The sequence below is a fragment of the Aythya fuligula genome, chromosome 4 (assembly GCF_009819795.1).
Source record: "Aythya fuligula isolate bAytFul2 chromosome 4, bAytFul2.pri, whole genome shotgun sequence".
In the NCBI taxonomy this organism is placed as follows: domain Eukaryota; kingdom Metazoa; phylum Chordata; class Aves; order Anseriformes; family Anatidae; genus Aythya; species Aythya fuligula.
The window spans coordinates 42485557-42557645 of record NC_045562.1 but is presented as its reverse complement, the minus strand read 5'-3'; the positions used below and the strand labels follow the sequence as shown (position 1 = coordinate 42557645).

At 39.8% G+C, this 72089-nt stretch overlaps 1 protein-coding gene across 1 annotated transcript; it reads right to left on the bottom strand.

Annotated features, from left to right (window-relative positions):
• Positions 1 to 16259: 16259 nt before the first annotated feature.
• ANKRD50 (ankyrin repeat domain 50) lies at positions 16260 to 58009 on the bottom strand. The gene is made up of 5 exons (XM_032187457.1): positions 57959 to 58009; positions 55972 to 57261; positions 33564 to 33793; positions 21647 to 25194; positions 16260 to 19321 (listed from the first exon to the last, which is right to left on the bottom strand). The coding sequence occupies exons 2-4, from the start codon at positions 56448 to 56450 to the stop codon at positions 21650 to 21652; spliced, it is 4254 nt and encodes a 1417-aa protein (XP_032043348.1). The 5' UTR covers positions 56451 to 57261; positions 57959 to 58009; the 3' UTR covers positions 16260 to 19321; positions 21647 to 21649.
• Positions 58010 to 72089: the final 14080 nt, after the last annotated feature.

Here is a 72089-nt window from a genome sequence, read left to right as displayed (position 1 = left end):
ATCTGTTGTCCCTCTCCTTTCAGAGTTTTTGCTTAGTAGAAACATGTCCTTAGGCTTTTCTTTAACAGGCTGACTGAATATTGCTATTGGAAAGCTGTGTTCTGCACATACCAAAGTGCAATTAAATATAAACAAAAACATTAGAAAAAATATAGAAAAAGATTGTATGTGATGATAAACCAGTAGCACTTTTGCATATATAGTACAAAGCACACCCTGTGTTAAAGCAAGTGCCAAACAGAGCAATTTTTATGATCCTTCAGGCATATACATCACAGATTTTGTTGGACCTAGAAATAGCTTGGATAGTAACAAAAATCAGGAGTTTTAAATCAATTTCTTTTGCAGAGATTAAAGCAAAAAGATTAAATGAATAGCAAACATTGCTGAAATTAAAGTTTGGATATCAACATCGTCATTCTTGCAAACTTTTCCAGTGCTATAAATCTTCCCAAATTACACTCAAAGATTTTTTTTTTCTTTCCACAGAGGTTTGATGAAAGGTAACAGTACTTTCTAGATATTATATATTGTGTAAAATAATTGCTAGCCTTGGCAATTCTCTGCTCTTTGAATGACATTTTAAATCTATGAAATTTAATTAAAAATACATATATCATAATTTCTGTGTCTAATTTTCTTCAAGATTTTATTTTCACATCTAAACCATCTCATTTTCTATATTTCCTACACAATGGCTCTCAGCTGGATGGCTGGCACAAACTATTACGTTTATGTTAGAAATAGCCAGTACAATGTCAAAGCTTTTGTCCTCTGTTAAACCAAGTAACAAGCAATTTAGCACAATACAGCTGGGGATTCACAATCCCTAACACAGCACACTGAATGCATTAAGCTACTGACCAGAAGTCCCTTCAGAGATATTCAGCTTGTCTAATCCTGAAGACAGCTGAAGCTTGAAGGCTTGCAACCTGCTTCCTTGCAGACCACAAAACCCTCCTGAAGCACATTTATGATTTTTTTTCTTATCTAGTAGCTATAATAATTTACTTCATGTTTTAGAACCCTATAAATAATTTTTCTTTTAAAAAAGTGGGTTTTTTGTACATGCACATATATCCATTTCAAGGATGAGCATGTATTGGAGAAAGCAGGTGATATTAACTCTTTTCTCTCTGTCCAAGGAACACTGACTACACTGTAGCAAAAAATAAACAAATAAAAAAAAAAATTACAATGTTGAGCAGCACAGAGACTAAATATGAAATAAATATGAAAGTCTTGCCTGGATTTTGGTTCCTGAACCACAAATATCAGATCTTTCCTTGTTGTAAGCCTTCACAGCAACACATAATCCATTTTCTTTGATAATTATAAAATCTCTTGCCTATGTGTCAGAAACCTTGGTAAACATAGAATCATAGAATGGTTTGGGTTGGAAGGGACCTTAAAGAACCATCTACCATCTAATTCCTACCCCCCTGCCATGGGCAAGGACACTCACCACAAGACCAGGTTGCGCAAAGCCCCACTTCCAGGGATGGGGCATCCACAGCTTCTCTGAGCAACTTATTGGATGCAAAATGGATGGATATCACACTGATATCATCATTTCCTTTGCATCAGCTCATTGAGAAACTGGACATTCAACTCTTACCTTTTCTCAACTCTTACCTTTTCCACAGAAAGGAGGGAGCTTGGGCTGGCACATGAAATGTCTGGCAGACCTCTGCTCCTGGGCTGCTGGTCCAATTTTTGGCAACTCACCCCCTCCTCCATGCCTTGAGCTTCCCCTCTGCAAAACAAGAATTAAAACACAGACCTCCTCTGAGGTTTGTGTTGAAATCCATCAATGCAGTTACTACTACTCTCAGAGCCCCTTTAAAGCTGAAGCTGCATCCTAATTTAGCTAATTTTTGCAAGATTTTTTGAAACAAAATAATTTTATTTTATTATTTTTTTGATAGAACATTTAGATTCTTAAGAGTTCCTCTAGCTAAAATTGTCAAAGGTATTGCCTTTCTTTCTTACCAAGTCTTGAAGTGGTTAAGATATTGGTTAAGCATTACAAAGCAACTAATTAGGTTCAATTACTATTGAAACTGCTTTTTAAACAGCTATCTACTGAGATGAGAATCGTTTGATCCTATAGTAGGGCATGAAGCACCTCACTGTTCAAAATACAGACAAGATCAAGTTACTCTTACATTAAATGGCTCTATTTATATATAAACTATTCCAAACTAAACATTACAAAGGAGCTTGTATTATCACAAGCTTTTATTTAAGACATAATCAAAAGACTTTTTCCTTTCAAAATGAAATTTGAGCCTAGCTATAATCAAAACACTTCCCAACTTTGTTTTTGTTATATTAGTAAATACTTAAGAAGTTGTCTTCAAAAAGACTCCCTCTAGAATACCTTGTATGTATTTAAATGGAAGGTTGTTTCCTTGAGGAAAAAGGCTTCATGCTTAATTCTTGTTTGCTTAAGGCACCAGCTAGAGCATATTACCTCTCTGGGAGATGTCCTAATTAAAAATATCCTCTCAGAACAACTTAACAAGGGGAGGTCTCTTTTTCTTTAAAATGCTACAGCTATTGGTTAACTATAATTATTAAAAAAAAAAAAAAAAAAAAAGGCTGCCTTAATTACAATCTGTAGTAGCTTCTCCCCAAATTAAAGGTTATTGTCAAACACTCTCTGTAAGACAGTGCTAAAACAAGCTGAACTCCTGGAGTTTATGCAGTTGAGACTCAGAGGCAACAGGCCTAGCGATGACTTCTTCACCATAACATTCTCATTAACACTCATTGTACCTGCCTCTTTCTGAATGGAGCCAGTAATAACCCCGGAGTCTATATGATTAGATTCAACATTTTCTGTAATGAAACAAGGAACCAGAAGGAGCTATCATGTTTTGTAGGTCTTACACATGCAACAGGCCTCTAAATTATTAGTATGTGTCACTAGAACCAAGAACAAATTCATTATTGTGGTGGTTTTACTTGTGTGGGCAGCCGAGTTCCACCATGGCTGCTCTCTCACTCCCCCTCCTCAGAGAGGAAGAAGGAGAAAATACAATGCAAAAGGCTCAAGGGTTTAGATAAGGACAGGGAGATCACTCAACATTTATTATGACGGGCAAAACAGCATAGGGAGATAGTAAGATTTATTGCCTATTACTAACAAGCTAGAGAAGTGAGAAACAAAGGAAAGAAACTAAAAATGCCTTCACCCCATCTAACTTCTTACACCTCTTCCCGTCAAGCGGTGCAGGGGAACAGGAGAATGGGGGTGATGGCCAGGCTCTTCGTTTCTGCCGCTCCTTCTCGGTCACTCTCTTCCCCTGCACCATGGGGTCCCTCCCATGGGATGCTGTCCTTCCTGAACTGATCCTGCAGGGGCTTCCCACAGGCAGCAGCTCTTCCAGAACTGCTCCAGTATGGGTCCATACCACGGGGTCCATCCCTCAGGAGCAAACTGCTCCAACCTGGGTCCACAACGGGCAGCAGCTCCTGCCAGGTCACCTGCTCCTGTGTTGTCTCCTCTCCACGGGCTGCAGGTCTGGCCCAGAATCTGCTCCAGCAGGGGTCCTCCACAGGGTGCAGCCTCTGTCAGTGCAGGTCCACCTGCTCCACTGTGGTCTCCTCCACGGGCTGCAGCATGGAGATCTGTTCCACTGTGGTACTCCATGGGCTGCCGGGGAACAGCCTGCTTCACCATGGTCCTCACCACAGGCTGCAGGGGACTTCTGCTCCAGAACATGGAGCACATCTCCCCCTCCTTCTTCACTGACCTTGGCACCTGTAAGGCTTATTCTTACACCTCTCACTCTCCCAGCTGCTGTGTGTTGCAGTTTTTTTTTGTTGTTGTTGCTTTTGTTTTTTCCCCCCTGTTTCTTAAATATGCTCTCACAGAGGCACAAACATCGCTTATTGGCTTGTCTCTGGTCAGCAGTGAAGCCCTTATCTAACATGGGGCAGCTTCTAGATCCTTCTCACAGAAGCCACCCGTATGGCCCCCTGCTACCAAAACCTTGCCACATAAACCCACTACAATTATTAACTGAAATGACGGTAATATAGTATCAAGACATCATTAGCTACCAGGCTTGCATTGGTAGTGAAATTTGTCTCTCTGGTGGCCCAGGGGCTGGTGGTGGGCCACCCAGAATCACTTGGAAGGAGGAAGGGTCATGGTTCATCATCCTGGGTAAGACAGCAGAACAAATCCCCACCCTCAGCTGGGGTGGTGGAGCATTATGGATAGGTGTGTGGACCCTGAGCAGGACGGACAGATCACCCCCCTAACAGACACAGAAAGAGGCAACTACTTCTCTCTCAGCTGAGGCCTGGGCCAGGCTTGCTGGAGTATGCTGTGCCCCATAGTAACACAAATAACAGCACTGAAAGCTCTGCGCAACATAACTTTCAGTCAGATTAAAACTGCACTAGGTTCTGAATTTGTATGATCTTCTACCAGTTACATTAACAGTTTGGAAGCTGGTATTTATGGAGCCTATAGGACTTAAGATTTGTTCCTGAATCATGCATAATGAGTTCATATACTAATTGCTTGATCTTAATTATTTGATCTTCTACAGTTAGTTCCAGATTAGTGTGATTATAACAATGGATAATTATGTTTATTTTAGAGGAACAAAGTCATTATTTCCATTATTCTAAATCAAGTTCTTGGAGTTCACCATAACATTTTGCTAGAAAGAGAGATTACCTTTCTTTCCGTCACCACTTATTTTAAACAGTGACTATTGCGTTTAAGAACATTTTAGCATCCCAGTAGAAAACACGATAATAGAATCTCAACACACAGCTTGGTTTCATATTGATCAGTCAGGCAAAAAAGTGATATGCTTATGCATAGGACAAACATGTCCATGCTTTTTGTGTTAAACACATGAGGAAACCAGTTCTGCTTCATGTCACAGAGATGTTAAACACAAGTGGACTCTTGAGTTTCAGTTAACATGTTTGCAGAATGAAGAAGTAGAAATTGGCCCCAAATGCTTTTGTTTCTCTCAGATAAACAGAATTATTCACAATAACAAATGTTTTAAAACTTTTTGTGCAACAAAGTGAAATAAATATTTGTTTACTGGGGATAACTACCAGGATGGTCCCATTTCACTGCACTTACCATACATCCAAGTTGATTAAACCTTTTGTATACAGACCTACATCATACAGAAGAAACTGTATATATATATTATATTATACCCTGGCCAATTGCTGACAGTCCAAATGACTAAGATAGCACCTTTCTTACCTGCTGTCTTGCAGGGATAGTCACAGGAAAATTTGCATTCTGCTACCAAGATAGTTGCTAAGCAGCTTTAAGAGCTGAATTTTGAACTCCCCTAATCATCATCAGCAACAATCTAAAGTTAACTTCAATGGAAAGTTAATGGAAAAATTAACCTTCAAAGAAAAGTACTTTTGTCTTCTGACAATGCATCAATCATTATACTTCTTGCCTGTTGGATGTGCCAGGTTCCATTTTTTTTTATGGCCGTGAATCCTACTCCACTCAATTTGATCAAGGAGGACAGGAAAAGTTCAAGAAAGTAAGATCTATTCTGGGAAAGCACACTTGCTTCAATCAGTTTATGCTGAGCAGAAGCTCTGAAACATTATGCATGAGCAGATAAGGGGCCCATGCTCAGATTTGATATCTAAAGTGTCTTTAGGATGATTAAATCAAGAGAAAAATATGTGAGAGGAGGAAATGAGTTTCCTCCCCCATGCCCCTTTTTCCCATTGGTCCTGTCCCAGTAGTTTCTGAAACCTCACCACTGCTTCCCATAGAGCTACATGGGATCTGTGGCTCCTGGCGTGATGGAAGGCAGCCAAAGGAAAGTCAGAGAGCAGAATGGTGAGAGACCGGAACATGCTTGCTCATACTTCTGAGTGATTAAGGCAAAAAAGCAAGCTGAAAGGAGGCAAAAGCTTATACTGTGAAAAAAACCTGGTATTCCATAAATTCAGGAAGTCCATATTGTGATAAGACATAGAAATTTAAGTTGGTTGCAGATTAAATTTTTGGTCTTGCAAGACTTTGGGGTCAAAATCTGACAGCTACCCTGACCTAGAGATCTAAAGAGGAAGAAACAGCCTCAGATCAGCTAAAAGTCCTGACTGCATCTTAAGCCTTTTATAAATTTTTATACTTTTTGCTTCTGTTTCTCTGTTTCTTTCTTTCTTTCTTTTTTTTTTTTCCTTTTTTTTTTTTTTTTTTTTTTTTTTTATGTTTTAGTTTAAAAATTGAAGTAATAAAACTACCTAATAAAATTCTCTGGTGATTTCAAACTTTTCAGATAATTAAAGTAGGAGGTTTCTCTGAATCTGTGCTTTCTGCTTAACAGTTTCTATTTAGATGAATTGCTACTTCCAAGGGAATTGTTTAAACAAAACAGACCTTTCCTGGTTTTCCAGCAACAAAGCCTGCCTGAGATATGTAGCTTTCCAAGACTTCCTGATTATGCTTGACACAAGATAGAGTTTGAGAAACTAGTCACTTCTACCCAGAGGCACCTTTTTACTTCTCAGCATTAAGAAATGTCACCTTGCTGGTGCCATTGCTATGATACAGACCAGGATAAACAGCACTCATCTTTGTGGGTCCCAAACTCCTCCTCAGAGGAAAAAAAAACACAGTGTTTTCCAGTTTTGAGGTAAAGAAAGAGCAAAGACAGCGGTACCCAGCTTTTCAGTGGGATTGGCACTGTGAGGTGCTGTCAGTGTGACAGAAGTGAGAGCTGATCTGTTCTTCAGAGCGTGCCAGTGACTGCACGGGATGCTCATCGAGCTAATGGGGAACATGCTCAGAAGCGAGCTTGCACCACAACAAAGAAATTAATCACAATTTGTTGGCATGAGCCTGAAAACAATTTCTCTGGGTCTGTATTGACTGCAGTTATATTTGGCTTTGAGTCTCATCAGCACTTATAGTTCTCGAAATGCTGTAATATAAACATCATTTCATTGTGCCAAACTTTCATTAAATTTAAGGTCCATGGAAAGAGACTGCGTTTGTTGTTCAGGCAGGCTCCAAATGAAAGCAGCAGCCATTTACCAGAGCAGCCTCCCATGCCACGTGGTTAAGAAAGCCTGCAAAGCAAGTAGAGCAAAAACCAGTGTGAAAACGGGACGGGGCACCGACCACGGGCTCAGCCTGTAATCACGCCCCGGGACTGGAACACACCGCAAATTGAGCACAGCACCACGGCTGAGAATAACTAATGGGTACAGTCTGAACACACTTAATCTCTTACACACAAGCATCTTTTCTTCTCTTTAAACCCAGCTTGAGTACAGGATGGGCCAGGCAGCATGAAAGGAGAGCAGCACAAGAGCCTGCAATCAGTTTTTCATCTGTCCCTTAGGATGAAAGAGGAATATGTGAGTCATTTTCTTGTACAATGGAGAAGCATGAATCCCACTGCATCTGGTTAATACCAAGGACTGTCCAAGCAGTATTCTGGTGTAATTTGTCACAGACTAAAATGTGATTGTAAATGGTTCTCAAGATACTTTGCCCTGGGTTTTAAGCTCAGTGATAAAATATCATTCCTTCAGTGGAATTTCAGTTCTTGAACTCCTATCCTAGTGACAATAAAGCAATTTCATCAATAATAAACGGTTGTCATTATTTCTGTCTCTGTACATAGAAAACCAGCACACTGAAGCACAGTGACAGAGCCATTTGCACGGGCTCTGAGTTTATCATTTTTGAGTCTTTCCAGACTCATGTTTTGAGTCTTTTTACACCCACATTTCATAAGGCACCATTGCAACCTGCATTCTTACAAACTACATTGCATTGTTCTTTCTGATAGGCGTGTGATCTGATGGGAGTAAAGGGCTTTGGGATTTGCATTTTTTTAAGCCCAACATGGAGTTTCTTGCTATGCGAAGTAGCTTTCCTTTTTAGTCAGCCTGTTCCACGTCTATAAAGATGTTTTGCCCCTTGCTGGCTGATGTACTAACAGTTGGCCATGCAGTTTTCAATCATGCTCCATTTGGACTGCTTTAAAGTAAACTAATTCTCACTTGCAGTAAACTTGAGCCTGAACAGATATTTTGGGATTAAAGTGGTGCATAAAATGAGCACATATATTGTTCTGGTTTCCTCTAAAAAAAATATAATGACAGAGAGAAAGCTCTGCCAAGAAGCTGATAGCTACCTACCTCAAAAAGCGAGCGGGGATGGGCACCGTGCTCATCACACAGTGCACACGCTGGCTGAAAACTTGTTTTACTTGTGACCCACAGAAAAAGGGGTGCAGCTGAGGCAAAAAGACCTGGTGCAAAGCTGCCGTGAGATGCGGGCAGCAGATCCTCACTCTACACTAAGTCTAGCAGGGGCTCAGCAGTTACAGGGCCACTCGGGGTGCCCCGTGCTGCTCCGTCACCCCAAATCAATGCAGCCAGGTCTTGCTCCCTAAACTTGGCCACATGAAAGGGGATGTCAGGAAGGGAGGTGGTGCAGATGTGACAAGCAGATCTGCCCAGGCAAGGAGCCACACAGACAGGTCTCTGCTCTTGCTTCAAAGGCCAGGTTGGGAGCATCACCCGGCGGCACCTCCATCCAATAGCAGCATCTCCGCCCTGTTTCAGCAGAGGGAGTGCAAGGCAATGGTGCATTTAGAAGTGGCTGAGATCCCACAGGCTTACTAGCCCTGGCCGGGTGACAAGGCACCCAAATACCTTTGCATGGCAGAGATGTTGAGCTGGAGCAGAGAGGCCATGGGGGCAGAGAGAGGGTGCTGTGGGGACATTTTGTGTTCGGGGGCACCACAGGAGCCAGCACAGATCAGGAAAAGCCAGCAGTGCCTCAGGGCTACCAAACTTGCCCAGGTGATGTGTGGATATTTGCACATTGCATTCCCATGCACATCCCACAGTGTTAATAGTTGAGGGAGTGTACTGGGAGAGCCTCAGTCTTCCCTTAATTTCAGCTAATAGAGAATTGACTGCATCATAAACAGTGTTTTGTACATGGAAACAGACCTGAGCTCTTTGAATAGCCCTGAACAAATGAAATTAATCCCAGACAGCTAACACTCCCTGCATCCAGGAGTGCAGGAGGTGTGTCATGATTTGCCTGCAGACAGACAGACTGACCGTACATCTGGACAGCTGCTTTGCCCCAGCAGACGCAGGCAGCACTGGATGCAGTGACCACACTGCAGAACAAGCTAGTGCTGGTCTCTGTTGCACAATGGATTTAGGCAGATGGCCCCAAAACAGAAGAAACTCACTTAAACAGCCTTGTGCAATCTCAGACTAATGAAAGCGGGGATTAAAGTCCCCATCCCAAGGGAGTGGTCACAATACCCTAGCCTATTTTCTACCTGGGTGCTACAGCTGCACCCGGGTACACAAACAATGTCCTCATCCCAGCAGTTCTCAAGCTGGGGACAGCCCAGACTTGCTAAGGCAAAGTGTACGCTCCTCACTCTGTCTCTAACTGAGTCTTTAACTTCAACCTTTTTCATGTTTTCCTTCCTCTTTCAGAGACATTCAGCAATCTCTTGGATATGAGACCTTCCCTCCTCTTACAAAGCAGAACTCTTGTATGTCACATCTTGTGCTATGTCCATCTGGAGTCATTGTCCAAGGACAATTTTTCTAGTATGGCTCTTGCTATGGCATCTCTTTGAGATAGCATCTCCTTCTCTGCCACACTGAAAATGAGCCACTGGTGTTTGAAGGTTTTGACTATCTCTCGCATCTGTCACTAAAGGCTCTGCTCTCACTTCTGGCCAGCCCGCACTGCCAACAGCTGCTGCCCACCGTGATGCTGGATGTTCAAAAAAGCTGTTCTGCACCTCCTCCTCATCTACTGCTTGGGACAGTAATAAACAGCCACATTATGACAGACTTTTTTTCCCACCTCCCTTCTTAATAATCTATTGTGTTGTGAAACAATCAAAATTTGATAAGACTTCAGCTATGAATGAAAAAAAAAAAAAAAAAAAAAGGAAAGAAAAGAAAAGAAAAGAAACCCCAAACATTATTTCTGCTGCCTCACTGCTTTCTGGACTAGGAAACACCTACATGTTGCCTGAGGTCAGTACTCACTGCTGTGGCGAGAGACAACCTGTTGTTCTGCTTGTCCTGCTCCAAGCACAGCAGCACTTTGCCCAATAATTAGGATGCCTAAATGAAGAACAGAGCAGGTTTAATTGAGAGGATGGTTTTGCTGTGTGAGGAACGGTGCTCACACGCTAGTTCCTCGGAGCAGCTCGGGTGGAGCCTCTTTTCCTTTTGCCAACACCACCAAGTGCATGGCCAGCATCCTGAGTGCACCAGCAACGCTGGACTGCAGATTAAATGTACAGGACCATTACTTAAAAATATTTTGGTCCCATGCTTCAGCTACAAACACCTCTGCATTCCTACATTCCAGAATGGGACAGACACCATTTATTTTGCTATGCTATGGGTATTTTTTTCTGCCGTTATACTCACGCTTTTAATTTTTAAAACATTTTTTTTTTTTTTTTTCTTGTGTGCGTTCCTTATTACTGACATATGAAGGGTTTGACTAATAGCTGAAGAGACAAAGAACCAATATTCAAACATGTTCATGTTGCTAGTGGGTAATAAAAATACAATAACTGATGGTTTCACTCTTGGGACTGTTGTGTCACCATGCAAACAGACCTACAAGCTTTCCTAAAAGGATCCAGGGTAGTGTAACATTTTTCCTTGCTTGTTCCAAGACAGGTTTTTGGCATATGTGAGGAATTTCTTTTGTCTCAAGATACCCCTACTTGCTGTATTGTATGTTAACATGAATTGCTGCATATTTATTTCATACCATACATGATATTTTTATCATATAGATCTCTGGTATAAATCTACTTAGGGATTAAATCTTGTGCTAGGTGGCTGATTGCTCAGTGGTCTTACCCTTAAAGAATAAATATTAAATACTTCTTCAAAATAATATCCTTTTTCCTTCTCTGCTAGTCTGATTTAGTTAACATTGACCAATATGTAAAATATAGACAAAGGCACTGCTTTGGGATTTGGAAACCCTCAAACCACAAATCACTGGAGAGCACTCAGGACAAAAATCGTTACAAGTTTACCCTGTTCTCACACTCTTCTCTTCCCATCTGGTACTGGTCATTGCTAAAGACAGATTGCTGGCCTGGATGGATCTCTGATTTGTCCTGAAATGGCCCTTCTTCAATTCATCAGCACATCTTGGCAAAGGGGAAGACTTACCCTTGATAAAACCAGGCTTCGTGTAAATGAGCTGGCAGCATGAGCTAAAAAGCACCGTAACATCAATCCAGGCACAGGTCTTGCCACCCTTCCTCCAAGTGAAGGGAGCTGCATGTGCCCTTGAAGTCCTGCTGAGGAAATCAACGCAACCAATCAAGGAAGGAGTTTCTATTATTAAGAATGCCCCTGGATGATTTTGTTCATTAATTTCACATGTTAAAAAAGTAATTAGTGGAATCATTTAAAAAACAACTTCATCCAGTCCCCTTTTGGGAAATCTCAACAGAAGACTGAATTACCAGGTAGGTTGTTATCAGGGCAAGCATCTCAACAGAGCCAGTGCAAAGGCTCTTCTGCCTCGTCCCTTGTCTGCAACAAACACCTTCTGTGGACAGAGGAAGACTCTTGCTCTTAATTACTCACTCACTAATAACCTTGAGGTTTGTTCTAGTAAGAAAGTGTTTTGGAAGTGGCAATTAATGAACTGTGTTTTGATGTCTTCTGAGATGCCATGAACCTTTCTTTCCCCCCGTTTTTCTTCCCATGCAACCAAGGCCTGTACTTCAATACTTCTGCTTTCTGCTCCCCTCTTTTCAGACAAGTGCAACTGGAAAGACACATAGACAGTTTGGTCCTATCAAGCTTATGAAAAAAAATCTATTCATTGGGCATTGTGTGTATAAAAGACCTTGTTTCTCAATGCCATGAATACCTTTAAGTGACAACCTTCAAACGACCCATTAGTTTGTCAAGAGACTGACAGCTAACCAAGGCCAAGGAAGAAATTAAAAGTTACCAGAGATAGAAACAATCATGTTGCTTTATTTTCAATTTGATTCAAAATACTAGGTCAGAAAAAAAAAAAAAAAAAAAAAAAGGAAAAACCGGGTACCAGACACAAAGGCTGGGATGCATGCCCACTATTGCTTCCCACAACATCTGAGCAAACTCTGGGGTCTCCCCACAGCTGCCAGTCAGGTTCCTGGCTGAGTCTGATGTCTAAGAGTGACTTTTGGAAGATCTGATTGCAGTAGCACAATGACTATATGTGCTGCACCCTGTCCAACCTAATAAAAGTCTGCTGAGAGGCCTCTGAATCCAAGCTGACTCAGCCTTGCTCAAACGGCTGGCCAAAGAGCTTGAGCTGCCTGCACCCAGCTGCGCGGATAGCCTCCAGTGGGTGATACTGCAAATGCACAGAAAGCAACTAAAAAAAGCAGGAGATGAGTTAGTGCCAGACAGCAGGTTATTCAAGGCGACACAGTTCCTACTGCTGGGAGAGACCCAGGGGCTTTTCCTGACTTTGTCTGTGTCCTGTTTGGTGGCTGAGAGGGCAAAGATTTCTTTATCTCAATACTGCTCTTGTCTCAAAACTGCAAAGCGTTTTGAGATTTACTGGTGAGAGGTAATACCTTACAGAAGAGCAATACAGAAAAGCACCAATGCAATTATGACATTATTCTTATTAAAGCAATCTCAAGCACTGTAGCACAGCATTTTGTCCAGATATACTGCTGATTAAGACTGGACTGTTCTCTACTTGGGGAAAATAAAGCAGCAAATCGAATGGCCAGTGTAATGAAAGAAGACAGAATAAATCATAATAAAGGTCCACTCTGTCTTTATCATCTATGAATAAAGCTTTGAATTTTAAATAGTCTTCCTATGAGGTTGCTTAATGTTTGCCAGGACATAGCAAGTACACAACAGCTGTGCTCATGGCCTTGACTCAATAATGGAAAGAAAAAACCTTTATTGCTTACCTGAAAAATATTTATTTTTCAATTCTCTTCCCCCCCTAGGAGATGCAGGCTAAAAACAACATACATCAAAATAGATAGGAAAACAAGCAAACAAAACCAACAGCTTATTCTCTTTTGTCCCCTAAACTCTCCTCTCCGTAATCTTGCTATTTTCAGAGGGTCAGCTTCATCAAGAAACCTGTAATGTCATTGGGAAATGAGTTTTTTGTTTTTGTTTTTGTTTTTGTTTTTAAATAAATGCACCAAGCACCTCCCAAAGGACTTTCCAAAAACCTAAAAACCTCCTGCCCACTTTGGCACTTCCAGATAGTCTGCCTTCTCTGCAGCAGTCTGGCAGCACACGTTATCATCAGCCTTCTGGCAATTAAAAAATTAAGAGCTTTTAACAATATGGCCCCTGTGTTACAACCCTCACCAGCTAATTTTACACCACTTCTCTGTGGCACAGACTTTCTTCTTGTTTCCTAGCTTTGCTTGCAGAAGAGGCTGATATACAGGTGCTATTCCCCAGCAGAAAGAGCCTACAATCTGCCGTAGGTCTATAAATAACAAAACTTACTTAGAAATACGACTTTATCTTTAAATCCAATCATAATCTTTAAATCTAATCATAATTCAACTGCCAGGCTTTGACTGGAGAAGCTGTAATAGGTGCCCAGGAGGGCAAATGTCACTTTGTTCCCAAAGGAACTTGTGAATCAAAATTTTCCAAAACCCCAAAATTTCCTTAAATGCATTACCTTATTTAGCTGAAACTGCAGAGTTGTGGTTTTCTGACTTTTTGATTTTCAAATGCCAAAGGCGGGCCCTTTTATAAGTTCAGGTCTTCCTCTTTTTTTTTTTTTTTTTTTTTTCTCTCTCTCTCTTTTTTTTTTTTCTTTTTTTCTTTTGGTTACCATTTTATGGAGCAGTAAAATTCATTCATGAATCGTGAGGGTTTTGCAGACTCAGTTTGAAAACTGCTGTTGATGGGGGGGCAGCTTGCCCACACTATGTGAGTCACCTTAACATTGAACTATCATCATTTTAAAAAATGCAGGGATAATAAACAGACTGAAGCACGGGTTTCCTCGCCTAGTTAGCACAGACCTACAGCAAGGAAAGCTGAAGAAGCTCTGCAGCAGACTGTCATGTTGTAATACCAGTTCTGAACACGGCTGTAGACCTGGAAGCTGAAGATTTTAATCCCCATGAACAGGCTAGTCAACCAAGTTGTATGCTGCTTCTTGATATAACCGTTTTCTTTAAAAAATTTTCTTTGACAAAGCCATTTCCACTCCCTCCCTGAAAGAGCAGAAGGTTTTCTGAGTGATCCTTTAGCAAAGCTGTAGTGACTCTTACTGGAGATGCACATCTACCCGATACATCAACTTCTCCTTTTCCTTGCCTCTGGCTACAGATCCAGTACCTGTCTGCCAGTGGGATTTTAGGGATTTGGACATAAAACCTGCAACTGCATTGCAACTGCAAGAAACTGTTAAACCAGAGATAACTTGATGAAAGTAGTAATTACTTTTCCTTCAGAAAAAAATCTGATTATTTCTATCTGGCATAGCTATTTACTGCAGCATCCCCATCCTTGCCACATCCCAGTTTTTCAAGGGTACACATGTGAAATGGCTGAAAGCTCTGTAGCTTTGGCAGTCCCCTACTAAAGTGCTGGACAAGCCCCCAAAGGCAGATACAGATCAGATTGGGGAGCTAAAAATGACCTGGTGAGGCACAGAGAAGAAAAAAAGGCTCCAAACCAAAACACAAAATCCTTTACTGTGTTTTTAATCAGTCAGAAAGGGTTACAGACCACAAACTAAAATCCCAGAGAGACAAGATTATATCCAGGAGCCTGTTAGAAGTTGTTTTTCTCTAGCTTAAAATTCACCTGTAATTGTAGTTCTGTGACTTGGTTGGCCTAATACAAACTTAATATTCTGTAAGAATTAAAGTGAGAATGGTAGGTCTTTCTGGGACACCAGTAAATTAAATTTTCATCATAAAGGTCAACTTGTTTACATTAACTACGTATAACTTTGGAGACTTGTTTAACAAAATGATTTGCCAAGTAGATTTCTCAGTCCCATGCCCTATAACTGTGACTCTTTGTAGCATACAATGGCTAGGATTTAGATCAATGCCAAATTCTCATTGCTGTCTCTCAAAGGGCCCCCGACTGCAAAGCTTTGCACTTGTTCACTGTGCCAACTAGTCCCAGCTTTCATTTGGAAAATACATGTAATGCAGAAGCCAAACTGTTACAAAGATCTCACAGAAGATTTGAAGAACTATTCATCCTGATTGTTTATATTCCATAAAATTAGAATTAAAAAGGATTTGGAATTTAAAACAGGTGTTGAATAATTATATTTAGATATTATTAGAGATTATCTGAATAAAATCTCTATGGAACACAATAAAAAAATATTCAATCAGTAAAAATAAGTCTCTGAAAAAATGCCACTGAACAAATACATCTCATACTTTGCTATTTCAGACATAAAGAACTTAACAGAAGAGTGTCAACAGTTACTGTGGGAAACCACAGAAATACTACACACAAAACAAGTGAATAGGTACCAACAGTTCTGCTTGTCACTCTCCTAACCTTGCAAACCAGCCTACCCCTGAGCACCAGCAGCTGCAGTCAGTGTGATGCAGTGTACATGGAGGGCAAGGCGAAGCATCACTGGCAGAAGGCACAGCCAAACTCTCCCTCCACACTCAAAAAACCCTGCAGAGAAATCACCATGAGTATACAACCTGAAGACAAGATCATTGGGGCAAATGAAATCATTGCAGTGACTGGAAAACTTCTCCCTTCTCTTACTATTTCTACTAATTTTTAGTAACAAGCTCAAAGAAAATGAGTAGGCACTGCCAGGAAGCAAGCTTAAACCAAAAATACTACAGAAAAACACCGAGCAAAGAGAGGATTAACAAATACCATGCAAAGTAGTAAAGAATTAAGAGCAACTGAAATATTTAATTTTTATGCCCTCTTGCTATAGCTGGTATAAATTGTCATATTAACCCAAGTAACATGCACTGATTTCCCTGCTGCAGATACTGAGGGTTGACTCACTTTTAATGTGGGAAAAAGAAAGGTCACCTCAGTGATAAGCAGGTGTGTAGGAATTAATGTTGAGGTCTGAGTTTTGCTCACCTAGACTGCCTGATGCATACGTTTTGTTCCATGAAGTATGATACAAGTGTTAATCACATTTAATAAGCTTTTCCTGAGATGTCCCGGGAAATGAGGTACAAAAATTAAAACAGATGTATGCTGAAAAGCAAATATATTTATTATGCACTTTCATATACACAGGGATTTTCGCTTAATATAATACAAGGAATAAAATAAAAATTTTACAATGTGAAATTCATTCAATGTACATTAAAGGCTATTTACAACCCACTCCAGGAAAAAAACAGTCTATCTGCAAACCAAGTTAACTGAGAAGTTCAGATGGGGAATATTAAGCAATACAGATGTTTGCATAGCAGAGTAACTGAGGAGGGAAAACACCTTTTTATTTTTAAATAAATGGTAATGTTTTCAATACTGATCACAGAGAGGACAAAAATGCATCGTTGTGCCTCTACATCTCTTAACGCATTGCTCTTTTGAAGAGTTTTTCCACATGCATACAGTACTGATGCCAGTGTCCACAAAACAGTCTTTTCCCTATCTTTCCCGTTAGGAGATTTAGGTGTCTTGTGGAGGTGACCTTGGGAGGACCAGTGAAATGTGATGAAGAGAAAGAGGATTCATGTTTTATTCAGGCTTTTTGGGTCGGGAGAACCGGTACATTGCCAGAAGCAGCTGTGCTGAGTCACAGCTACGCAACTCCATTCGCCTCCACTTGATCACGTGGATGTGACGGAGCAGAGCAGGACAGAGAGGACAACGGGGGAACAGCAACTTGCCTTTGCACACAGGAACCTCACAAATGTAGAGATTAAGAATCACACACGACAGCAATGTGGAATTACACAGACCTTCTGAGAAAGTAGATGCTTTAAAGCGATTCGTGCTCTGTTCCAAAGTGATGTTCAAAATCCGTAAGCATTGTTATTTTCCTTCTGAAAACGTTTTCAGCAGGTCTACTTTCTGCTGATTTGGATATGGGGTTTCCCCACCAGCTGTTTCAAATGTAAATACTATTCACACAAAAACCATCAGGCTATCTATAAATGGTGGCCCCTTGTGAAACTGGCCATATTTTTACGTCCTCTGTCCACAAGGTGCAATTAATAACACAATAAAATTAAATAAATATAATCCCAATGACAGTCAAGGTCAGTAGAAAAACGTTAGCATTCAGGGATCCCTTTCTACAGAACAAAACATACATCTAACAACTAAGAAAAGTTTTATTCTTGCACAGCATTGCAAATGGACTGTACTTGAGGTTTGGAACAAGTTTGCTGAGAACATTTTGGTACTATCTCTTTACCGAGCCACTCTTAAGGCCGTTTTGCAAGACTTCTGTCATGTCTATTTTATAATTGTCCCACAGGGACAAGAATTCAATACATGAAACATTCAGAATAATCAATATTGCTGTGTGTCAACTTTTAACATTTAATCTTACTATGCACTGAATGCCTGACTATAAAAGACTCTTTTTACATTTAGTAACAAGTGAATAAGAATGGAGGTGCAAGATATAAAAAAAAACAACAACAACAAAAACCCAACACTTCAAAAAAATATTCTGATGACAAGAAAATGTTATGATAATAAGACACTGAGCCCTTTAGTGCCTTAGAATATGCACTACACATACATCCAGGGGCCATTTATCAAAGTTTAGGGATAGCCACACATCTAATTCATCCTCTATGAAAAATAACCTCAGCTTTCTATCTTCTTATTTGTGGAATGATCAGAATTAGAGTATGAAAAAGACGAATCTCAAGCCTTTAGAAGAAATACTCACGTATAAAAATAGGCTTATTTTCTAAAGAGCAAGACTGTGTAATGGTGAATAGTAGAATATAGCTTGCATTTTTAGGAGAAAATAATCACTTGTTTAATTCTATCACTCAGAGCTGTGCAAATAAGATATGCACATTCAAAGGAAAAATTCATCCTGTTCACTTGCACAACAATGGGCTTGATTTTGCTCCCCTTTATATAAGTAATCTTTTTCTGCTGTAAGAGTGGGAAATTGTTTTTCTGTTACCTACATATGGACTACCCAGGTTGCTGACCAACCACACTCCAGGTACAGATACACACACAGGCACTACCTAATCCACCAGAAGTAGCAACCACATTCATACAAGTTTGTGCTTTAGAGTTATTGTCTCAGGACAGGGCTAACTCAGTAATCTTCGTCCTCCACAGACAATGGTATCATTAACCTTTTCTTTCTCCATTATACTTTCAATGCATATTCTCTCAGCCTAACAAAGCTTCTGTATTTTCCACGGTTGGTTTTACCGACACATTCTCAATACAGTCCTCTGCCTTGGAAAAATAAAGAGCTGTTTCTAATGTATAAAGATGTACATGAAAGCAGGAGCAGACCTTTTACATTAGCACCTAAGAAATACCCATATTCAGTTACCTCATTACCATAACAATAACTGAGGCTATTTAAGATCAGGTGTCCAAGACCAAATTTACCCATTGCTTCCCGTGGTCACAGGCTGCCATCCAGATTTGATGCTACGGTACCAGACACAGAATTTTGTTTCTTAAAAATCCCAAAGATACTGCAGATGGCTGCAGTTTGACCCCTTTGCTACCAGGGACCAGCTATTACAGAGACAGAACACACAAGTACAGTATTTATAAAATACTGCTACAAGATTTGTATTTCTCAAGAGGACTTCTTGAAGTACACAGGAAAGACTGACCATACGTTACACCAATGCAAATGTGACACACTGTCTGCTTTTTTCTTTAGCCACAGGAAAATAAATACAAAAAAGCACTGCCTTTTCATACAAAGTTCACTGTGGCACATGCACTTCTGCCAAGCGTTCTAGAAATCAGAAATTCCTCAATCTTACAATTTTCAGCTGTTGTCAGGGAAATACCGCGTGTATCTTTCTGCGATTAAAAAAAAAAAAAGTGCTCATTCTGTGTATTAAATATAAAGTACATAAAATAAATTTTTGAAGCACAGAGGGTAATACGGAGAAGGCAGCCTGAAAATGTAGGCACGTTACAGTAATTAAGGTAACTGTACTGTGGTATAATCACATTCTTGAATTTCCAGGCGGACTAAACAAGCATTCATTGGTGTTTTCATCAATGCTTTCATCCCAGCCAGCTGATAAATCATTTGGAGCAGAAGCACTTCTGTTCGTGGCATCATGGAACTGACCTAAAAACACAAAACAAAACCGTGAAGTTTTGAAATATTCCACCATAGATGCAGTGCTGTCAGCCAGGCAGCTATGTAATTTCTAACTCAAGTTAAAAGCACACAACAACATACCAATGACAAAAAGCATTTCCTGTCTAACTCAACCCACGTGATGGATTTCCTGTGCTTGCTACCGTCCAAAACAGCTACAAGGATCCTGCAGCAGGAAAGCCTCCTGAATACAGCTTAAAAGAGGCAGCCAGGGAAGGAAAGCTGGTCCTCAGGTGCTCTGGCAGGGTTATTTCTTGTGTGATTCTGCACGTGTGACTAATGCACTCACCGGTCAGGGAAATTACTGCTTTTGTGCTCCAGACGTGGCAAAAGAGGAGGTAAATTACAGTCTGAACTTGTGTGCAGTTAATAATGCACACAAGTTGTTTTAAACTTCTGTATTTAAAATTAAGCTACGTGAAAGCATTAGAGAAAAGCAAAAGAAAAAAAATAGTTATCTATCACCTCATATGCTTAATACATAAAATAAGTACTTCAAAGAGGAAAATCCCTGACTTTGGAAAAAAGCACTATATGTTCCTGGTAAAGCAAAGCTCAACATGAGTTTTAAAATTATACACAAAGTGTGTTTTTTTTTTTTTTCTCCATGTTTTCTACATGTTTTAAAATCTACACCGATGAAAAATTCATCAAAACTCATCAGCTTCAAGGACACAGGTCATGTTGAAACAATACATTTTAGGTCAGAATTATATACAAAATGTAACATGAAAGCTAGCACTGAACATCAGGCACCTGTGTATGGAGGTAGGAAAAAACAAACAAACAAACAAAAAACCCTGTTTTGGACAGGGTTTAGAGCTGTAGGAATCTATAGCTCTTTTGACTAAAATTTAGGGTCCATTTCCATTTTTACACCTGCTTACTCCCCTCTCTCTCTGCTCTTGTAGTTCTACCCTTTCGCTTTTGTCTGCTTCACAGCTCACCTGACCCTTTGATAAATAACACAAATATTTGCATGTTACAAATGTGCAGGCTCTATTATGTAGCTTTGTGAAACACTGTATTGTTTCAAATATTTCGGTTTAACCAAAATAGGAATCCCACAGAAACATTTTAAGAGTCCAGCACAGTATCTCAACACTCTGCAGTTCACAAGAGATCCCAGGTACACCTGGAGAGATGCATTCTGTTAAAGTGAACTCAATTTCCCAGACATTTCAGAGAAAAAAACAGAAAATGTCAACATGCTTTTGGCAGCTCAAAATCTCCCATTTGTGCATTCTGTTCTATCTGCAATTGCCCTAGAAACCTGCAGTCTTTGGTGGCCTGCAAGAGAAGTGAGTCAGCTACCAAGAACATTCTGGTTCTACGGAGCAGCAGTCTGGTCTGTAAAAATGCAGTGTTTACACAAACAAAATGTATGTTTTCAGAAAAATACAAATAAGCAATGAGAGCTGCATACATTTCATGTATGAAGATGCTGCTTCTTTGAAATTCAAATGGAAAATACTAATTATGAATACATTCCAAATACCCTAAAAAAGAAAAATTCCCCAGGATGAGGCAGAGAAATGGTTCTGTTTTAGCTGATTTCCTTACTGACAATTCATACTTGAAAAAGCTACATAATATTTATTTTTCAACATAAAATTTAGTATAGGAGAGAAAGTGAGAAATCAAAGTGAACTCCACTGATTTTCAGCTCATACTTAAGAATTGCAGAATGGTGAGGAAATTGATAACAGATTTCTACCTTGCTATGAGGAATGTCATTTCTTTGTAGAAGGTTATTTCACAGTAACAGAAATATAAAATTAAAGCTTTAGGGTAGCTTCTAAACTTTCACATTTGTGGATAAATTTGAGTTTTCACATTCAGAATCCAAATTCATAGAAGTAAATTTGTTGCCTGTAACTTGCAAGAATCTTCTTGAGAAGCATCTTTGTAAATATGATTAATTACTCAATATAGGGGGAACTGCATGAAATAATGAGTGTATCTGAAAATACCACATAATAAAATTCCCAGCTATTCTTATACTGGTAAAGAAAATTCCAGATCAAAGCTACATGAAACTTAGCATTTCATTCAGTAATATACTAAAGACAGTGGGGCAAGATTTGAGCATTTGGAATTCAAAAAAAATACATTGATAAACCAACTCTTCCAAGGGTGATGTTTATAAATTACAACCAACCAAATACTTGCCATGGCTTTCATTAAGAAGACAACTATGATAGTAAACCACAATGAAATGTATTTTCAGCTTCCTTCAAACACACATGATGAAATACATGCATTTTACTCCTTCCTGACTAGATAGTTTACCTTTTATAGTGGCGTTTCTTTCTTGTAGTTGAAGCTTGGGTCACTACCTTCAATCTGAAGTTTTAAGGCTTGCTTAAGGCTGAGTTCTGTCTCTGCAGGAGGGTAGCCTTCCAGTACCTCCTGATGCCCTCTATCCTGCACTGTTCGTGGGACAGAAACCCTACCAAGAAAAACCTGATTGCTTTGAAGATGATAATTGGGATTCGTCATAATTCCATTTCTCTTCTTCTGCTCCCCACTCTGTTGGTGAATTAGGAACTGCTGCTGAGATCGACCAATTTCTTGCTGAGCTGGTGGGACCAAAATTTTGCACTGTGACTCTGCCGGCATTGACTTGAGCGGCACACTCGTCCCAGATTTGGCAATAGGTACTCGTTTATCAAACTGAGTCATTTCATACTCTAACACTTTTGGTTGGGAGGAACCACTTTGTTTTATTTTTTTCCCAGCTGATCCAGACTTGCTGGAATTGTCCGTTCTCCCCCCTTTGTTAGCTTTAGTTGATTTCAAACTAGGTTTCACTTGGCTCCATTCAAATTCGCTACTTGGTGAATTGTGATTTTGACTTAGGGAATGAGTTGTGGAAGAAGGAGAAACAATAGACTGCCTACTTCTGCTGCGTGGCAGGGAATGCTGCTGGATTTGTTCGGTAAAGGAGAGGCTGTGGAAACTATCGATGGGCACAGTCTGAGCGGTTGCGGTCGATGATGTGGTACGGAGAGAAGAATTTTTGGAACTTTTCAGGGAATTATTTGACAAAGATGACTTCTGACGGTCAACTGTAGAATCAGGCGACTCTGAAGGAGAGCTGAACGCATGAGCAGGCCCATTAGATAAGCCACGCATACTAGGCTGCATATCTCCACCAGTACTCCCTGAACTATTTGACTTCATTGTTAATGACTGCATTTTAGAAGAGACCGACTGTAAGGGTTTTTGCTCCATTGTGTGGACTGGAGACGGAGTACAGCCATTCAGAGTAGATGCACCATATTTTTCCAGTAATTTAATAATCTGAGAATGTCCATTTTTAGCTGCGACACGCATAGCAGTGCGCCCAAACTGGTCAGCATGATTTGGATCAGCACCATGCTCAAGTAATATTTGGACAACATCAATGTGCCCTTCTTGGGCTGCAATGCAGAGTCCAGTAGCACCTTGGTTACACGTATGATCAACCAGAGCTCCATGCTCAATTAGAAGCTGCACTACCTTCACATGACCTTGCCATGCAGCAGACTGCAAAGCAGACCTCTTCTCATTATCTGCAGCATTCACATCGGCATGGTATGTTATCAGCACCTGTACCATCTCCAAATGGCCCTGCCAGCAGGAAACATGGAGTGCTGTTCTTCCTTCGGCATCACTCGCCTCTACGTTTGCACCATTTTCTAAAAAATACTCAGCCATCGTGAGCTGGTTTTCTAATGCTAAAATATAAAGTGTTGGCCGGCCATCAGCATCTTTGTAGTTTACATCTGCTCCGTGGCTGAGCAGTAATTCAACTATATCTCTGTGACCTTCTAAAGCAGCAACCCGAAGAGCATTTCTCCCATCATAGCCTCTCTGATCAATGTTGGATTTGTTTTCCAGTAATATCTGCACGCAATCATAGTGACCTTCTTGCGCTGCTAATATGAAAGGTATACGTCCATCATTATCAATTTCATTTGTTCTAGCACCTTGTTCTATAAGAGCTTCACATATCAACCTGTGACCTTCAAAAGCTGCCATATGCAAAGGTGTCCAGCCTGCATCATCTCTATGGTTTTCATCTAGTCCCCTGTCCAGCAGAGTCCGTACTACTTCAACATTGCCTTGTGCAGAGGCTATGCTCAGAACTGTTCTCCCTTCACTATCAATGCTATCAACAGCCGCACCCCAAAATAAAAGAGTATTTACAACTGAAGCGTGGCCCATGGAGGCTGCTGCCAGAAGCGGTGTACGACCATTGTTATCTGTGTGATCAACATCTGCTCCTCCTTCCAGAAGTAGATCAACAACATCTACGTGTCCTTCATAAGCAGCTACCAGCAGCGGAGTCATGCCGTCTTTATCGCAGTGGTCGACCTCAGCACCCCGGTCAATCAGAAGACTAACCACAGAAGCATGCCCCTTGCTAGCCGGTACACAAAGCGCAGCGACCGACAGTGCAGTCCTTCCGTCCACATCCTCGTGGTTCACCTCTGCACCATGGTCCAGCAGGTGCTCCACGATCTCTTTATGCCCCATGTACGCAGCCGCAATCAAAGCTGTTCTGCCCTCGTTATCCGCTTTATTAACTTCAGCACCATGTTGGAGCAGGTTCAGCACAATATCTTCATGCCCTCCCCAGGCTGCTGCTCGCAGCGCTGTTCGGCTATCGGCATCTGCACAGTCCACTTTGACTCCGGCATAAAGGAGCGCAGAAACTACCTCGGTGTGCCCACCCCACGCTGCAGACCGCAGCGCTGTCCAGCCATCGTGATCGGTGTGGTTAACGTTAGCCCCGCATCCGATCAAGCAATTCACCACCTTGGTATGCCCCTGCCGCGCAGCGAGGGTAAGTGCTGTTTGCCCGTGCGTGTCTTCTACCTCTAAATCTGCTCCCCTCGAAACCAGCAAGTTAACGACATCGAGGTTGCCGCTGTACGCCGCGTTGGCTAGAAGCGTCCTCCCGTTCGAGTCGCACTGGTTGACCGAAGCCCCGTTGTCTAACAAGGTGCGAATGGAGTCTTCTCTTTCCAGAGCCTGCCGCACGATGCAAGACGTGCGGTCGTCTTCGCTGTTGACGTGAGCGCCGGCTTTCACCAGAAGCTGTAATACTTCTTGTTCTTTAGGAATGAGGGTCGACAGGGAGTCTTTGACAGGTGTGCCATTCCATATCATCCACAAAGCCAGCTCTGAGGTCTCTAACTGTAAATTTGAGTTGATTAGATGCAGGGCAAATTCTTGAGCTTCTAAGGGCGTTAAATCCTTTGCCCGGCAGGTGTAGCTCATCGCCAGCATTCTGTGTCCCTCTGCTGCATTGCACAAGTATTTCTGCGTACAGTGCTTTACGTCCAGCAACCACTCCGCAAAGCTGTAATGAAACAAGATTTTTGTATTTCCAAGTCCATCAATGAGGACTTTTGACAGGACATCCAATTTGCGTTGAAAATCTTCCATAGTCAACGTCATATTTTTGGTCCACACTGCATGATACAATTCTGTTGTGGTTAACGGCCTGCAGGCTGCAAGAATCACATTGAGAATAGGCTGGACTTTTGCAAACTGTTTTCTCACAAAAAGTCTCTGACAGAGCCAAAGGTATAGGCCATTTAATGTTCCCGGAATATCACGGATCTCTCGTAACATAATAAAATTCTCCACAACTCCATCTAGGACACGTTCCAGATACAAAAAGCAACCGCTGCTTTTGATGTGGAGCTGATTCAGCATTTCTGCAGTTTCTTTTGTGAGATGTTGTCTCAGTGCTTCTTCCTGATCTAAACGATGTAAAATATACTGTTGCACATCTTTCACAATATATGCCTTTCGTAGATCATCCAGACTTATTTTTCTAAAACCTATTGAAAGAGAAGAAAGTTATTATATATTGTTGATCTGGTTTCGCTTAAGTCTTTAAAAAAAAAAAAGCAAAAAGACATTTTGGGGTAGGGCACACCCACCACAGTATGTTTTGTATGCAAACATACTGAATGTAAATCATTATTAATAGCAGAAAACACTTATTTTTAATCCTGATCTACTGTAAGCAGAAATACATGTCATTAAAGACAAACATTTTAAAAGTGACTTGAATCAGACATTGTGTATCTGCCTTGGACAATACTAAACACCTAAGCAAAAAGAAAAATAAATGAAAAACAGAACTGCAACTAAAGTGAGATTATTAAGTATTATTATTTTATTAAAGGGATAATACTTTCTCCAATGTGGTTAACAGTGAAATTCCAAATAATTTTCAGCTATTTAGATTAAGACAACCATTATATTAATATAATTACAGAAGATATTATTTACACCTGGTGCATATTCTTGAAATGAACATAAATCACTTTAACATGATCACCTTAGTTTCTTTTAAAAGCCTTTATGATGTAAAAGAGAGAGAGATTCAAGAACATCTTAAATGCCTTTACATTTCTGTGCACTAATTACCATGTATTTTTTCAAATAAGGACTTTTAGATAAACACCCCAGTTCTTTGGTAGCTGAATCGCTGCATAAGGAAACAGGCTTTCTGATAGTCATAGGATCCCATTGTTTTTTCCAAACTATTTACTCTTGAGAGGAAAAAGGGAAATTTCATATATGCATAGTGTGTACGTCTCCTCCCTACATGCATACACGTAAAACCCCACACCCTCTTGCAAAGTAAAGAACCCTGCTCATACAAACAGGTGAGGAACAGTCTCCAGGGCAATTCCAGTAGCTGAAAGCCCTAAAGAATAAGGCGGGATGGAACATGTGAATGGCATTTCAGTTCCATGGAATACATGGCTATCTCATTTAAAGCACTGCTTTTGATAGCACCAAACTGTGCGTTTGAGGAATACCTACCTTCTTTGTTTAACAAAACATTATGTTTTTCCGAATGCTACTTTTCTGAAAGCTACAGGAAAACTGCAGAAGACACAGACAGAGTGTCTTGAACTACTGAGGTTAAAACTGTATTTCATGCCAAAATTATTCCTCACTTCTCCAGGGACAGGCTTTAATCTCATCCTCCAATGTAGCAGCTTGCACACATTTCCTTTAGAGTCAGCTCATCTTGTCAAAAAAAGCCTTGCTTTGCAAACCAAAGCAGTTACTAACCCCCAAATTATATTGAAGGAAAAGTAGCCACTGAGCAACCCACCCAATGCAATCTCAGTCCTAACTTCATGGAACAAGTAATTGGAAGTGACACTCTGAAGAAGGTCATTTTCAACTCTATGTTTTTATTGGATTAAAATATTCTGTGGATCAAATTGCTCACTCTGTGAACTTGTTCCAATAATTGAGCTTTGTTTCTTGTTCCTGAATATCTTCAGCAGAGGTTCTGAACATGATGTCCAGCTCCTTCTGTTAACTATTTAAGAGTTAAGTCTTCCCAAGCAGTGTACAAACACAACAGCCTAGAACCAAGATGCCAATTACAGTGATGTTACTAAAATAGTAAAAGAAGCAGAAATATATTAATTATGGTAGCACGACAAATCTAAGAGGACTAAATCGATAGAATACAAAAGTATGCTTCCCCTCAAAATAAAATCATCGGACAGGATAATTCTGCAAATGCTAAGACCACACTAATGACATTATAGACTTGCAGATTTTTGAATGCAAGGGCAAGGAGGCAGAAAATAAGATCTGGGAGGATCTCTCTATTCTAGAGGCATTTTTTGATGTCTCTCCAAAAAAAAAAAAAAGAACCATCTTTACCCATCACAATTTGTTACCGCAACTTCAAATAATGTCCTAACTTGACCTGCAGAATGGCATAATTCACTGATTTACTGTTCATTTGGTTAAAATATTCTGTATGTAACTTTGTAAAGCCCATAATTCATGTACAGAAGCCAAATAAGAAACATTGCTGAGTAAGGACAGCTGGTGCCCTCCCATTCTGCCGATTCCAAGCTTTCCTTTCAAGGAAAGGCTGCTTCTGCGAGCTTTCAGAAGACAGAAAAGCAAAAACAGTGCAGTTAAAAATGAAGGACTGCTTGGTGCATGAATTCACAGTCGTATGCGTGCACAGAGCTGTCATCACACAAGCGTTGCTTTGGTTGTCTCGCCTCATGTGTGCAGGCAACAGCTCTATTTTGCTCAATTCAGAGCAAAAAGCAACCACCACAATCACTTTGTAGTTCTTTAAACTCCTCTGTTAAGAGAGAAGTAAACACTTCTGCGAGTCAGATCTGTATCTGTCACTTGGCTGAAAGGAAATAGGCACAAAGCTCTGCAAAATCCTTCTCAGTGTGTCTAGTAATAGGTGACTCTCCTCACGACATCCCCAGCTCTCACCTCAATCCCATGCCCACATCTTTCCTTCTCACCTACATTTCCGTATCTAAGTTACTTTTATTTTTAAATAACTCCAATGCTTCTTCAAGTTTTGCAGTGGTTGATTTCACTTCACCCCAGCAAGAAAATCCCTGACAGACCCACACAACAGCAATAAGACTTCAGCTTATGTTCTGTGTTGACTTATGACCGCTCTTCACCTTCCTTGACTCTCAGCCTTTGCAAGAAAAGTTGCAGAGTCATAACTGCTCAAGCATCTCAGATCCCATACTTGTGCTTCAAAAGCACAAAACTATTCCTTATCTTGAAATGTCTTGAAATACCAATCTCCATTTTGCCGTTCAGAAGGGGTAGGGAAGTCAATAAAACCATTTTGGACATGATCTAAAAAATAAAACCAGCCCAAAACCTCAATCCCCTAAATGCTCCAAGTTTTTCAAATGTTCTTTCTTAAGGAAATCCTATATATCGTATCTGAAGAGAAGATCGTATATACAACGAACACACTACAGCCATACATGTCTTCACATGTCCTAAGGACAAAACATTCCTCAAGGGCTGGGATTAATAAACTTCCATTGTAACAGGCTTTTGAACAGAAATAGGCTGTTATATTTAACCACTGCACCATGCCATTCTACAATAAATACTCCAAGGAAAGTTTTACGGATAGAAAATATTAAAAAACAACAACAACGATATTCTTGTTGTTAGCTTGAAGGAGTAGAACAAAGCTTTTTTTTTTTTTTTTCCCCAACCTTCTATCTAAATGAGCTCATTTTACATTTCCAAACAAAGATCTTGCAAACTTGCTTTTCCACCCTACCAGACACAATAAGTCACTTTCACGGACAAGAAGCATCAAAACACTAGGAGAAAGTTCATTTTGTTTCAGATGCATTCCCACGAACTACTTAAGATCAGCAAAACAGGAGTGCAGCAGACAGAACTTGCAGTCCCACGACCCTGCTTTTTGCATTGCTAAGATTTTTCTTACAACACATCACTTTCAACCCAATGGGAGCTCCAATATGGATTTTCCTGATTTATTAAATTCCTGGCAGTTCTGTAAACAAATCAGTTCCAAATGTATTTCTTGGCAAGGTCTGGGGTCATTCAAAGAAAAAAAAAAAAAGTATCTTGGTTATATAAATACTTTTACAGTATATGAACATTTTCAAACTTTAATAATAAAAATAAGCTATTAACTAGCAGGTTCCACTAAATACTTAAAAATAACCTTCAATTTTCATATCCTTAACAAAATATATTTTATTGCATTAAAGTTTTAAATACACTTTAATATTTTTCATTTAACTAAACTGTTAGCTTTGAAATAATCTAAATGATTAAAACCATGGCAACATTTAGGCATTAATAATTTACACTGCTGATCTAAGCATATATTAAGTTCAGTATTTCTCTGGCTATTTATGGACATCTGCTCAAAAAGAACAACGTATCCAGCACAGTAAATGCGCCTGAAAACTGCAGCAGCACCCTTAGTTTTTAATACATTCGCAGTGTACTATGTGCTACAAATTGCATTGCATCTACCACAGATGCTAAGAGATATTGGAAGAGTCTTGAGGCTGAATTCTGCTACTGTCACTGGTCCATGTCAATGCATGGAATTTTATTTTGTTAGATTTACTAAACTACAGACGTACTTTAGTCTTGCCTCTTTAATTACAAAGCTAAAAGCTGAAAATGCACACAACTTTTTATTAAAAAAGAAGAAACTCCCTAGCATCAAATTTTGAAGCATTGATCAGAAGAGTGAGAAAAGAGGAAACAGTAAATAATAAAGTCATGTCTACCTCCTAAGGGAAAAGAAAACCACACTTATTTCCCAAGTCTCCTGAATGATTTTTTTCAAAACAAAACTGCAAATATCTTTTTCACAGCAGTAGTCATAATACAGGAGTAAATTTTACAACTATATAAACGTTTTAAAATCTATATAAATTATCCTTTATTGTCAAAATCCAGACTTTAATGTAACACAAAACTGCCTAAATAAATTTTAACCTACAATGAAAAATTAGAGGACAACATAGTTGTTTTTTGTTGTTTTTTTTTTTTTTTTTTTTTTAAGCGATCTCTTCTAAAGTGGTCTCATGCCATTTATACTCTGGGCAGCTGATTTGGAAAGGTTCGGTTCCAAATCAGACAAGTGATTTGATTTGGGGATTCAGCACTACAGCTACCCAAGTGGCTTCAATAACCAAATAGTCTGAATCTTCTGGGTGCAGAAAAGCTGGTTTGTGATTTTTATTACATTTTCCTTCAGTTTTCACATTTTTGCTCAGTTTTTAATTTTAGGAAATGCTACAAGAATGACCCTCCTTACCTATCCAGATCAGAACTAGCAAATTGCAAAAATTGCTGAGACCCATGCTCCTAAGGTTTCCAATCCAGAGCAAGTCTGAATAAATAAAATATCAGCTCTTAATATCTGTAGGTCTGGAGTTGCATGATAGACAAATACAAGAGTGAGAAAAGCCAAAAGGTCTGCTTTTGCCTATAGATAAGTTGAGAAAAAGCTGCCTCCGATGCTAGATTGAACCCTTTCATGTCCGTTTTTCAGTCTTTTTATTGCAGTTTCCAGTATGTAACGTTATCTTCATGGTAACTACGACTCTGTGAGATGTGTCATCTGCATGGGTTGTACTACGCTGGTGCCTTGTGCACGAGGAATTCGTTTGATCAAGAATGTCAGTGTTTAATTGAGGGGTACAATCAAGCCGGATGCCACAGATAATATCTTTTTTAAAGATAAAACAAAGAAGTACATGCCCATTAAAAAGCCTCTTTAGACCACTGAATAGAGCATTTGTACATATGCAGTTCTGCCTGTTTATCTTTATGTTGTAAAATGAGGAAATATCCACTTTTTACTCAAATTTATCTAAATAAAATTGCCGGAATTTAAAATGCCTAAATTATTTTAAAGAGGAAATTAGTTTTGCAAGAATAGCTGCTTTACTTCCAATATTTATCCTCTTTTTAGGGGAAACAGTTTAATTATCTAGTTAGCTGAAACATAAAAAACTATACACATTGTATGGTCTGTGCCACTTTCAGGGTAGATGTTTTTTGAGTTATTTAGAAAATAAAAGAAAGAAAACAGGGAATAAAAGGAAATAACGTTTTCTAAAAAAAACTGTAATAAAAGGATTGAAAAGACTGTTTACTGCAGCTGCTTGACAGTCCACACTTGTTGCCAAATGATAGCAAATGACTACGTGGGAGATTATCTGGACAACTATGGACACTAGAAGGAAAATAGCTAAATTTGGGGCAGAAGTCTGTAAGAAAAGCAGGCAGGCATGATGTGGCAGTTGGTGACAGTGTACATAGAAGAGAAGTCAGGAAGACACGCGTTATCTGTTCCCCCTCTTTTTTACTCAGTTGGCTGGCTTTTGCTCACTGTGGAGGGTGACCGCAGACTCATGCAGGCATCAATTTACATTTGGTTCATATTTTTGAGGTTGTCTTTGCAGCCACAAGAGGCAAAAACTATTTTCTTTTTTTTTAATTAATGAAAGCTGAGAATCTGGAGTAAGGGGAAAAATCTGTAGCACATTGTGCTACTACAGAAACTCCAAACACACAGGGGCCACGAACATGGGGCTGCAGCAGAGGCAGGCACAGCTATTCAACCTGCATAAATAAGTCACCGGCAAAAGGGAAGGAATGAGGACTAGAATAAACTCCCCTCCTTTCTAGCAGTGGCAAGATGACGGTGGATGAGGAAAGGCTGGACTCTTTCTTCCATGTCATGACTATTTTTGGCAGGAGAGATGCTTGCAGAGCTCTCGCCTGTGTTCAACACCCAAAAAAGAACATCGTCGGGACCAAGCAACTGCAGCAGCCCTGCTCCCAATCATTTATACCACATGCTGACATACAGTCTTAGCTCTCATTTCAGCACTTTTGTGGAGGAAGACTTCACACTTCAAAATTATAAGTGAAACCTGATATAAACTGACTTATCAAATTAATACTGGCTAGTATATATTCTATACCTTACTATAACGTTTTTTAGCAGAAAAAACACCAGATGGGACTCGTTTTCCTAAAACAATGTTAAAAGGATTCCAATCTATCTTACGAAGTTAGAGTGAAACTGATTTTTTGTGCCAAATGGAAGAAACATCTGAAGAAAACGACCAGTGACTACATTAGCGTTACACTTGCAACCATTTACTGAGAAACTGGAAGCACAAGAAATTCAGTGTAATGGTGTCCCAGAGTACAGTGCAAATTACTGTGCACACCCTTTCTTCTGTCACAAGTACAAAAAATGCTCAAGGTAAATCTTAAATTCTGCCTGCCTGTCAATTAACTTTTTTTTTTTTTTTTTTTTTTTTTTTTTTTTTTTTTAAGCTCAGCTAAAAGTAAACATTCAAATACCACAAAAGAAGAGAAGAGTTTGCCCCAGAAGTGTTAACAACAACCTATCCTTTGCAGGCTAAAACCAGAAAATCAACATTATCTCAAAGTTTGCAACACAAAGTTGCAATACATATGTGTGTATTTATGAAGTTAACAGAAGCTTCAACTATGTTCCTCATGTCCTTGCAACATCTTTCACAAACTTGAGTATTGGCTGTAAACAAGAAAATCACCCAGAAGTGTACTGCTAGATGTAATGTCACAGTTTGCTCTCATTTTGGGAAAAAATCCACCACCATTTCTTACAAATAGACCCTAAAATTTAATCTCAAATTGTGTCCAATTACTTTGGGATTCATTCTTTCTTTTCTGCACCTTTTTGCACAGTGAAGATAGCATTATAATACTGCAAGCCAACTCCCTTTACACTATTCATCAAATCATTTGCTGTGGAAATGAGAAATTAACTCATTCAAGTTAAATTTATTTTAAAGGCATACGCATTAGTTCTGCTGATTTTTTCTGTCAAGAATTCCATCTGGAAACATACTTAGAAGACAACAGCAATTTTTTAGGACTAGCCTGAAACATTATATGATTCAATGGAAAGGAAATAAAGCTGCTCTGAAGAAAGTTTTGTCTGTTTTTTGGCAGTGACAACGTATCTAATCAGCCAAACTCTGACGAAACTATTCCCATATGAACTTCCAAAGGAGCCCTATGAAGCTACCCCAAAGTTTCCCTTAGTTCTCACATACTCCCAAATACCAGTGTTCGTGTCTGCTGCTGATTAATACAGGACTCCATTCCAGAATGCAATTATCACATTGACCTTTTGCCACAGTAGAAACGAGCAAGCCTATGGGGCTGTGTTCTATAATCACATTTTTGTCCTAATTGTTGCCTTAACACACACAGGCTTTATACATAGGCCTGGAATCCAGTCTAGATATTACCCTTTATTGCATTTCAGAGAACGTCCAGTAACAATGTCATTATAGTGAAGAAATATTTTCATGACACAGTAAAGCCTGGATGAAGAAGTTGTAAAGAATTCTCTACCACACCATCTTTGCCAAAAGTATACTCTAAGAATCCACATTGACAGTTTTACCCTCTCAAGTTGCACCTTCAAAGGTTATTCATTGCTTTCTGAAAATAAGGGGAAAGTTTTTAATGGGAGATGAAAAAAATCTTTTGAGGTTGTGAGGAATGGGCGTATACAGCCAAAATACTTATGTACTTACACATCACCTACACTGTTTCAAAGCTTTTTAGAACTAGCAAAGCAAGAAGAAAACTCAAAGCCACCAACAGTTGTATTGTGGACATAATTTACCTCTGAATTACTCTGACGATTTCAGCTTTCTGTAGGTCTCAGTAAACTGAATGTGAGGATTTTAGAATTACCATTTTTGCCACTGCAGCTTTTTAGAACTAAGCACACATTAGTGTTTTCAACAGACACCAAGGGTCTTGAGGATACTAGATCCTTGTTCTGATGCTTGCTGGGGTCTGCACTCACCTGTAAACATTTTTGTAACAGCTTTGCTCTGCTTGCGGGCAGAACATAGAAGGAGCAACCAAGGAGGGAAGAACTCAAAATGGCCAGCCAACAGCTCCGCTATCGTCCCAGATAAGCTTGTAGAAGTCTGTTCACCCTCGGAAACGTTGCAGCCCTCATCAACTGAGTCTACAAGCAGGAAGAGGCTCTGCTGAGGGGGCTTCATTCCCAAAAGAGGAAGCAGAATGCACCTGGAAGGAACATGAAACAAAAACAGTCTTAGATTTAATAATGTGTTTATTAACTGTCATATACTCATTAAATTAAAGCTATGATCAACCTAAAAGGAAAGGTTATTTTTAAATAATCTAGGCAATTTTCTACATGGTTACCAAAGAAAATATAGAGTTAGATTGAACTAACTAAAGATAGCTTGAATAGCCTGTGATGTAATTCTTGCTTAGGCAATATTAGATTTTTATTAACTTAAAATTTATAAGAATATTTTAAAACAATGTAACATGGTTCAATGCTCATTAAAAGACTTTGAAAAAAATTGTTTTCGTAAGACAGAAACTACTTGGCCTAAAATTTAAGAAGTTCATTACTGTTGTCTGTGCCAAACGTGCTATTATTGCTTATCCGAAGCTAACAGTGAACGATAGCTGGTCATGAAATAGAACCCTAAATAAAAGACATCTGAAACATCAAAACTCAAAGAGTTCATGTCTGAATGAGCAAGTTTTACAAAGAACTGAATTTCTGCACTTGTAGTACCGTACGTTAACAAATGAAATGTAAATTAATTCAGTAGCAAACTGAGGCTGGCGAGGTATTACTTTTTATTTCTATTGAAGTTGCCATGTTCCCCTTACTGAAAAAGGATTATCTGCATTCTCAGGACACCAGCACCTGTACTAATGCATCTCCATAGCTAATAACCAGAGTTCTGGTCTCATCTTTACATGTATTGTCGCCATCTTTAATGGTACTCCTTAAAATATATATAACTGCACTTACACATAACTGTCATGTGCCTACCTAGTGTTTCCATGCTGCACTACTATTTTGGGGGATGCTCCATTTAGGCTTTTAATTTCCACTGACTAAGTTATCTTTAAATACATTTAACAAATAAAGTTTGATTTGATAGTAAAAAGACTCAGAAAATGAAATGAGGAATGAAAAAAAAAAATAAAAAAAATATATATATGTGACTGTTTCCACTCTTTTGCAGACTTATTATCTGCATGTGTCCAGATGGCATCCACATCATAAGTACTTTTTGTTTTACTCAAGGCCATAATAATCTCCTTTCATTTGTTTTAGTGAACAAATTTATCTTCAGAACACTTTGGCCAACACATTAATTATTACCTACCAAGCATGCAAATTAGAACACAGGCAAATCTTGCCTGTTAATGGAAAAACACATCCAGAATCAGAAACTATTCATAAGCACTGCTAATAGAATGTTATTTTCTGGTTTTCTGACCGAGAAAAAGACAAAAGGCAAACGCAGTGATGCATCCTTGATAGTAACAGCAGGATCGAGCAGAGCCAGCTATGTGGTCTGTTCCAGCTGGATGAAATGTTCCCAAAAGTATAAAAAGGAGATAAAAAAACTGAAAGCATTCTGAAATTTTTTAGTATTGGATGGACTTATATCCCTAACATTGGCCTCCCATTTTTCCAGATTCACAAACCTACTTTGGGTTCTTTGGTACTTCCCCAAAGCCAGCCACTCTTCCAGAAGATGCCTGCAGTACAACTAAAATCACTGTTCACCAAGACAGGAACTTAAGCAGCTACCAACTTACGGGGCAGGAAATTAAAGTAGCCGTAAGGTCAAAATTGCTTTCCAAAGCAATGCCAATCCCACAATGAAAGGAGGTAGTTGAAATTACCACATTTTCCAGCATTTCCCCCAGCAGAATGCTGCCTTGCCCCCTCAGCTATTAATGTCAAGGCACTTTCTCTGCAACTTTTCTCTTTCTATCAAAACCAATATTCCTCTCACATTGGTCTCTGCATGAAATTAGTTTTCAAGAACAAATGTTACTTTGAAATGTGATAAAATGGTAATGGTATCTTGAAATAAAATCTCACCTAAAATCTGAGTGACCCTCTTCGAACGCCTACAAAATACCTTGGGAGCATCTGACAATGTTCTTGTGTTAGTACTTACCTGGTGGGAATACCAAGAAAAACTAATTTATTCTGCTGAATCCCTACAGTATGCAGCAGTTGGCTGCAGCAGGTCAAATCAAAAAGTTCATCCTGCCTCCAAATAAGAGCAAATGTCTAAGGAATAATGTAATAAAAATAGTGCAAGCACTACGCCACATCCTCTCAGATCTCTCCCAGACTGCAGCAAACAGTGGTTGCAGGTTCTGAAGTTTCACTTCCACTAGGAAAAATGTATGCATATACACAAACAGGCATACATAAAATGAGGCACGATGACTTCAGCTGGCTTACAGCTGTATTGTGAGAAGCATGGCATTGACAAGACATTGATAAGGCGTTCTGTGAAAGTGCCCTTAGGAGACATTTGATAAACTTCTGTTCTGTCTAGACTTCTCATATCTCTGGGTTCAGGGTAGATGCCAAGTAACATAACAGGGAAATTCTTCAGAGATGGTAAGTCTCTGAAGCCAAAAGTCCTGTCATGTTTACCATAATGCGACTTAGTAATCCCCACTTCCCTGCAGTATCTTGCTTGCATATGAAAATTACATCAATCAACACAGAATTAATTAAAGGACTTCCGTGAATGATGATTCATCTACAGATTGCTTAATTTGCACGGTGCAACTCAGAAGATGAGAAGTTGATTTCCTCTACCTTCTGAAAGGATAACAACAGCCTTATCTTTAAAACTTTTACATCCAATACAGGTATTAAAATGGTTCTCATTACATGGCAACTTCTTGCTACAGAGCATTTCTGAAATAGAAATCTGGATTTAAAACACTAAAATGTATTACTCTGTAAAAATACAAAAGTTTTAGAGAAAACAGCACAATTAGGTATCTTAAATGACGGGATTCATCTTAATGGCAATGTAAAATAATGATTTATTTATGCAGAGCTAAGATATTTTCTGTGCTCTTGAGCAAACTGCGTTCTCAGAACAATGAACCGTCCCACAGAATTCTTCAGGATTGCTACTGAATTGACTGAACCCACACAAATATGATTTTCAACATATGGAAGGAATATATAACAGCAAGGCTGAAGTGCTGCATATGATTATCCTTCAGATTTTTAGCCTGGATCCACAAAAATGCTGAGCCACAGCAGAACAAAGTAGCAGGATAGCGGCGGTGTCCACAAAGATTGAAAAGAGAGTCCCAGTGGAATGCACATACTTGTTAAACAAAAAAGGAAATATGCCATGTAACAATGGCATGTTAATGTAATAATGATGAATGAGCAGTCCTAGAAGCAGAAGGAATGATAAAGCTTCATTTCTTATGAATGTGCCCTGCATCTGAATGACTCTGGTGTATCGGGAAGTCAGAGGTATCAAAGAATGTAAGTGGGGATGCATCTGTTACAGCACGAACAGAGCTTATCCCTCAAGACCCCAGAAGGGTCCCTTTTTCTCTAGCCAGCTGCCAGAGTTCACTACTGGCAGACACACAGAGCAATTGTACAAAACTCATCTCCTGGGCAAACCAGAAGGAGCAAGAAGGAAGAACAAAGATCAAGTATTTGTCTGAGTTTTTGCTACTTCTGTCTGAGTGTTTGCTTCCTTTACCAAAAGTCAAAATATTTCAAATTTCATAATGATACAAATGAATTCGGACATTCTGCTTAACTACTAGTACTGCTCTTACATTTCTTTTTCTACATCAATATGACATTTCTTTAAAAGTTGCCTTTTGAGACACTTCTTTGCTCACACTTTCTAGCTGAGCACTTCTGTTTTAGTTACAGCCACTGACACCATGACAAACCATCAGAGAATTACATGTGATATACATAATGTCTAATGGGTATAATATGTAACAAGCTTTGTTCTTTTTGAAGAAGGCCTTTAAAAAGCAGGCAACATACTTATCTTGCACATATTCAGAGAAAAAAAAAAAAAGCTATCGTTAGGGAGCCAGCTTCATGCAGACTAATGACTGGGGATGCACATTGCCCTCTAGCAAGGTGGTTTGCACTGTGAAACTGGTATTGTGTAGGCAGACCCTAGCATTTTCACCTGTGTTACAGAGTGTAACTACTGCCCTGTTTCAAGCTTTGCTAATACAGCTACAGGACAAAAGCACAAGACAAGTAAAGCAGTTCTTCCCAAAGTGGGAAGAACTTCCCAAATGCTGCCTAATGCTCTGCAGTGATGGCTACTGATGCCTGTCTGGCAAGGCTGCTACTATATTCTCCTTCAGCAAATCTGTCTCCTCCATTCTGTTATGAGTTTTAATATTTCATTAAATTGGCATTCTTCTGCTTGAGAGCACCAGCACCCTTGCTGCAGAGATCTCTACATACTCTCTTCGGAAGAGCGCTGGTATTTCAAAAAGGAAAGCAACAGACATTGCCAGTGAGACAGTCTCCTTGTGGTATTTAAAGTTAAGTTGATACTAATGCCACATCACTTGCATCTACTCTGAGTCAGAAGAAACTGTACTCCTAGTAGGTGATCCCACAGAGTACCGGGAAATATCTGCCAAGTTCAGAAAAACACTTCCTTGAGGACTGCAAATATCCACTGGAAAAAAAATATATATATAAAAAAAAGTGGCATAATACATTGAAAAAATAGGTTTGGCAAAGATGGAGCTGATTAACTGGTATCAGCAAAGTTGTATTGAATTTTACCTGAATTTATTGTTCAGTGGGCAAAACCTTGCCAACAGAACCTCACAAAACATTCACCTTACTTGAAAGGCAGCACACAGTGCTGTTCTTGCCACAATATGAGTGCCTTGCAGAATTTGCTACAAAATTAAATCTGATTTAAAGAACTACCAAAGATTAAAATAATGACAAAATATGCCTACATATATACCAGATTGATATATTTATATAAATGTATATAAAGTTTAATAATACCCAAGTGTATAATAAAGCAGACATTTTTTCAAACACTAATTTCAATCTTTGGAAAAAGCAAATGATCATTCTCCTTATGGGTGACTTACACCAACATGATATATCAAAGCAGTTTACTATACAACTTTTAAGGCGCTCATTTCCATTTATGTTGTATCAGAAAATAGAGAAAATGAAGTATATTAACAGTGAAACTGTAAGTAAGCCAATTAAGTCTGCTTTGCAGTAATTTTTGTCAGCAACATAAGAAATTGTTTTGATAAAAATCATATGCAGCAGCCCAGCTGGAATCCCAAGCACAGTAAGCAGGAACCTGACTCTGTCTCTGTTGTCTCTGAATCAGGTATAGCAGAAGCTTCATCTTCCCCAGGGCACAGCTGAAAGGAATTACATTATACAGACACTGCAGGGGGAGCCCAAACCACTGCAAGGTACCTAAGGATATCTAAGGGCACAAAGCTGCAGGCAATGGGGCTTTTATGAGTTCCACTGCTTATGGAATAAACACAAATGCTTTAAAATTTAAAATTCACTTTAAGAATAGAAGACAAATTGCAAAATTCTAGATTTTATCATCTGTACTTACAAAATTTCCACAAGTGACTGCAATACCCCACCTCACTCCCCACCGTCTCACAAGCCCATTTGTATATTATAATCCAGTGGTTGGCTAGCAGACTGTAAACTGTTAAAACCGTGTCCCATGGTTTGTAATTTGCATTTAAAAGAATGAAGCCGGTGAGGATAAAGCTGTTAAACATTGTTAGAGACTTCAGCAAACGCATACGTAAGCCAGGAACTGAATTTTTCTCTCTTTTGTTTTCCAAACTGCATAGGAGGACACAGGTCACAATAAAAGAGGCAAAGGTAAATTTCACTTCTAATAAAATTGACAATTCCAGCCGCTCAGCTGATGAAATCTTAACCTCTCCCTGAGAACACTTTCAATAGCAGAATTCACACAGGGAAAAAAAAATAGACATGAAAACCAGTATCTTCCCCAATTACTTGTAGTACTGTTTGTAGATTAGTGAGCTCTACCTTGTCCTGTGACAAGGCTTTTGTGTGTCACGGACCACTGACAGCAGCAGCCCGCTTACCTGGATCATGAGGTATCCCGACTAATGATTACACCAGTTCTGAACTACAGGTTGTGCAAAATTCTGATGGTAAAGTCCAATAGCTGCTCCCTGTCAGAGCGAAGTTACCTGCCTTGATTTTGTGTGCACACCTGTGTACATACTTACTCATTTGGTCAGATGACTGAGGTAGCTGTTCTGTTACTTTTCAGCCTGATAAAAGCATGCCTGCAAGTGATTACAATTTTCTGACTAAATGCAATACAGGAATTATACACACTTGTGGACTACAGCGTAATCCAGATTATTGTTTTAAGTGAATTATTCATTCACTGGCTGCACAGAAAGGCAAACCAGCTCTAGCAGGTCTAACCAACTGAAGGTAGTCTTAGGAGAAAAGAAAGCCTTATGAGGCAAGGAAGCAGAAAAAAGGCAGAAAGCAGAAAAGAAAAAGACACTGAGAATTACTCATTAGGAAAGCTCCAGTGCATGCATGTAGATTTGGGGCCTGGGCTTTTCAGAGTAGAGAATTAGAAACAGCAGGCAAGGCTTGCTGTGCAATTCAGTACCTGATTCTGCAGTGTCTTCTGGTAACCTGAATTTTATCTGTAATTGTAAAGCAGATTTGTAGTCCCACGAGGAGAGCACAAAAGCTAGCTCCAGGGTATCCGGCCTGACAAAAGCAGAGTTTATCATACAACCAGCACCATCAGTCACACACAAACAGGGCATGCTGGACCCCTACGTATTGATTAGAGACCTCCTACTGTCTCTTACAAATAACATAGGTGAGGTTTTTTTCTACAAAGCACTGGCAGCCAGTGGATCTACTGGCAGATTTGCTAGGTAATTCAGAAAATATAAACCATAAGAGCAAATATTTTAGTTGTATTAGTTGGACTGCCTAGAACAGTTTGCACACAATTCAGATATTATACAAGAAATACAACAGTGGCTGAAAATCAGTCACATCAGCTACCACTAGCACATTGACTCTTTACATATTTTTAAACAATGCATTCGCCTCATCTGCTTACACACACAACACGTTCTGATTACTCAGAATCTGACATACAAAAATCAGTGTCCCTACCAAAGGCACAGAGGAGGAGCGTACAGGAAACCCTGCAAAGAATTTCCTGAACACACAGTATGGAAAAGGAATTTATTTTGCACAAACTCCCAGACCTATTTCTCAGCGATTGAGGCCACCTAGCCCACTCTCCCGCACACGGCTGGAGCAGCGACAGCCCTCGTGCCGACTTGCAGCAATCAATGCTCTGTCTCCCCTAACAATCTATGCCGGTGCTTCAATAGCCCTGCAGAAGGGAAGTCTTCCCCTTCCCCGTGTGTCTAACCTTTAAACTCAGTATTTCTTGTGCTACCGCCGGTGCCCTGTGGATCCACAAGCCCCTCATGGTCAAAATTTGGAACATTTCCTCCTGATCAGTCAGCCAGACCACTGAGGAGCCAGCAGGCTGAAGAGACAGACAGATGCAGGACAGACCTCAGTGAAGCCCAGCAGGATGTGCCATGTCCGATGGAAAGTGACCGACCTGCTGACAGCTGCTCCCTAGGTACTCCAATCTTCCTGCACGTAGCCCAGTACAGATCTACCTACAACACAGCCTGGTTGCATGAGCATCACAAAGATACCAAGGCCTTTCTGAAGTCAAAATGATATTTATGGTTAGCCCTTCCCCACAAGTACTATTGTTGTCTTCCACAGGAAGAAATTAGATCAGGTTTGTTAAAAACAAACCATGTCATTCCACGTGAGCTGGTGCTTAAACTCTTATCTTCCTGCTGATTGTAAATAGTTTGATTTTTTGTTCTGGCATTTTGTAGGCAATTGACAATGCCTACACTTCCCCAATGTCTTTCTGTCCCTTTACAAAGTAGGACATCTTTTTCTTTCATGTCCAAATTCCCTTAGAAAGATAACCTGTCCTTTGAAGACAACCAGTAACACCTCATAGACTGAACAGTTTGAAAACATTTCACCTACTGTCTTTTTTTGTTTGTTTTCTTCTGTCCATGCTATGCTTATCTGTAATCTTACTTCTTTGTTGCTAGTTTTCATCGTTAGCTGTCTGACTGCAAAATGACTGCTAAAAAAAGGGGTGGGAGAAGCAATATACATAACCACTGAACATTTTAGCTTTCTCAGAGCTATCACTATTTTTTTCCATAGGAACCGTGGGCCAGCACTTGGTGGGTATTGTCATTTTTCAGCTAACACACAGAATTATTTCCTATCACCAAACAAAATGAACCTTCCAAGAAACAAATAATGCCTTGAACTCTCCGTTTTGCCTCATTTCATGTTACTCTTTTACATTCACATTCAGCAGTTGATCTGCTTTCAGTAGACTTTGTTCCTGGGTTTAACACATGAATGATGAGGAGCTCCGTTTCACTGCACTGGACATTTAATGTACTGCTCTGAGACTCTGCTGTTCTTTCCAGCTAATTCCTGTCGTTCCTTATACTTGTCTTCACTCTTCACGAGAAAATTATCACAAATTATCTGAGGCCTAAGTCCACTGCTTTTAGTTTGTTCTTCCTCTTTCTCTTCTAAACATCACACATTTAAGATCATTTCATAACCACCATCACCAAAAGCTGCCTTTCTATTTTCTCGGCTAGTTCTTTCCAATCTGCTTGAAGCATATTTCTGTGTCTTCACTAGTCTTCTCTTTCACCTTAGAAATACGGTCACTAACAGATTCTTGTTTCCCAGCTGATGCTCCTCTCCAATTTCTTATGGCAATTCAAAAATTTTAACTACATTGACATTCTCATCCAAATCCTTACTTTGGATAATTTCATTTATTCTCTTAAAGAAGCTTAGTTTACCTGATCTTGTTGGTTAGATACAGAAAAACATGAAAAACATTCACATTTTAGGAAAGACTTGGTTTAGAGGTGAGGGAATCTCCCCATTGCTCACAACAACTATACTTTGCCAATGCAGATAAATTTTAAGACATGCAAGATGGTCTGGTATGGGAGTCTTATTTGTAGTCAGTAAAAATGACTTTTTCTACAAATCTTTAAGTAGATATCATAGATGCAAAAACCATCCCCAAATGTAGCATATTTGTTTATTCACAGACTTTATAGTAGCTTTAGTTTATTCTACAATTCCAGGCAAGTGTACGATACAGAAAGTAACTCCTAAACAAGCTACATTTTTTTTTTAACATACCAGTCACACAAGTTATCCTGAGAGATCTTTAATAGTATTTAAATCAACCTTGACTGCGTACTAAGATTTCCAGTTCTGCCTGTTTATGCCCCATACCCTTTTTCCATTAGTATAAAGACACCAAAGACATTCGATTAACTGCCTCTCTCATCCTCCTCTTTGTCCGTCCCATGACCCTATATCAATACCCCTATTTCTTCTCCTCCTCAGTCCCCAGTTTTTGAGCCAATATCTGAGATGCTGTTATTTATATTTACCCCTGGGATTTGTCATCCACCATGTGTTGCTTTAAAGATCTCATTTGTTAGGGTCAAAATCACTGTTTTTCTTTTTGCATTAAACATCGATTACATTCTCATTGTTTCTTTCCACAACTCAATCTCTAAATTAATTTAAAAGAAGAACATCAAAGAAACTGCATTTTATATCAAATGTATGAGATGAAAGCATCAAATCAGACTCCCTATAATCTGTTATTAGCTGAAATGAGAGAATACCCATTCTGCACTTTATTTTTTATACCTGTAAAGTTAGGATAATAGCTTTGTAAATATTCAGAAGTCTATGAGTGAAATGAAACAGGTAGGAATAGGGTACCATAATAAGAAAAACTATCAGATTTATATATGCAACAGAATATATTAAAATTGCAAAGTTAGTTTTAAATCATTTACGAAATGAAAGGTGCAGCAAAGTGAAATATAGGCTTTTCAGTTTTCCTCATTAACTATTTGGTCCCTTAGTCATAAAAATTAACCTCTATTTGTTAATCAAATATAGCTTCTACTACGAGTAGTGTTATCTGAACACATTAATATACAACTGAATATAAATTCCTGTAGCTTAACAGGCAATTTAAGTTGCTGGTATTATTCTGTTTTGGAGACAGACAAAATCCATTTCTTTCTTGCGTCTCAATGTATGCAGAACGTAAACAACTGAAGAGACAGACCTGCTTTCCATGTACAGGATTGTATTTGTTGACATGGAAGAAATGCAAGCCACAAAAATTGAAACAAGAAATCCCAACAGATGGGACAGGTAGAAAGCTGCACTGGATACTTCAACTGCATGGCTTTTGTCAGGCTATATCCTAGGTTACTGTCCAGCCAGTCGTATTTTCTAATATTCCATGACTTTGTAACAAAAGACAACAGCATAATGCAAATGAAGCAAAACCAATCACAGTTATTACTCCAGTTAAGTCTGACAATCCTATAGTTAATTAGATTTTTCCTATACATCTGATTTGAGAAGATAAGAATGCATTACTGATTGGGATGTACAGAGAAGAGGAGCTGCAGGAGCAAGCTGTTTCTTCAGAAGAGAGGGGTCTTGAATTGCCCGCCTGCTGGAACCAGGAGAAACACCAAAAAATGTTTTGAAATCTCGGTCCTTCCCTAGTCAGGTTGCTCTGGAGTCTTTCTCATTTCTTGCACATCATTGTAAAACACCCCTTGCTTCAACCACTGCACTGATCACAGGATTATGCTGTCCAACCTCATTTCCAGAAAATCCTCTGCACAAATACAAGACGAAAAGCTGTTAAGATCCTACCTTACCAGCCAGGCACTTTAGACAGCTTTCCTTCTACATTTGCATTACACCGTGGATCCTTTTCCATCTTATTTTCTCAAGTCAAAAGGATTGTCCAAACCTTTAGAGGCACTGTCTTAGTTGAAGAGGCAGCAGAGGGAGAGCAGCTTTCATATGTCCCGTTCAAAATTATTCTCCCCGTATTCCCTGAAGCAGAATCTAAAGTGTATGTTCCTCTTGCATCATTCAGGGTCCATATATGAATTACCTGGTGCTATTTTTCTCCCTCTCCCAACTCCAAACTTGACTCTCTTGAACTCCCTTGACTGTAAATCTCCTATTGATCCTTTCTGTATCTTCTTTGTAATTTACTTTCAAAAACCACTGCCAGGTTAGCACCGTGCGAACCTAATTCTATTATCTTGCAGCAGTGACGCAGCGTTTAGCCTTGGAAGCAATTCTAGAGCTTCGTATTTACTAAGATCTATTTTTAACCCTAACTATAACAGACAATGTGAAATAAATTAAATTCTTTTTTTTTCCCCATACCAATTTAAACACTAACAAAAAAGTTCACTGTGGATAGCAACTTTATCATGAATAAAAATAGAAGGTGGCAACTTATCCCAACAGTTTGAAACATCCTTACCTAAATTATTTGCCTGGCTATTTAAGTTTCTACCTGGTAGAAAAGGCAGAGCTAATAACCCTTTCCTAACTTGGGGCAATTTATAATCATGTTAAGACAATTTCTCTTTCCACCTATCAGCCCTGCTTGACCTACAAATACAGCTTTTTTCCACCATCCTGTTGAACTCTACTTCATGGAAGTAGACAGAAAGTATAGACATTAGTGATTTGTGTCACTGCAGGCGAGCTAGTGCAGTTAAACCAAGATTTTTTAATTAGGTGCTATGAGACTGAGGTGATGTTGTAATCCCTTTCTCAACAGTTTTTGCCCATGAGGCTCATGCATACCCACTTGTTACTGTCATCTCTATACTGCTCATATTTCCCTTACCTAATGAGATCTCTGAAAAGTTTTCTGTTTCTTCCAGGACAAGTCTATGATTCTTCAAATAACCCTAAGTACGATGCTGCCCTAACATCCCTCTTCCTCCTAATCTCTTCCATCTGACAAGATAACTCCAACCTTTAGCACACAGGCTCACTTCTGTGCAAGATGGGTGCCCTTTTCTCCTCTTCATATGCCACACTACTGCCGATTACCATTAGTACATGAAAAAATCAAAATGAAACAAACAAACAAACAAAAAAAAACAAACAGAAAAAGGAAAAGATGTCACAATGACCCCTGGTCTGAAAGTCTGCTCACTATGATCCTTTATTCCCACTCCTGCCCATTTAAAAACAGTATCCAGAACTGATCCAAAAAGTGTGATCACCTCTATCATAACAAGAACATTTTGGTCCAATGTGTGAAGGCAGAAGCAAATGCACCAAGGACACAACTTTGATTGCAATTGCTTTCCACCGTTCACTCCATCAGCTACGTAAATTTCCTTATTTTGCTTTCTTCTCTTGATCACATTTTCAGTTCTTCTTTCATGCTATCCTACCACATTTTGATGTCACTCAAGTGTACCAAGAGTCCACACACCTACATTCTTTGCAACACTTCCTCTGCAACACCTTTGAAATAAGGATTGGGTTATATATAGGTGTTCAATACATATTTTTTCTACATCACACTCACCCTAATTATTTTTTGAGCAGCAATTCTTCAATCACTGTTTCTTCATCAGCTATTTAAAACACAGCTGCTCTTAAAGCATGGAAGGTTTATGAGCATTCCCAGTGCATTGCACACATCATCACATGGCAGAAACTGAAACCTCTTCAAGGCATGGCTTCACTAACGCTTTCAGAAGGAGATATTTCAATACTATCTTTTCCCAGTATATTAGACACACTAAGTCCTTTCTACTTCACAATCCTCCAAATCCTTTTCATTTTTTCATTAAAAAGGAAAAAAGAAAAGAAACTTAAACCCTTGCACAAGCTATGACCATGTGCATAGAAAACAGGAGGGAAAGGAAATAATTAACAAGTGAGAATTGCTATGAAGGTCCATCTAACTAAACAGCTTATAGGAAAACCTGCAAGGTTTAAGACTGAGCCACATAGATTAAAGGCAAAATGTTAATGCCTATAGAAGTAGAAGACAAAAAGGCCTATGTGAGTTGTCATTATTAAAATGCCTTAGGGAAACTTTCTTATGGTAATTCAAACTGAAAAAGTTAAAACCTTAAGTGGTATTATGTTCAGTCTGTATGCAGAGCTTCCATACAATGAAAGAAGAACATACAACTTGCTCTTGCAGAAACACTGACTGCTGCTATGTGACCTGCTAACTCCAGAGATTTAAGGGAAAAGCCTAAAGAGAAACATGCCACCAACTGCTTAAGCTTCAGGCAATGTTCAACTTTCTAATAGTGCAGAGCATGAGAACACAGCATTTTCTATGAAAACCTGTGTCGATAAGAGTCTAAAGCATGTTACCCATTACATGGATGTGCTATGAAGTAAAACGCGTGGAAGCTCCACCAGAATCAAGATGCTCTCCAGACACTAAGTTTCTGAGATACCAATCCACCTCCTAAAAATTCAGTTTCACTGAATTGGGAAATAGAAGCTGAGCTGGCTGGTTCTTTTCAACATCTGCATGTTCTTAGAAAAATCTCTTTTCTCCCTTCACTCATGAATCACTAAGATTTTCCATCAGTGTCCTGCCTCTAGTCTAATTTCTGAGTATAAAATAAATCATGTTAGTGAATAATTGAAAAGTAGGCAAATGGTCTATTTACTGGAAGTCTCTGTAATGTACATGACACAACTATGTAAATACTTATAAATTAACAGACCACACGAAAGTGAAAGTCAGCACAGAAACTGTATTCATAATTACTTGAACTGTTGCAACTAGTAAGCTACATTGAAGACGAGCAGCATTTTACCACACGTTTAACATTCATCCACTGTAGTTGTTTACATCTTCAAAGTGCACCACCACACAGGAGACAATATTAAAGTTCAGCGTAATAGATTTTTTTGTACTGTTCCTTACTTCTTTCACACAAACTGTCTTGTTCACCACTTTTCTTCATTAGATCTCAAAAGACCTTTTGATCTTGCAGATATCAGCTTACATGTAGCTGCTTCCTATGAAGGATAGTAAGAGGCTTTGTGTTGTGAAGGCTGTCTGCTGTTTTAATATTTTATGTTTCTCCTACATGATCACTAAGTTTAAGCCTCCACAGCCTGAACATCAATCTACTAAGGAGCTAACGAGTAAAACCATCCAATCTTTCTGATTAAACCCATAGAAGTTGGGCTGAAAGAAAAATAGTTTATTAAGCATTTTTTAAATAAACAGTCCTTCAGCCACTCAATGTCGAAGGTAAGAATTTTTGACACCAAGTTTCTTCACCAGAAATCAAATGTTAAGAGCAAATTATAATTGTTCCATTACAGTTGAGTATGTAGTAGTGTCAGTGACATGTTCCTTAAGTTTTGCCGTGACTATATTGGACAGTCTTAAAATTTTCAAGAAGTGGAAAGACTTGAATCTTTTTATGAATCTAGCCTTTAATCACACAGAATTAAGAACGTGTCATTCCAACACTCAGCTTCTGTCCAACACCCTGCTTCAAAATAAGACTTGCACAGGCAGAAGACTACATGGGATGGACCACCAAGATTAAACCTAAAAAAGAAAAAGGAGAGGGATAGGATTTAGAAGGCTACTCCAGCTATCTTCCTACATATACTCTGTAAATTAGAAATCTGTTACCTAGAACCCTTTTCCACCATTTAAGACCTAATTCCTTTAGTTTGAAGTACATGGAAGAGGAAGAGGTGGCAGCAGTGATTCCTTCCAGAGAAAAATTGTAAGCAACGCTTCCAGACATCAAGAGAAGGCAACCAACTTTATTCAGAGACATATACTGTTGTGATCTATTTGTTCCACAAACTTAAGAGGAGGATGATGAGAAAGATATCACAAAGTACATAAATTTTGAGGCAATATTAAGCTTTCTAAAATGTTGGAGAGGACTGCAAGGGAATACAGTACCTTCTACAAAAGCTCACTGATTATCTGAAATCATTAACAGTTAATACAATAACAGAAGAAAGGTTTCAAAATTTTTTTTATACCATGTGTACAAATTTTATCATCTTCAATTGAAAAAATCTCTATACTACTTGCAACAGCAATCAATTCTAATTCTCCTACTAATTCCCTGAAAAGTATAAAGAAATGGTATGTTCTTCTGTCTCTTCTAGTGTAATAATACAAAATGATACAATTTCAAAAGAAAGAATGGAAGTATGTCCCACTCCACAACTCTGTCGCTAACTCCTAGAAAGCAAAAATGAGATGAAGCCCTCCCTTGCTAGAGCCCTGCCTGCACTTCTCCTTTGGCAGGTTGTAGGTGCTGAGATCCTGAACAATTCATCGACGCATCAATCAAAGCAAATCTACTGAAAGATACCTAACACAAGATGACTTGCTCTCTCAGCTTGCTTTTAACTGAAAATGTTTATGGCCACTATTATAAGCAGAAGCCAATCTTGTACCAGACCAAGCTACTCTGGGCTAGGATCCAACTCACTTCACAGTTCTAGTCAAGCGTAAGTGAATGACGTTGGAACAGACAAAATTCTGGGAAAGTATGGAAGTAGAATGTTACATATTTACACACCTGAGATATTGCTAATGAAACTTCCCTCTGCATACAGAAAACTTCATTTAGCTAAGGTTTTTTTTTTTTTTAATATCACATTCCTAGGTGTGACCTCTGAGGAAAGACTAACAAGTTAGCATTACGTAGCTTAAAGATGAGATGAAAGGAAGTAAGACCTTCAAATAAGTAAAAGGCTGTCTCAAAAAGAAAAGAAAGAATCTATGCTCAATGTCTTGGTGAATACCATAAGTTATAACAAACTTAGAGCAATAGATTACAGCAAGAAAAACTCAGGTTAGACATACAGGAATTTTCTTCTGGTAAGAGCAATGCAGCATAAAAGCAGATAAAGCAAGCATCTCTCAGACTTGGTGGCTTCTGTCCAGGACAAAGAAATAGACTTGACTTTCTGAGGTCCCCTCCAAGCCTCCCTCTCTAGGTGGAAGTCAGTTACTTGCACATTTGAACTTTACATGTGGTAAATGAATAAACATGCTGTGAAGTTGAAAACCTTTCTTCTTTAAAGGGTCTTGTAAATGATTTCATTATGTATTCAGATCTTCCTATGAAATAGGATATAGTTAGTCCTCGGCTTTGTTTCTACCATTTATAGCTCCATGAAATTAGAGTCTGACAAGATCTGTGTTCATACTACCTTGTAATTGTGGCAAGGCTACAGCTACCAAAATGGTACTGGCGCTGCAGAGGCAGCTGGAAGCCTGTGTAGCAGTGCCTTGCAGACAGCAGGAGGTCAGAGAGAAAGATGCAGACCACTTCCAGAGAGACTGAGACCTGGAAGAGAAAAGTCACGGCATCTCTTTTGTACAAAAACATTTGTTCTGCATGATGTTAGCAACTCAGTATTAACTGGTAGAAAGTCCAGCAGCTTTCAAGTCTCCAGTAGCCTGAGATCAAATACCTGTGACTCCAATGTGCTGCCTCTCAGTTTATCTTTTATTTCAAATCCCTCTTAAGTTCATGGTAGAAACTTACTAAACACACTTAAAAAAAGACAAAAGCAGCCTGAATACCACACACTACCACCTCACCACCTCCAAAGCAAAACAAATATTGCTTATTTTCACTGAAATTGCAGAACCGTGGGTGTCAATGAAACTCTTAGAAGTTTCCTATGTATGTCCTTTCCATGCTTCTGCCAGCTGCAAACAGCAGCATGTACTGCAGTTAATTCACTAGAAAGGACAACACACAGTTTGTAGGGCAGTATTGAAAACTAACCCTTCTTGCTTTCATGGAAGCCAGGGTACTCTAATCTCTTGCCTCAGTCGTTAAGGTGGACTTGAAACCTTCTACTAGCTAAAGATAATGTGAAAGTAAATGGTTAAAAGAAAAAAGAGAGAAAGAAAAGGAAAGATGAGGAGCTGGCCCTCTACTTTTTAGATATACTCCAAAAAATGTTTAAGCAATTTTGCAATTAAGAGTAGGCTACTCCAAAACAGTGAAAAGCTGACTAATTAATTGCTCAATAAAGTCTACACGATCCATGATAATTATATTACTGGCTTCAAGGATAGTACAAGGAGTTCCAAAAAGAACAGCTTCTTCATGTTTCATCTATCACATACAACTCATTTTCTGAACCTTCTCCTTCATCTATGCTAAATAAAAGGCAAGAAAAATGGCATTCCAGTACTGCAGATTTAAAGACCCTGGACAACTGTCACAGAACATTTGCTGAACAAACCTGTTTTTTTCTATAATTTCAGAAACAACCTAGAACATGAAATAAAACTTGTTTCCCCTTATCATTTAGATAAAGGTTAAAGATCTTCTGAACACATAAATTTCACAGCTTTCTGGCCATATACCACTCTTGGGGGTGGAACAGAAGAAGGAAAAAAAAAAGGAATTGGTAGCATGGTAATCCAACACACGTAAGGAGGCTGAACGGGGATGGAAATACTTGTAGCACTGATTGACAATCTTATATTATTTTTTTTTAGATTGAGTTCTGCCATAAGATTTCCATCACATTGCCAACTATAAAACACCAGAGGCTCAATCCTTCAGAGTTCTCCCACAAACTGGTCAAAGTCACTTCACATAGATAACAGCTATTGGCAGAAGATTTGTTGTACTTTAATGCTGTCCAAACCAATGATTCATGCAAGAAGGTTTTCAATTTTCATCAGTATAAACCACAGCTTCAAACTGAATGTCAGCATAAAACCCTACATGACCTCTTACACGTATTACAATCAGGTCTGTGGATATTTACATATGCCACAGAATTATAGAACTGCTTCATTCTGTAAATCATCTAATGTTGTGGGTCATATTCCACTACAGTGCAAATTCATTTTTGTACTCGGACACATAGGAAGTACACCACAGGTATACACACAGGCAACAGAAACTGCAACATCCCACTTCAAAGTTTTGGTGTGGGTGACTCTTTTCAGCTATCCATCTTAGTTAACTCTCTGGGAGTTTTCTTTTCAAGTAAGTAGCACAGATCAGGAGTTACAAACAGAAGAAAAGCTGTGCTTGCCTGACAAGCTGCAACAAGAACCATGACACTGAATTCAGCATCACCATTCATGGAAGAAGTGAAGTCTATGGTGTCTTTTCTGCCATATGTATTCTTGGTAAAGAAGATACAATATCAGCTTGAGACAATTTCTGTGAAGTTCTTATACAGTAACAAATGTGTTCAGCAGCTTTTATTTTATCCTTCTTTTCTTGGGTCCCTACTGATCCAGCAGAGGTAATTGCATGGGGATGCAATCTCAGCAATGTAAATAAGCAGAAATCTGAATTCATAGCTTTGTTCTTCCATAGCCTACACCTCTTAGATCTCATCTTACACTACAATTATTGTATAGATATAATTTAATACTAAAGTTTAGGAACGCTGCACAATAACTTAACTGCCCCAATTCAGCATGTGAAAAACACCCATGTGCAAAACCTCACAAGATTTGAAGTTCCTTGAGAAGGCATACAGAGGAGAGCAAATGATTTTGTCTGAGAGTGACAGCAAAGCATCTCCAGCTGGGAGATGTGGCAGTTCAGTTTTTAGGGATTTATTGGTATCATCAGTTCACCCAAGCACTACACAGCATTGAAGCTTTTGCTGCATACCACAGGTGAGCTTAGCACAAGCTTGACCACGCGGCATTATTTAACAGACAGCTGCTCTCACTCTAAATTCCCTGAAACCGATTCCTGAGCGCTGCTCCTGGATGGCTTTCAAACTCAGAGCACTGGCTGGAAAAGAAATCACTATGTGGTATAAACTGGTTCAACGCTTCCAGTCCGGTCCACTTTCTGGGCTGTGAATTGACCGAGCTCTGCCTTCCGCCACCAGCCCTAGCCACAGCCCCACAAGGCAGATGTGCCTTCCCCCGCTGCCTGGAGCAGTCTAATGCCATTCTCTTTTTCCAAAAAATATAAACCAAGACCTTAAATTTAGACTAGTTTAAATAGCTTCATGGTTTGTATCTGACTTCCTCTACTTCCTCGTGGCCCTGGATAACTGACAGCTGCCTGTGTTCCTTCCAGTCGCTGGCAGTATGACCTTGTTCCAACAAAACTGAAAACAACCCCCATTCACAACCTAGTCTGGCAAAATTCAGGTTATTCTGGTTATGATTTTTCTATTTAAATGGGGAAGAATAGCCTAATAGACCTTTTTCTATTAAATGTTTTACACATTTTTCATCTGTCTTTTGGAGTATGTATCATACTTGGCCGTTTCCTTTATACTTTTCTGCTTAGTTTTCACCTAAAATTTGAATGTGAGGCTTCATTGCTCTGCCTTTCATTTAAGACTGCTTTCTGCTCCAGAACAGCATGGCTGGAGAAGAGAAGTGGCTCAGAAGCAGTGCCATAACAGCACTTCTTTCACTCAGCTGTCGGCAGCCAGAAATGCTAAATACACTTGTATGTAGCACACCTTCCAGGTCCACAATTCTGCAAGATCTGACCCTGAAAGAAGTTTTAGGGCAATTCAAGGTTATAAATAGGTGAGAAAATTTTAAGAGAAGACATTCAAATAGGAAGAGAAAAGTCCTAACTCTCTAGGTAATCACTTGCACATGTACCACTATGACTGCAAAGGTTGCTGAAAACTTGTTTAAAATATTCTTCCTGAAAAGATTCACTCTTTTGACCAATGCATGTTACGTTGAATAAACTGACACTTTACAAGGCACCGTAAAGTTCTTCTTTCTCACTATTTCTAGGACAAGTAACACAAAGACCAGAACAGTGTAAACTTGTTCAGCTCTTCTAACGCCAAGGCTTTCCATTTTAGGCCATGAATGTGTAGCAGGGCCTGGAGCAGCCGTGCAAAGCAAAGGAAAAAAACCAACAGCGCCTTTCAAGAAAGGTCTGTCCCATCTTCTGCTGAATAAAGAAAATTAAAATAAGGTAAAAATCAATGGAGCATTGAGATGGGGGTTTTATACTGTTTCAGGGCCTTTGCACAGTGTGAAAGGCAATCAGCTGACTTAATTCTTCCTAAAACTCATTTCCCATTGCAACAACTTAAATTTAACAGGAAGCCTATACAACCACACCAGGCTAGAATGCTCCCTGACAGGTCTTTGGAATCATGAAAAATTCTCACTTAGAGCTTTAGTAAGCATTTTTTCCCTGCTTTATATATTAACAAAAGCTCCATTAAAAAGCAATCAAGGCATTTGAGGGCGAGGTGGTGTCACCAAGATCCTCATGTCTGTGGACAGCGGCTGCAGCAGAACAAGCTGGCGGTGCTGCTGTCAACAGCCACCTCCTGGTCCCTTGCCACAGCGCTGAAAACTTCAATTGCCAGGAAAGCATCTCGTCTCTAACACCTCATCTCCCTTAAATCTGAAATAGGAAGATAAACACCAGCTACCACAGCCGCTTTGGAGAGCAGGGGATCAGGGCAGGTGAGGAACACTGGAGTACAGGAAGGGCCATAAATAAATAAAGAGAAATCCTTGATCAAAGCTGATGTACTACATTGCAAGTATTTTTAGCCTAACAGTAAGAGTTCACAATCACTGCCCCAAAATTTTAGAAAGGAGATAATGGTACCCAACGTTGTCATCTAATTTCTCCAGTACAAACCCAAGAATCCCATATAAACACCTAAATACTAAAGCAGCTTGTCATTAAACCCTGCATTCATAAAGCAGTCTTATCTAAAAAGGTCGGACTTGCAATTATCTTTTATATTTCTATATTGCATTTTTGTCTAAAGACATTTCTTAACTCCTGTTCTTCAGAGCAAGGCAGTCGTGTTTAGAGCAGAGGCAAGATTGAGGCTCTTAGACAGAATTTGCTCTAAATTAGTAAGATTTCTTTGTAATAGACTTTTAAATGTAAACAGGCTCTTATTCACCAGATTAATCCACTTCCATGATTTTAAAAGACTGCCTAAAGCTAGACAGAGAGTCTGCTATTCTGTTTATAGACACCTAATTTCACCCCATTTTTAGTCATTAGAGATTGAGAGGGCTTAACACTTCTGAAATGAGGGCCTTAATAGCTGTTAGAAGTTGCATCTTCACTTAGCAACAAACAAAAAAATCCAGAAATAGTCTCACTTTGGTCTGCTTGTTTTGCTTTTAAGACACTACACTGGAAACAATGTAGACCCGCATCCTGTTTATTTACCAGACAAGGATATCACAGCCACCTGAACTGGAAGGTTCTTTTCCAAACCATGACAGTATGATCAAGTGCTACAGTTCAACCTCAGTGTTTGTTTACCCAGCCTTAGTAGACAGGAAAAATATAAAAGGAGACTGGATTTCTTGTTTATACGATGAACATCATCCAGTAAAACCTTAAGCACCACAGAAAGTTAAGTCACTTTGCAGCAGTAAAGAAGGTCAGTTTAACTAACAACCCAGGAAAGTTTCACACCACCAGCAAAACCAGTAGAAGCTCTATTGCTAGAGACAATCCTTGTCCTTTCTGAATTTTCCTTCATAGTGACCCAAAGGAATAAGCTACTGATAAGACACATGCTTGTGAATACCACGCTCAAGATGGCAGGCTCTTTTAAGGAATCTACAGATACACATGCTTATATACACCATCACTAGTACCCTCAGAGAAATGCAACTCTCAATGACATACTGAAAAGACTCTGGTTTGTTAGGGAGCACTACATAGTATGTATTTTGCTTCATTTTAGCTGACAAACCTTCTAAGGGGTAGGATGGACCCTCTTGATGAGTTTCTGATCCACTCAATACTTTTATTTTTGTGTAAGTAGTGATAAAGTCTTGGCAAATCCATCCACATTGTGAGAAGTAACACCAGGAGTTAATGGACATTTTCCTACTGCATATTTTTAGACAAAGATAAAACTGGTGTGCTGGATCAGACCCAGAGATCCATTAGTCCAGTTTCCTCTTTGTCAGAGGACAGTACTGGAAGCTTTACAGAGGGTCCTGAAAGGTCTGTTTCAGGTCTGTGAAGACAACTGTGAAGACCTTTATGGCACACGAAGGCCACTGACTTCATCCTACCTGTATCCAAGCTGTCATCCGCTCTTAAGGCAATTACTTCAAAGTCTTTCCAAAACCCCAGTTACAACTGAGGATATCATTATACAAATGTAAATAAATTCACTATTAATAGTAAATTTCGTTTAAAAAGAAAACATTTATTTATGTCAGCTATAAGGACAAACTTCATTTTTTTCCACAGTGGGCGTGAAAGCTCTGAGAGTAATTCATAGAGATAACAAGCCAAGAGACAAACCATCTATATTGTAGACTCTTTGGAAGCAAAACCTAAATAGAAAACAGTACTGCTTTTTATTTGGGTTTTACTTTGGGTAGGGTTTTCTTGTTTGTTTTTACCTTTTAAATGCTTCAGCAGGGTTCCTCTCACATTCCCCCGGTTGTAAGAGACTTTGAATGGCAGGATCTCTTAGTTTGTCCTCATATCCCTGGATCAGTCCACTGCGGCAGATTTGTGCAACTAAACCTCTAATGAACCCTCCAACACAGAGCGTGTCAGAATCTTGGGCCCTGCAGAAATGGAAGGCTAGAGCTTGACGATGTAAGCCTCTTTGCAGGTTTGCAGGTGAGCTTGGCCACAGTAACTCAGTACAGAGGGCTGTCTTCCCGCTACCAGGCCCTCCTACCAACAATACACCCCAGGCAGCTCCTTTCCCAGAGACAACACCGGTATTATTCCCAGAATTTGCTACAAGAGATGGTTTGTTGGCAGCACTACTGCTGCAGTTAGCTTTCTCCTGGAGGCAGTGCTGAAGCTTGTGGAAAACCCACTCCCTACAGTAAAACTGCTTTCCCTGCAGCAAGCTGGTTTGAGCCATTTTATAAAGCTTCTTCTCTTGGATTTGTCATAAGCAGCAGTACACCTTCAACACCTTAGCACAAGGAGAAACGCGTTCATCTTGCACAGAAAGGTCTTCTGCACAGAACTTGACAGAGGTTAAGGTAATCAGTTAACCTTCCTCGTGAAACTAAACAGCCTCTTCCTGGAAAGGGTGTCACTCCATTTGGGTGCTTTATTATGATTAGCATAACACAATCACAGTTCAGCTGACATCATGAAGCAGCGTCTGATACCAGCGCTCAACAATACTTCTCCTATGGCTCAAAAGTCCACACAGCTCCATGACTACATCTGTAGTTTATGCAGTTGTGTATGTTCCCAGTGTATGGGGGAGACAATACATCTGGAAAAACTGAGGCAAAGCCAGCTTTTCAGTATACACTAAGTGCCTTTCAACTCTAGGCATTAATCTCTCTGGATGTAAATCCAGAAAAAGCTGTCCATAATAAAGCGTTCCTTCTGGGAATTTTATAAAGAAAGTGATTTTTCTTCAGAGTACTATGTACACATCCCAAACACGCGGATATGTGCTATTTACTGAGAAACGGTCAGTTTGGACAGAGAACTTTGCAGGCAGACTTCGTACATCTGGGCAAGTGTCTGAGAAGTGCTTCGGATTATGGTTTCTTATGCGGTACAGATGACAGGAAAAGAAGCGCATTTACAACTTCTTATTTCAGCACGTTCATTCGTAAGCGTCTCCGTCGGGAACCGGGATTCTTACTGAACCTGTTCTCAGGTATCTCAATCGCAAGATGTCAGGAGAGACAACATCATCCCCTAGAGCCCTGAAATAAAGAAGACAGCACTTTTAACCCTACGTGCAAGCCGTAATTCGGTCAATCGCAAAGCAGACAACAAAGAGTAAAGTCAATAGCTATTACTCCTCCTATTAAATTAATCCAAAAAAAGCTCTTTTAAAGAGCATCGTTGAAGGGTGCGACTAGCCACGTAGGATCTCAACCTCAGAAACAATAGATATGACAGCAGCCTCCCGGATCCCGGGAGCCCCGCCGAGCCCACCCCTTTCTCTCTGGCGGGTCCCCCCCAGCCCGGTTTCGCCACCCAGCCCAGCCCTCCCCGTGCCCGACCCCCCTGCAGCTGGCCCCGGCTCGGGCTGTGCGTGGGGGGGGCTCCTCCACACGCCAGCGCTGCCCACGGCTCTTCGCCTCGCCTCGCACCCGTCTTTGTTCCGTGCTCGCCGGCAGCGGGACACGGGGCACACCCGGGGGCCGGGGCTCTCCCTCACCTCCACCCCGGGGCTCTGCCCGCTCCCTCCCCACCGCCCCGTCCCCCCCAGCCCCGGGGGCACCACCCCGGGCACGCCCCGAGCCGAGCAGCGCAGCCGGGAGCCCCCCGCGCCCGTGCCCCGCGCCCCCAAACCCCGCACAAAGCCCCCCCCCATTTCCCCGCTGTCACCCCCCGCCCTACAACCTCCGGGCTGTGCCGGAGGCGAAGGGGGGGTCCCCGCTGCCTCCCGCTCACCTCCGCCGGCGCCCCCAGCGCGCCCCTCCTCTTCCTCCGGGCCGCCGGGCTCCCGCCCCCCGGGCGCCGCTGTGCCAGGGCCGCGGCCAGCCCCGCTCCGCGGCCGCCTCAGCCCGCCCGTGCGCGCTCCGCGGCGCCTCCTTCACCCCCGCCGCCAGGCGCCGCCCCGCGGCCCGCCCCGCAGCCCGCCCCCTGCCCGCCGGCCGGCGGAGAAGTAGTGCTGGGCGGAGGGACACGGCGGCGGGGACGCTGCACCGCCCGCCCCCTCCTCCCGGGAGGGACGTGTCCGTGTGTCCCGTCCCCCGTTCCCCCCTCCCGGCGGCGGGACCCTGCCCGCGCGGCCCTGCAGGGGGCGGCAGCGCGGCTCCTGCCGCCGGGGCCTGGCGCCCTGAGGGGAGCGGCGGGGGGCGGAAAATAAATACAGGCGATGAAACGTTTCAAGTGCAAAAACGGCGAGGGGCGAGAACAATGGGGGTCGGATCACGCGAGGGACACTTCGCTTGGCGTCCCCTCAGCCGTCTCTTTGATGCAAGACCGGCTTTTTTCATTTTTTTTTTAACCAAGCGTAGACCTAACCGCTTTTATTCTTATTTTACTTCTGCCACTCCACTGCCTTTTCTCATTTTGCCCTGAAGTGGCTCATTTCAGGCAGGGTTTCAGCACACAGCCTCCCAAAATGTGTGCAGTAGCAAGCAGTTTGTTGTCCTTCACCTAAGCGAAGCCCCCCATTTTCTCCCAGATGGGCTTGGCAGCACCCTGTGCTTAGCCTGAGGCCCATGTTGCTGGCCCATTCCCATCTCATACTCTCTTCAACGTAAGAAATGCTCCCTCAGCTCACAGACCCCTCAAGGCCCACATCTCCAGTGGTTTTAGCAGGGATGAAGCCACCATAAGGTCTTTCCAGTGACCTTCCTCAGGCCCACACCCCAGCAAAAAAAAGGAGCTCCCCTCCATCTTGGCTGCCCGAGGGCAAGGGAGGAAAAGATGTTCATTAAAACGTGACCTCCTGGAGCTGACTGCATTATTTACAATACAGCACTTTCCCCTTAACTTTTCGATCAACGTCTTCATGGTTACTGAAAAGAGCCTTCGTGTTAGCACAGCTCTGTATGGTTTCATACACGGGGTAATTAAAGTGTTGTGGAGCCCACACTGTGTCCATGCGATGCCATGCACTCATGAACTGCCCTTCAAGGAGCGTCCCAGGATTCTTTGTAGGAACAAAATGAAAAATTAAATTCATTTGGTATCCTGAAGAGCTTAGAAAAACAAGTCTGCCTACTCCTGAAAACCAGTAGAACAAGTTTGAAGAACCTTTGGAAGCAGTGAATTACAAATTTGCAAAGCAATTGGGAGTGGGGGAGAAACAGAAAGAGAATCAGAAGTCAAAAAGTCTTTAAAAAAAAAAAAAAACATAAACAAACAAAAAAAAAAACTTTAGGCAAATAGCCTTCTCTAAGCTTTTTTCTTTCCTAGCAGTGCCTAATTTCCAGTGTGAAACAGTGTAGAGGCTACGACTCAGAAAACTGATGCTAATACGAGTTCCAAGAGACTTTGAACTGCAAAATTCCCCCCCTTGTTTTTCTTTTAACAAGGAAAGAATAGCAATAGATAACATTCTGAGTGATTAAATTGCAGTTCTGGTCAGTTAAGTTGGCTAGAGACAAAAGAGGTTGACAGTAACAGGGAAAAAAAAAAAAAAAAGCAAAACTCAAAACAAACAAAAGCAAGAAATAATTGCAGATTCAGCATCCTAAGAGCCAGATCTTAGGCAACACAAATATTAGACTGCTAGGTGTTCCAGGAAAAAAAAAAAATAATAATAATTTGAACAATGGTGAAAGCCAGGGGAAAATGGAGTTCCCACTTTCCTGACAACCAGGACACAAAGGAAGACCCAATTTACATGAAAAGTTGTCATCAGATTCCACAACATCTGACATGAACATAGCACAGCAGGAAGAATAATAGCATGGTTTGCTAAAATGAGATATTTAAATGTAATCAAGATTGCATTATAGATAATGACTGTAAAACACTAATCTTTCCATGCTAATGTATATATTCTACAACTGAACAGATGACGGTAATTTGATTTTAGCATGGGACAGAACTCACAATAACTGTCCGCACAAAAATAACATGTAGTGCATTTGAGCAAAAACTTCCCTTCAGAATACCAGTTATACAACTAATATGAATATAAATTAGCTGCGGGAGTGGCATAGAGAAAGAGGCAGAAAGGAGGGAATAAAAGTAGGAAAGAAATGCAGCAGGCCTAGAATGTAATTGCACCCTAATCAGTAGGAGGATTTTTAGTTTTTCTTTCAGAAGAGGACAAAATATTGCAAGATACAATGTCCTGCACACTTATTTCCAGAAGGATGCATGTCTGAACTAAAGGTGAAGGTTCATTGTGGCCTTGCGTTGACCCCTGATTTACTGTTAGGAAGCAAAAGCATATAGATACTTGGGGTGATAATAAGAAAAAAAAAAAAGATCAAATTTGTTGGAAGGGTTAAAAAAATGAGATTGCCATGAAGTAGGTGGCACAGCTCCTTAGGCTGAGAGCTTTCATCTATACACAAAAGAGTAAGACCCTAAAGTCAACCTTCAAAAGCAAGGAGGGCATTTTGTTATCAAGCCTATTTGCATAGTACCTTCTATTTATAACGTGACAGCCTACATGACATCATCCTGGTGAATTATTATAGCTAAGAGTCAGATATTACTGATACAATTTTGCAATGCTGTAGTTAATGAGACAGTCTCAGGATAAGAACCAAACCTTATTTTGTGGTTTTGTATAACTCAACTTAACATAGATAGCAAACCAACCATGATATAATTGGGTGCAACCTTGCAGACTCCAAGACTGACAGATAAGACCTAAAACAGACATAAAGAAGATGAAACATATCAAAATTTCCCATCTGAAAAAATACTTTCTCTTCTTGAAGCTTCAGTGGTCTGAGGCTGTAATAACCTTGCTGCTTAAACTGAGCTTCATTTCAGGACCTAGTCTTAAAATACAACATGAGGTTTCTGTCTTGCAGTTTTAGGCGTGATTTTATACTTATCAAATACTAGTTAACACTAAGAACATGAAAAGAAACTGTTAGTAAAAAGATTAAGTTCTATCTTTATGGAGTGTATGCCAACATTGGAAGGTCTAAGGGGTGGATTAAACAAAGCTGTGACACTTTCTAAATGACTTGCAGCATCTTTCTTCAGAATGTTAGAAAGGACTGATGATGTGCTTTTCAGTTATTTTAACAGTTAACAGTACAATGCTATTTAGATACGAAAGTTTGTTTTAAGATAACGTAGTCAACCCTGATAGGCAAAGGAACATGATCAGTTGTGATGACAAACATAGGACAAGGCTGATATTTGAAGTCATCGGAATCTGAGTAACCATATGCATGTTAAAACTTTTGTTTTGTACATGGTTTGGAGCAGCACTGTTGGTTTGTCTGCTTTCTGGTTCATGCATGACTCACACCCATTACTGGTCCCACAGTCCGGGTGCGCACACATCCCGTTCAGGCTGGTGCCAGCTCTGCAGGGCTGCAAATTCTGGAGAATCTAATAAAGTCTCTGGTAAAGCTTTCGGTAGACAGCCATTCACATCCAAAAATAAATGTTTTTTTATGGGTGGGCCCGAGGCACCATTGTCGACTTAAACACGCAGCAGTCATTTCAACTACTTTTCTGACTTTAACTTACTGGTTTTCATGCATAATTATGTATTAATTCAGCTACTTTATTTCTCTGACAGGTAAAATTAGTGAAGTTGATGGTAAATAAAGATAGAGCAGACTTAATGTAATGTGAGAAAATTAACATAAGAAACATGTTATAATTTCCCAAGCAAATAGTGGAAGCCTTATCACATGAAATGCTTAGGCAAAGACATGAGTGCGTAATTTCTATAATGCTGATGTTTAGGTCCCAGTTCAAAACCTACCTGGAGTGAGAGGTTCTTTCATCTTAGGCCTCACAGTATCATAAAATTTCTCCACAGAACAGCCTGGAAGCCCTGTGTGTGGGAGGCTTGTGTTCAACCTGACACCCACTGTCATGTCTGTAGGTCCCCTACGGCAGGGCTGCTGCTCCACTGGTGGCTTCTCAGCCTGCAGAGGTGCCTGGGGTTATTCTGTCTCTCCCACACAGAGATCTGCATGTCTCCTTATTGAACTCTGAGGCTGTTGCTGTTCTGGTTTTGAACTTCAGCAAGGTCCCTGTGGATTGAAGCTCTGCTATTTGCCATGCCAACTACTCCTCCCACATACTACAGGGATATCCACAGGCTCACTAGTGGTGTGCCCTGCATCATTATTACCCAGGCTAGCAATGCATATGCTGGAAATCATCAGCCCTCGCTATCAAGCTTGGAGCCCCTTGCTAGTCACTGGCTGCCAAATGGATGATGCCAGTCATCAACCAAGTGGGATAGGCTTGTTTTCAACTCTCCAAACAGCCTGTTCCTCCAGTCCATGCTTCCTCAGTTCCTTCATGAGAATGCTGCAGGGGACGTCAAAAGCCTTTGACATTGCAGTCACCATTTCCTGATCATCCGCAGAGCCAGTCATAATATCAGTTGTGCTGGTAAAGCACAAATAGCCTACTTACTACTTGGAAATGAAATCTGAGTGCTTCACGATGTCCTCGAATTGTGATGAAGTTGATCACATAGTTCCCTGGATCCTCCTTCTTGCCTCTTTAAAGAAGATAACTAGAAAAAATAGCATTATAGATTGAATTATGAGGGACTTTCCCTGATCACTGCAGTTTTCAACAGATAAAGGTAATAGTGTTATTTTATGTAAGAATATAGCTAAGAAGTACATTAGTTCCTTTCATTTCCTTCCTCAAGCCTTCCTCATTACCCAGTAATTTGAGTAGGAGTACTATCTATCCCATCTTTTCAAACAGGATCTCTGTGAACAAAGGATGCAAGAATGATCGAGCTGAAGTGAAATTAAACAAAAGATCCTGGACACAATAATGCAGAGTTTCAAACACTTGAATGGGAGAGGAAAGAGATGTATTCTTATTCCTTCTGAAAAGGAAATGGTTCCCACTTCCAGGCTGGCATCATTAGTTTCTAGGTTATTATAGAGCTGCTGTACTTTGAAAGGCAATTTAGATTTGATGCAGACAGGTCAGGATCCACGCTCCCTTTAAAAGGCAGGATCTGTTCTGTAGCCATCAAAAAAGGAGAGAAGGAAGCTTGCATACATGTAACCCTTGTGAAAGTACATGCATGCACAGAATACCCCAGTGATGGTGGGGGTCGCTTCATAGCTCAAGAACAGCGCCAAGACAAGCTCAAACTGCTGTGCTGCCAATGCTGCCAAGACCATACAGCAAGGTACAGCAGCAGCATTGCAGGTATAATTTTACAAATAGCTAGTACTCTGGGTATCACAGAATCATCTAGGTTAGAAGAGACCTCCAAGATCACCCAGTCCAACCTCTGACCTAACACTAACAAGTCCTCCACTAAACCATATCACTAAGCTCTACATCTAAATGTCTTTTATCTTTAGTATCTCAGTTATAACTACACGATACAATCATCCTACTAGTGCAATCGCTCATCAGTGCTACACTGTGGAAAAAAAAAGCTCCTCCAGATGGCTGTTCATAATGGAAACCCAGTTTAAAGGCTCTGAAATGCTTCTGGAGTAGCCTTTCTCTTCCTCTCTTGACATGAGAGCACCATCCTCCCAAATTAGGCATGGGGATTGCACACTAAACTTAACTGATGTGCTGGGAGACACTTTTATGCCTCTTTGGCAAAACCCCAACAGCTTTCTATGTTGCTACAGCATCTTTTTAATATCCAAATATACTCATACACAGCCATAGGAAGAAATGAATCTTCTGTTTAAATATTGATATTCAACCTCTGATCCTTACTGGGCTTGGGTTTGGCTGGTTGTCCGGACAATACATTACAATTTTTAGGCAGCTAACAAAAATACTCCAGAACTGTGACTTTGAGTCTAAGAAATGCATGTTAATGTAGTTTAATGTAGTGCTCTGTGTCTGCCCTGCCTGTGCCATTCTGACCTCAGCTGTAGTGTGCACAGGGGTAGGAACATACTCCAGCTTCCTCCTACTATAGAGTAGCATGTAACCCAATATTTGTGCAATGTGAATTCTGATGTAACATTACCATCCCATTTAATAAGTTGACAGCACAAGGTCAGTCAAAATTAATAATTAAGTATAATATTCTGGAAAACAGGTGCTGCAGTAGATAACTAGTTCTGCTGCATGAAAATACATGAGGAGCTGCAATGAATTTAAATGTCTTACATGATGGTATGAAAGTGTCTATGGAACAAAAAGAAAAATCCATGAGCAGTAAGCCATAAAACTAAATCAAGAAAGTGACCTGATGTGAGTTGGACCAGAAATATATTCATCAAAAAAAAATTTAGACTATGCATGAAAAAAGATAACCAGATGTCTAAGGATAAGAAATATGTAAATGAAGAATCAGAATTATTACAGTAACAGAAGAATTTATGCTGAAGCAAGATTTCATATGAACTTAGTAAAATTTAAGTATTTATGTGGGAAATAAGCTTTAAGCATTGGGAATTTGTGTGTAGTTTATGCTCTTACTATATGTTCCTCATGTAATCTCACTGCTTTCTTCAGTGTCTGAACACTTGCCCTGACCCGCTCTGTGATCTTGAGCAACTCGTGTAACCTTATCCGCTTCTGTTTTCCTGTCAGTGCAATAGGATAGTAAATCTTTCCTATCTCCCCTTTTATGCCTGCTGTGCCTGGCCAAACTGCAACCTAAAGCAAGATTTACCAAAATATTTTGTACTGCAAGGTAGTGTTCCTCTAACTGGCTAAGTTTGGCTGAAGTGACATTGAATCAGTGTGAGCTATGCAGACTAAACCATAAGCAATAAGTAACCAAAATACTTCTTGCTATATTGGCTATTGCAAACCTCTGCCCTGTGCTCACTGTGTGAGAAGTCATGCTGATACACTCTATAGTCAATCTAACTCATTTCTCTCAATGTAGTTTACCCTGTTGCGAGATCATTTCTTGGTATTTGTGAATTCATGCATTTTATATGCTGTTCTGCAATCCTTGTGGAGGCAAACTGCCCATTTGACAAAATCTCCCAGGTCACTAAGCACTCGCTGCTGGACTTGCTGTATTAAACCCTAAGCACTTCTGCTATTCTTTCAAATTTGTTCGTGCTCCACAGATCCTCATTTTTCTCCTGAGTGAGAAAATTACAGGATTTCGCCTGTCCTTTTAAACTTTGCCTGAATGGGGATCAGCCAGCTCCATCTGACGTGGGATGGATAATTCTGCGATTTGTTTCAATGGCTACAACTAGCTCTATCAAATAGAAGTTTATCTGTAACTCTGGAAGCTGAGCTTACCAGCATTCTGGAAAATATGGAATGTTAAGGAATAAAGTTGGACATAATTGCATAAGGCAACCTTAAAAACCTTTTCCTTATAAGCAGACTCAAGTACCAAAGCACATACAACAGCTCAATGTTCCCAGGATCAGGAGGGAAGGTGGTAAAACAGTGCTGCAGCATCCATAGCTGCACTGAAGTCTTTTTTGAAAAGTTATACCCGCTGCTTGTAGAATTATGTTTATGCTTACAACATTAATATGTTGTAATATGATAAATGATTATAATCAGCATAATTCTAAGAAAAATTTCATCCAGGCCACTACAGTGTTATAGACACTCAGTGAATGAAGTTGTTCATGACAAATTGTAATCAACAGGGCTAAAGATACAAGAGATATTGGAGCTGTTTTGCTGCATCTATGAAATCACTTGATTAGTCCTTTTCTAAAAGACTTCTGAGCACAGAAAATATATAGTAAGATTATGAATTTTTAAAGCATGTTTTGGATAAGTTTGCTTAGATTAATTACAGATTTTTGGATCCAGAAGGGGAAGCTAAAATATGTTCCTAGAAGTATGCTTTTAGACTTGGAAAATAAAACGAGAAAGATAAATTAATGTTGATTGAAAGAAGCTTTTGTATTTAGTGTGGAAATGAGTTTTAGTCTGATCATGCATCTCCTTTGATAACCATAATTTTATTCACTTTCCCTAAATAAGAAACTATTTTCCACCTTCCATTTTAATGTACTTTAAAAATCCTAAATAATTAATCTATAAAAGGAATAAAAAGTAAAAAAAAAAATCAAATTGTTTTCTTATGCAACCATTCAGAACTTTATATGCATATTGGAAGAGAAGGTTTAGTTGCTTTGACATAACTTTTCCGCTTTCTTTTCCCCACCACGACAAAAAAACAGTGTTTTATGGGCTAAATTTTACCTGCCAAACACAGAAGTTGCATGGTTTACTTATAACTTTACAAGCTGAAGGTAAGTCAGGAGAAATTCATCAGGTACCTAAAACTGAACAGAAAGCTGAAGTTAAATTGAAGTTAAAAATTGATTCAGGGCAGATACTAAATATGGTTATTAAATATTTCTGCACAAATTCACAAATAATTGTTCTACAAAGGAAAATGCCTGCAGACATGTAGATACTATCAGTTAAGATGCAGACATAGCTACAGAAAACACTACAGCATGAAACAGAAGAGGCAGAAGCAGTGCTAAGAATATTCTTCTCTTCACCTGTAAAGTGTGCAGTAAGCTACTGCAAAATCAGAGAAGCTAACCACCCCAACAGCTTCCACAAATACCCTTTTACATTAAGTGGCAAAACGTTCTCCTAAATGAAGAGTACTATCTTGCCTCCACAAGGATTGCAGAGCAGCAACTATTCTGTCCAGTAGGTAGGCCTGCGGCCTTTGTTTTGCCCAGCATAGTGCACTAGGAACATGGCAAACAGACACGACCGTGGCCCTGTGGTAGCTCTTCGCCAGCAAAGAGTGCGAGGACATTACTGAATATTTTCTATGATCTCCTACTATTCAACACCTTACCAAATAGCCGGCCTTTTCTCCATTGCATTAGCACACTGTAGAAATGCAAACTGAAGTCAAAATCCAGACCACATCTTTACAGCCCAAAAGGTTCAGTTCAGGTTGTTTCCATGAGTGCCTCATCTTCATAAAACCCTGTTAACGCTCTTAGGGAGCGGGCACAGAAATTGAAACTTCAGGAGAGATGAGGATCTGGTTTATGACCATGAAATTCTGTCCAAAAAGATTAAAGGGTATTTGGATGTGAAGCAAGGTTTGTCTTGTTTTAGCTTTCTCTCAAAAGCGGGTCTAGTCGGGAAAAAAAAAAAGACTAAAAACCAAAGATAATAGAAACAAATAGTTGATTAAAAGAAAAAACACATTAATTTGAAGATGCAGTTCTGAAAAATAACACTGGTCTATGTTGAAAGTGTCATTAAACTAAGCAGAATACAGTCTGGCCTATTCACCTCTTGTAGCTGGGTTCCTGTGACCCTGAACCTGCAGGTAAACAGAAAAAAACGGAGAAAGCATAAAGCCTATTTTGTTATAGTCATAACTAACAAGGGGCAAAAGACAAATTGCCTTTATTTTGCAGGCTCTATTGAGTCTTAGCAAGAGGAGTCCAGTACCTTTGTGCTGGTTATGACACATTAAGAGAAGGCACATAGGACCTTGAAGCTGAGGATTTAACAGAAGAAATAATGGAAGGATTTAAATGGATTAAGCGTGTGATGGGACTCAGGCAGAAGGAGGTGGAGATAACTTCAGCTATCTAGTAAACGAGAAGAGGGAGAGATGATAAATGGAGTCCTGAAACCTCCACAGATTAAATTATCTTGGTGGGAGGCAGGTGTGAATTACTGGGGAAGTGTAAGGACTAAAGGGATTTTTTTTATTTGCTGGCATAAGATAAGTTCCCATTTATGTGACATGGTCACAGTAGTGCAACTGCTTGGAGCTGTGTATACCCGTATACATGTGTTATCTAAGGACTGGGGAATAATTCTTAACACAAGAAAAGGAACTTCCAGTGTCTCACTAGAGACTAGGTGAAGTGAAACAGTAGAGCAGCAGGAAGATTAACTTTGACATACATAGAAAAAAGGTATTAGTCACCATGGTAAAGACAATCTTACTGTAACGGCAAGTAATGAAACTAGTCTGAAGAAAATTATACAGCAAATAGACAATGCTGCAGTTGTTACTAGAAATCAATTACACGACCTGTTTCTGTATTCGTAACATCAGTGGTTTTGCCATCACATTGCTACAAGTCTTTCACAACTACTTTCAAATCTATTTGTGTTTCTCAAGCAGTAAGAAACTGTTTGGATGTGAGCCCATTATAGTGTCTACCCTGTTTTGCTACATTTTTCAGAATATACATGTATTTTCTTCCCATTTAACTTCTAATAGAGTAATCACTATTACCCTTATAGTAACAGGTTAAAATCAGGTTTATCAGAAGTTGAGTCAGATTTTGTCAAAAAGGAAAACAAATTCTATGTCTTTCTAATTTAGAACTGCAATTTATGTCCCTCTATTGAGCCCATAGTGCAACTGTTCTAATAGAAAACAAAATTGTTTTCCTACTTTGACAAGTGGTCCCAATTTCAGAAATTGCTGATTGCAAGTCAGTGAAATTTTAGTAAAACAGGAAGTTGAAGACACTTTCTACTTTGCAACCATTTAAGAAAAGCAAACAAAGTAGCTGTTTTCTAGGAGTTTTAGTCTTAGACAGGTTCTTTTTGCACTGCATTCAGAGCATTATACTCAGTGGAAGAGGATTAAGTGTTTTGTTACTAACTCAGTCTTATTACTGGAGGTAATAGCATTCTTGTGTATCAACTGCTAGACTGCACAGTTTATAATCCTATTGACATAAACCAAAGTCAGATGTGAGCAGTACACAAGAGCAGCCCTGACCATGACAGCTGTCCCAGCTTTATCAGCCAGCGAAACTGTATACTTTCATTTAGTAGAAATATTTCTAATTTCATGCCTTTTTTTTCTCTAGGTTTAAGCTGTTCACCCTAGCCATCTGCATGGGCTAGTTATGTTCTTTAGCACTTTGACTGCATTCTCAGAGGGTTACAGCCACTAGCTCTGCTACTGGCAAGCTTGATTTTCTAAACACTCCTTGAGATCCACCCACACCATGAGGAGTACAGCTCCCCAAATGAAATCAATTTATTATTGTGAAACTTAATGATGCTATGGCAATGGGTACTTTTTGAATGTCATAGATTAGATAGATTAACAAAATGCTTAGAAGGTAGGTGGTTGATACTGGAAAGGCAAAGTGTGTTTGCAGTGTACGTACAGATAATTCCAAAACTTCTAGCCAAATCAAAAGAGATTTGCATCGGTACTTCTAAAGAGAAATAGATTAGTGAACAATGTGTAGTTAAAAATAAAGTTTTAAGCCAAGCTGATGAGTACAAAATAGTGTAAGTTTTCAGTAAACACTGCATTGCCAGATGCTGGGTTCTCCAATATTGATGCTTGACAGCTCCGATATTATCTCTGTAAATGTAGGATTAGTTGTGTAATTCATCTTTGAGAACATTATTAACTGTATTAACATTGTAATTGACTCAATATATCTGGTTCCTAACTACCTCAAAGCCAATGCCTGGTTTTATACATAACGTTTGGGTAGGAGATGGGATAACAGGTATGAGTGGAGTTACAATGCGAAGCAAGTATTTTAAGAGCCTCATTGTCCTTAACTTAGCTGAGGCTTGAGATGGAACTGTTTCTAGCTCTGGAAGAGAACAAGACCCTGATGTAAAGACAGTCCTTTTGTGGGTTCCCCAGAGCAGGGAGTTGCCACTGGGAGAGCACAGCAGCAGCAGCCCTTGCGGGTATGGAGTCAGAACAGTGCATGTATATAATTATATTCATGTTCTGATTATAGAGCCAGATGACTCAAACACATGTTGCTGCTGTTCCTAAGAGCGTAGAAAATTTAGACCACACCAGTCACCACAAAAAAGGTACATGACAACTGTCATTGTGCTGGTTTGTAAGCAAGGCACATTGTCACCTTTATGAAAATCTGCTTCATTAAGAATAACATCAAAGTGACATTTTCATTTCATACTAATGACTGCATAATTATTAATTACAGTAGCTACAGAAGTAAAATCCCAAGGAAGTCTCAGTCATTCTTCACCATTGCCAGGTAGTTTTGGATTGCTTTATTCAGTGGGAAAAATAATCCACCATGATTTTGGGGAAACATTGCATGTAGAAATTTTGCTACTGTCAGTGAATATCCTTCTATGCCAGTCTTTAAAAAAAAAATAGAGCATTTATTAAAGTGTTACCACAGCTCAGTTAATTCTAATCATACCTTGCATTATCAATGTTTTGAACATACAGAACAATCAGAAGATTGTTCAACATTGGGCTGAATCCTGCTAAGGAGTAACCATGATTCCCAATGACAGTTGTATATTCTATTAATATATTCTGTTACTAATAGCATCTCTGCTAATTTAAATTAGTTCTTTTTTTTGCCTTTTTTTTTTAGATGTTTCATTTAGATATTTCATTTAACTTGAACAGTGAAATAAAACTAGTGTTTTGTTTTCAATGAGTTTCAGATTTGATCTGTGCTCATTACAATTGAAAAGCCTCCTATTAGCAAGTCAAGGTAGAAAGACTGAAACTGCAACCACAGTATAATTTTTTACAGTACTTTTTTCAAAATGATAGGATACTTTGAAAGTAAGAGCATCTGATGCTTTTCAGATTTGTCTGTTTACATATGCTCTTGCTATTTCTTTGCTCTTTTTGTAGCATTAACAATTATATTCTTAGAGTAGAAGCTAGTAGAGTAGAGATGGTGTAATTCAGTGTTTTCTTTCCATACTGAAGAGCCAAAGACAGAAAAATAAAAGTGGATGAAAAATGGATTAAGCTACACTAATTGTTCTCACTGAAAATAAAGTACCACCATAATGCCATTTTCCAACAAATAATTTGGCATTAAAATTAACATTTTAAAACCACTTTGTGAAATTTTAATTTTGAAGAATGGCAGCTGCAGTCCAAAGTGACCTTCTGATAACTTTCATGCTTCCTCGTATGTATTTTAGATAAAGCATACAGACTATTAAAATATGGTTCTAATTTCCACTCACAGGTATAATGGCAAGTATGAGTTCCACCTGTCCTATTGGCCCGTCAGTGCTTTAAAAACTGAACATACACATAGCAGATCTGGATTTGTATCCTAAATAACAATTTGCATACTTGCATGTGCAGAAACATCTAGCATATGTATGCCTGTTTGCACCAGAGGAAATGTGCAGACAGAAGTTTAATGCATGTTGATTTTTCCATATTAAGTATAAGCATGTATTCATCAATTTGTATATATTAAATATTTTCATACATCAAATTCTATGAATCTATAGTGAAATTTAAAGCCCTTTAAAACTTAAATTGATATTAAATTTGTGCCACCATGGTCTATTGGTCAATACAAATAGGAAAACTTTATGAAATGCTTGGTAAAGAAAGAGCATTCACCAGTAAATTTTTGCTTGAGAATGGTTGCCCCTTAACACACATCAGCTTTGTAAAATTAAGAAATGAACCAGCACTCAAAGAACATCAGAACTCCCTAGATATGGTAAACAGATGCTGGTTAGCAAAATTATATCCCTGGAAAATGGTAAGGATATGCACTTGTAGTGGGTTTACGTGGCAAGGTTTTGGTAGCAGGGAGCCATAGGGGTGGTTTCTGTGAGAAAGATCTAGAAGCTGCCCCATGTTTGGGAAGGGCCCCATTGTTTTCCAGATCCGAGCCAATAAGCGATGTTGTTTTGCGCCTCTGTGAGAGCATATTTAAGACAGGGAAAAAACGCTGCGCCGCACAGCAGCCGGGAGAGTCAAGGGAGTGGGAGAACAGCCTTGCACCAAGGTCAGTGTAGAAGGAGGGGGAGAGGTGCTCCAGGCGCCGGAGCAGAAGTCCCCTGCGGCCTGTGGTGAGGACCATGGTGAAGCAGGATGTCCCCCTGCAGCCCATGGAGTACCACGGTGGAGCAGGGTTCCACGCTGCAGCCCGTGGAGACCATGGTGGAGCAGGTGGCCCTGCACCGACGGAGGCTGCCGCCTGTGGAAGACCCCTGCCGGAGCAGATTCCGGGCCGGACCTGTAGCC

Coding starts and splice junctions, on each gene's coding strand:
- ANKRD50 (XM_032187457.1), bottom strand. CDS start 56,450: ATGGCTCAAACCAGCTTGCTGCAGGGAAAGCAGTTTTACTGTAGGGAG. Junction 33,794..55,971: donor CCTGCTGAAGCATTTAAAAG/GTAAAAACAAAC, acceptor TGTTCCTTCCAG/GTGCATTCTGCTTCCTCTTT. Junction 25,195..33,563: donor TGTTACAAAAATGTTTACAG/GTGAGTGCAGAC, acceptor CTCTTTCAATAG/GTTTTAGAAAAATAAGTCTG.